We start from the raw sequence: 72,089 nt of genomic DNA, 5'->3' as shown, positions 1-72,089 counted from the left end.
AAAACAATATTGCGTAAACAACCCAATAAGAAAGGTACGAAAGTACGACGCAAACATAACAATAATCCGAAAGAAAGCATAAAGCGAGCGCTAAACAAGTGCGCGAAAAACCAAGGAAACTCAACTAGTCCGAGCCAAAATCGACTTGCTCTTCATCTCCTTCGGGGTCGGGGGCGCCAAACCCGCCAACGGCTTCTCCGTCAGGCTGGTGGGTCGTCGACTGAGCAGCCTCGGCGGGGATCTGTGGATGCGAGTCGTCCTCCGGTGGCTCGTCATCGTAAGGAGGGAACATGTTGTTGAAAAAGGAAAACGTGGTCCCGCGAGACGCGTTCTCCTTCTCGGTCGCTTCCCGAACTCGCCGGGCCGCCTCGTAACGAGCCGCCTCCAACGCCAAGTCCCAGTCGTCCTCCAAGTCGGTCTTGGATCGCACGGCGTCTTCCTTCTCCTCAACAAGGGTCCGCATCTCCGTCCGGAGGGTATCCCTCTCCCTCTCGACCTTAACCCGAGCGATCTCGCTCGCCGATAGTCGAGCGTGAACGATGCTCAGCTCTGCATCCCGGCTCGTGAGCGCCGCCTGAAGCTTCTTCGTTTCCCCCAGGAAGGTGTCGGCTGCCTGCTCCGCCTTCTCACGAAGCGCCTTCTCGGTGGCCAATTCCCCGCGAGCTCGCTCCAGCTCCCCCTCGAGCGCCTCAAATTCTCGGGCGGTGTGAGCCCCCGCTAGGGCGGTAGCGTGCGCAACCGCCATGCTCGTCTTCTCCTTCTCCATGATTTGCATGCGTCGTAGCATATCTCGGAGAATGCGATCGCTCCGCTCTTGGCGCGCGAGCATCTGCAAGCAAGCAAAACGCGGATAATTACAATAAGCACGACAGTCATACATAACACAAGCAAACGAGCCATACCTTTCGGGCGTCGCCGATCCCGTTCTGGAAGTGCTCGAGGTCGCTCGTCGTCAGCAGGCCTTTGAAATCCCGCAAGGAGGTCTCAAGGATCCCTCGGGAGCACTGGTCTCTCAACTCTGCCGCCTCCGCTAGGAGTATGGAGTCCAGGCTGTCTGGCACTGTCGATGTGTGAGCGCGTTTGTGCCCGGACGGTGACCCGAGAGAAGCCGACGATGATGGTAGTTTGTTGGAGGAGATCTTTTCATTCCTCGCCCGCGATGGCGACCCCCCGCGACGGGCCTCGGCTGGAGGGCGAGCCACGGTCGTAGCATCGTCGGTGGGCGTTGCTCCTGGCATTTGGGTGCGCGGTCGGTGACGTCGAGCCATGGCACCTTCAGAGAAGAAAAGCGCGTTTGTCAGTTAAAACGTAATGGTAAGCGTAAATAATGGAAAAACAACGATAACGCGACGACGCATGCTCTATCAGTACCCCCCGCGTCGGGTGGGGGGGCAGACGAACCCCCCGCCTCGGATTCCGGGCCAGTCTCCACTCCAGGTCCGGAACATGAGGAGTCTTCGTCAGCAGGCACGAACCATCCGGTGGTTGCCATAAGATCCGGGGACTCGAAAAGCGATCCTTGCCGCCTCGAGTCGGGAACCGCTCCGATCACGAGCGCAAGTTCGGAGCTCTCGATGCCATAGTCGGCCGGGAATTCAGCAACGGGGCCAAAGGTGAGAGGTGCCGTCCCGAAGGCAGATTCGGACGCCCACACCCAAGGATATCGGTGTTTCGAGGTCAGCTTGGTGAGGATGGTGAATCGCTTCCGGTGCTGAACCTTGTAGAAGCCGGGTTTCCCGGGAACATCGAAGACGGCCACGAGATTCCTGATGTCGTCGGCCGTGACGGCTCGACCCTTCGCTCGGTGCAGCATCATGTGGCAGGCCGCCACCATACGGTAGAAGGATGGGGACATCTGGGCCGCATGAGCACCGAGCCGAGCTAGAAGATCCTGGATCACGGGCTGAAAAGGCAGTCGTAGCCCTCCCCGAAGGCTCGCCTCGTGAACGGCGGCGTACCCCTTCCGAGGGCGAGTCGGCAGATCGTCGGGCAACGGTCGCAAAAGCGATACGGCCGACGGGATGTGGAACCGCTTCCTCAAACCACTAAAGCTGGCAATCGAGAGTGAACTCGGGAAATCGATGCCAGAACAGTCAAAGCTATCTCGAATCGCCGTTTCCCCGAGGGGAAACGACGAGGTTCGTTCTTCTTCCCGCGCAGTCGAGCTTGTCGGGGTGACCGATAGGACGCGACGACCCGACGTCTCGCCCGAACCCTCGTGGTGCCCGCTACGGTAGCTCGCTCGGGCTGTGGTATGCACACTCGGCCCACTGGGGCCCGTTTCCCGGTTGTTGACCACGAGAGGCGGCTCCGTCGGCGCGTCCGGTCCGTTCGTGAGCCCATGGTGCGTGTCGAGCGATGGGATGGCCGTGTGGCCCCCGTGGGCTGCGTCCGGCCCAAGCTCGTGGTTCGGCCCAAGGTCCTGTAAGGGGTCAAGCTCTCTCTCACCTAGGCCCGGCCCAATGGGTCCTAGGGTTTGAGCATGCTCCAAGCTCTCCCCACCTAGGCCCGGCCCAATGGGCCCTAGGGTTTGGGAAGGGTCCAAGCCGGCCGCCCCCTCTCCTCGAGCAATGGATGGCCGGCGCGCCCCACCTCCGGCGTCGGCTCCTCCGCCCGTGACGCCGGCCGTCGCCGGCGGCGTCTCCTCGTCGCGCGCGCGCCCCGGCCTGGTTGGGGCTGGTCCACCCGGGCCACCCACCCGTTCGTCAAAGAGGAACGAGACGAAGTCCTCGGGGGGCCCACTGGCCGACGTATGGTTGGGGGACCCCATGGGCGCGAATAACGACAAACACGTCAGCAAAAACATTAAAATAATACCTAAGGTGAGCGGGCTTACCGATTGTTGACGAGACGGTTCGGCGAGACGACTGAAGACGGAGCTGCTTGAGTTTACCACACGGGCTACGCCTGGTGCCAAACTCGGGGGGCTAATGTTATCGGCCCGACGAGGTCCGACGGCTCGATCGACATTTCGGGCGGCCGAGCAGGCTCACTCGGCCATTGGCCGAGTGAAACCCTACTTCCAGCCCACACTCGGCCGGCCCATCAACTCACTCGGCCAATGGCCGAGTGAGCCTTCTCTCGGTCCAAGCCCATCACTCGGCCAATGGCCGAGTGAACTTCTCCATATGTTCACTCGGCCAATGGCCGGACGAGGCCCACCATACTCACTCGGCCCATGGCCGAATGAAGCCTCAGACGTCCCAGCGTGATCGCCCGGCCAAGGGCCGAATGAAGCCTCAGACGTCCCAGCGTGATCGCCCGGCCAAGGGCCGAATGAAGTCTCCAGCCGGCCCACCATGCTCGCTCGGCCGATGGCCGGGTGAGGCCCCGGGCGGCCCAGCACGCTCGGTCGGCCGAAGGCCGAATGAAGACCCCTGCCGGCCCAACAGCTCACTCGGCCAACAGCCGAGTGAGTCTTCTCTCGGCCCAGACTCTTCGCTCGGCCATCACTCGGCCGGTGGCCGAGTCAAGCTCACCCGGCGCCCATTCCTTCACTCGGCCATTGGCCGAGTGAATCTCCCTCGGCGACCATCATCTCACTCGGCCATCGGCCGGCCCAACCTCACTCGGCCGATGGCCGACTCAGCCTCACTCGGCCAAGGGACCCTCAACACGTCTCTTGGTCGCCTATAAATAGAGGAGTCCATTCTCTAGTCCAGGTAATCCGAAATTTGAGTACTGAAACGCTGCCAAACTCATAACTCGCTCGTTTCTCTCAACTCTCGACCCCTAAACACTAAACCCTCTGTCAACCACCTCAATCCTACTAATGTTGAGCGTCGGAGAGGTAAACAGAGGCAACCCCTCTGTTTCCCCTTTGTAGTTCACACCTCTTCGCTTGTGTTTCAGGTGTCTGGACGAGATAGACATTACAGACAGCTAAGGGACGACTTGAGATATCAAGTCCGACACGCTCGAGCCGGAGTGAGACCACTTGGTCCGGCCTTGGGTCTAACCATTTCCTGTTCCTAAATCGTTGTCCGAAAAACTGCGACAACAGTGCCAACTCTTCACATGTCTCCTCGAGATGAATTCATTCCTCGAGTCGAGCTCCGAGTCCGCGAGTCGACCGATACTCCTCGCGCCGACTCTTCACGAAATTCCTCGTGCAGGCTCTACGTGAGTCCTCGAGTCGAGTTCGAGTCCACGAGTCGACTGATACTCCTCGTGCCGACTCTTCACATGTCTCCTCGAGATGAATTCATTCCTCGAGTCGAGCTCCGAGTCCGCGAGTCGACCGATACTCCTCGAGCCGACTCTTCACGAAATTCCTCGTGCAGGCTCTACGTGAGTCCTCGAGTCGAGTTCGAGTCCATGAGTCGACTGATACTCCTCGTGCCAACTCTTCACATGTCTCCTCGAGATGAATTCATTCCTCGAGTCGAGCTCCGAGTCCGCGAGTCGACCGATACTCCTCGCGCCGACTCTTCACAAAATTCCTCGTGCAGGCTCTACGTGAGTCCTCGAGTCGAGTTCGAGTCCATGAGTCGACTGATACTCCTCATGCCAACTCTTCACATGTCTCATCGAGATGAATTCATTCCTCGAGTCGAGCTCTGAGTCCGCGAGTCGACCGATACTCCTCGCGCCGACTCTTCACGAAATTCCTCGTGAAGCCTCTACGTGAGTCCTCGAGTCGAGTTCGAGTCCACGAGTCGACTGATACTCCTCGTGCCGACTCTTCACATGTCTCCTCGAGATGAATTCATTCCTCGAGTCGAGCTCCGAGTCCGCGAGTCGACCGATACTCCTCGCGCCGACTCTTCACGAAATTCCTCGTGCAGGCTCTACGTGAGTCCTCGAGTCGAGTTCGAGTCCACGAGTCGACTGATACTCCTCGTGCTGACTCTTCACATGTCTCCTCGAGATGAATTCATTCCTCGAGTCGAGCTCCGAGTCCGCGAGTCGAACGATACTCCTCGCGCCGACTCTTCACGAAATTCCTCGTGCAGGCTCTACGTGAGTCCTCGAGTCGAGTTCGAGTCCACGAGTCGACTGATACTCCTCGTGCCGACTCTTCACATGTATCCTCGAGATGAATTCATTCCTCGAGTCGAGCTCCGAGTCCGCGAGTTGACCGATACTCCTCGCGCCGACTCTTCACGAAATTCCTCGTGCAGGCTCTACGTGAGTCCTCGAGTCGAGTTCGAGTCAACGAGTCGACTGATACTCCTCGTGCCAACTCTTCACATGTCTCCCCGAGATGAATTCATTCCTCGAGTCGAGCTCCGAGTCCGCGAGTCGACCGATACTCCTCGCGCTGACTCTTCACGAAATTCCTCGTGCAGGCTCTACATGAGTCCTCGAGTCGAGTTCGAGTCCACGAGTCGACTGATACTCCTCGTAACGACTCTTCACATTTCTCCTCGAGATGAATTCATTCCTCGAGTCGAGCTCCGAGTCCGCGAGTCGACCGATACTCCTCGCGCCGACTCTTCACGAAATTCCTCGTGCAGGGTCTACGTGAGTCCTCGACTCGAGTTCGAGTCCACGAGTCGACTGATACTCCTCGTGCCAACCCTTCACATGTCTCCTCGAGATGAATTCATTCCTCGAGTCGAGCTCCGAGCCCGCGAGTCGACCGATACTCCTCGCGCCGACTCTTCACGAAATTCCTCATGCAGGCTCTACGTGAGTCCTCGAGTCGAGTTCGAGTCCACGAGTCGACTGATACTCCTCGTGCCGACTCTTCACATGTCTCATCGAGATGAATTCATTCCTCGAGCCGAGCTCCGAGTCCGCGAGTCGACCGATACTCCTCGCGCCGACTCTTCACGAAATTCCTCGTGCCGAGTCTTCACATGTGTCCTAGAGATGAATTCATTCCTCGAGTCGAGCTCCGAGTCCGCGAGTCGACCGATACTCCTCGCGCCGACTCTTCACGAAATTCCTCGTGCAGGCTCTACGTGAGTCCTCGAGTCGAGTTCGAGTTCATGAGTCGACTGATACTCCTCGTGCCAACTCTTCACATGTCTCCTCGAGATGAATTCATTCCTCGAGTCGAGCTCCGAGTCCGCGAGTCGACCGATACTCCTCGCGCCGACTCTTCACGAAATTCCTCGTGCCGAGTCTTCACATGTGTCCTCGAGATGAATTCATTCCTCGAGTCGAGCTCCGAGTCCGCGAGTCGACCGATACTCCTCGCGCCGACTCTTCACGAAATTCCTCGTGCACGCTCTACGTGAGTCCTCGAGTCGAGTTCGAGTTCACGAGTCGACTGATACTCCTCGTGCCAACTCTTCACATGTCTCCTCGAGATGAATTCATTCCTCGAGTCAAGCTCCGAGTCCGCGAGTCGACCGATACTCCTTGCGCCGACTCTTCACGAAATTCCTCGTGCAGGCTCTACGTGAGTCCTCGAGTCGAGTTCGAGTTCACGAGTCGACTGATACTCCTCGTGCCAACTCTTCACATGTCTCCTCGAGATGAATTCATTCCTCGAGTCGAGCTCCGAGTCCGCGAGTCGATCGATACTCCTCGCGCCGACTCTTCACGAAATTCCTCGTGCCGAGTCTTCACATGTGTCCTCGAGATGAATTCATTCCTCGAGTCGAGCTCCGAGTCCGCGAGTCGACCGATACTCCTCGCGCCGACTCTTCACGAAATTCCTCGTGCACGCTCTACGTGAGTCCTCGAGTCGAGTTCGAGTTCACGAGTCGACTGATACTCCTCGTGCCAACTCTTCACATGTCTCCTCGAGATGAATTCATTCCTCGAGTCAAGCTCCGAGTCCGCGAGTCGACCGATACTCCTTGCGCCGACTCTTCACGAAATTCCTCGTGCAGGCTCTACGTGAGTCCTCGAGTCGAGTTCGAGTCCACGAGTCGAGTGATACTCCTCGTGCCGACTCTTCACATGTCTCCTCGAGATGAATTCATTCCTCGAGTCGAGCTCCGAGTCCGCGAGTCGAACGATACTCCTCGCGCCGACTCTTCACGACATTCCTCGTGCAGGCTCTACGTGAGTCCTCGAGTCGAGTTCGAGTCCCCGAGTCGACTGATACTCCTCGTGCCAACTCTTCACATGTCTCCTCGAGATGAATTCATTCCTCGAGTCGAGCTCCGAGTCCGCGAGTGGACCAATACTCCTCGCGTCGACTCTTCACGAAATTCCTCGTGCAGGCTCTACGTGAGTCCTGGAGTCGAGTTCGAGTCCACGAGTCGATTGATACTCTACGTTCCGACTCTTCACATGTCTCCTCGAGATTAATTCATTCCTCGAGTCGAGCTCCGAGTCCGCGAGTCGACCGATACTCCTCGCGCCGACTCTTCACGAAATTCCTCGTGCAGGCTCTACGTGACTCCTCGAGTCGAGTTCGAGTCCATGAGTCGACTGATACTCCTCGTGCCGACTCTTCACATGTCTCATCGAGATGAATTCATTCCTCGAGTCGAGCTCCGAGTCCGCGAGTCGACCGATACTCCTCGCGCCGACTCTTCACGAAATTCCTCGTGCAGGCTCTACGTGAGTCCTCGAGTCGAGTTCGAGTCCACGAGTCGACTGATACTCCTCGTGCCGACTCTTCACATGTCTCCTCGAGATGAATTCATTCCTCGAGTCGAGCTCTGAGTCCGCGAGTCGACCGATACTCCTCGCGCCGACTCTTCACGAAATTCCTCGTGCAGGCTCTACGTGAGTCCTCGAGTCGAATTCGAGTCCACGATTCGACTGATACTCCTCGTGCCGACTCTTCACATGTCTCCTCGAGATGAATTCATTCCTCGAGTCGAGCTCCGAGTCCGCGACTCGACCGATACTCCTCGCGCCGACTCTTCACGAAATTCCTCATGCAAGCTCTACGTGAGTCCGCGAGTCGAGTTCGAGTCCACGAGTCGACTGATACTCCTCGCGCCGACTCTTCACATGTCTCATCGAGATGAATTCATTCCTCGAGCCGAGCTCCGAGTCCGCGAGTCGACCGATACTCCTCGCGCCGACTCTTCACGAAATTCCTCGTGCCGAGTCTTCACATGCGTCCTCGAGATGAATTCATTCCTCGAGTCGAGCTCCGAGTCCGCGAGTCGACCGATACTCCTCGCGCCGACTCTTCACGAAATTCCTCGTGCAGGCTCTACGTGAGTCCTCGAGTCGAGTTCGAGTCCACGAGTCGACTGATACTCCTCGTGCCGACTCTTCACATGTCTCCTCGAGATGAATTCATTCCTCGAGTCGAGCTCCGAGTCCGCGAGTCGACCGATACTCCTCGCGCCGACTCTTCACGAAATTCCTCGTGCAGGCTCTACGTGAGTCCTCGAGTCGAGTTCGAGTCCATGAGTCGACTGATACTCCTCGTGCCGACTCTTCACATGTCTCATCGAGATGAATTCATTCCTCGAGTCGAGCTCCGAGTCCGCGAGTCGACCGATACTCCTCGCGCCGACTCTTCACGAAATTCCTCGTGCAGGCTCTACGTGAGTCCTCGAGTCGAGTTCGAGTCCACGAGTCGACTGATACTCCTCGTGCCGACTCTTCACATGTCTCCTCGAGATGAATTCATTCCTCGAGTCGAGCTCTGAGTCCGCGAGTCGACCGATACTCCTCGCGCCGACTCTTCACGAAATTCCTCGTGCAGGCTCTACGTGAGTCCTCGAGTCGAGTTCGAGTCCACGAGTCGACTGATACTCCTCGTGCCAACTCTTCACATGTCTCCTCGAGATGAATTCATTCCTCGAGTCGAGCTCCGAGTCCGCGACTCGACCGATACTCCTCGCGCCGACTCTTCACGAAATTCCTCATGCAAGCTCTACGTGAGTCCTCGAGTCGAGTTCGAGTCCACGAGTCGACTGATACTCCTCGTGCCGACTCTTCACATGTCTCATCGAGATGAATTCATTCCTCGAGCCGAGCTCCGAGTCCGCGAGTCGACCGATACTCCTCGCGCCGACTCTTCACGAAATTCCTCGTGCCGAGTCTTCACATGCGTCCTCGAGATGAATTCATTCCTCGAGTCGAGCTCCGAGTCCGCGAGTCGACCGATACTCCTCGCGCCGACTCTTCACGAAATTCCTCGTGCAGGCTCTACGTGAGTCCTCGAGTCGAGTTCGAGTCCACGAGTCGACTGATACTCCTCGTGCCGACTCTTCACATGTCTCCTCGAGATGAATTCATTCCTCGAGTCGAGCTCCGAGTCCGCGAGTCGACCGATACTCCTCGCGCCGACTCTTCACGAAATTCCTCGTGCAGGCTCTACGTGAGTCCTCGAGTCGAGTTCGAGTCCACGAGTCGACTGATACTCCTCGTGCCGACTCTTCACATGTCTCCTCGAGATGAATTCATTCCTCGAGTCGAGCTCCGAGTCCGCGAGTCGACCGATACTCCTCGCGCCGACTCTTCACGAAATTCCTCGTGCAGGCTCTACGTGAGTCCTCGAGTCGAGTTCGAGTCCACGAGTCGACTGATACTCCTCGTGCCGACTCTTCACATGTCTCCTCGAGATGAATTCATTCCTCGAGTCGAGCTCCGAGTCCGCGACTCGACCGATACTCCTCGCGCCGACTCTTCACGAAATTCCTCATGCAAGCTCTACGTGAGTCCTCGAGTCGAGTTCGAGTCCACGAGTCGACTGATACTCCTCGTGCCGACTCTTCACATGTCTCATCGAGATGAATTCATTCCTCGAGCCGAGCTCCGAGTCCGCGAGTCGACCGATACTCCTCGCGCCGACTCTTCACGAAATTCCTCGTGCCGAGTCTTCACATGCGTCCTCGAGATGAATTCATTCCTCGAGTCGAGCTCCGAGTCCGCGAGTCGACCGATACTCCTCGCGCCGACTCTTCACGAAATTCCACGTGCAGGCTCTACGTGAGTCCTCGAGTCGAGTTCGAGTCCATGAGTCGACTGATACTCCTCGTGCCGACTCTTCACATGTCTCATCGAGATGAATTCATTCCTCGAGTCGAGCTCCGAGTCCGCGAGTCGACCGATACTCCTCGCGCCGACTCTTCACGAAATTCCTCGTGCAGGCTCTACGTGAGTCCTCGAGTCGAGTTCGAGTCCACGAGTCGACTGATACTCCTCGTGCCGACTCTTCACATGTCTCCTCGAGATGAATTCATTCCTCGAGTCGAGCTCCGAGTCCGCGAGTCGACCGATACTTCTCGCGCCGACTCTTCACGAAATTCCTCGTGCCGAGTCTTCACATGTGTCCTCGAGATGAATTCATTCCTCGAGTCGAGCTCCGAGTCCGCGAGTCGACCGATACTCCTCGCGCCGACTCTTAACGAAATTCCTCGTGCAGGCTCTACGTGAGTCCTCGAGTCGAGTTCGAGTTCACGAGTCGACTGATACTCCTCGTGCCAACTCTTCACATGTCTCCTCGAGATGAATTCATTCCTCGAGTCAAGCTCCGAGTCCGCGAGTCGACCGATACTCCTTGCGCCGACTCTTCACGAAATTCCTCGTGCAGGCTCTACGTGAGTCCTCGAGTCGAGTTCGAGTCCACGAGTCGACTGATACTCCTCGTGCCGACTCTTCACATGTCTCCTCGAGATGAATTCATTCCTCGAGTCGAGCTCCGAGTCCGCGAGTCGACCGATACTCCTCGCGCCGACTCTTCCCGACATTCCTCGTGCAGGCTCTACGCGAGTCCTCGAGTCGAGTTCGAGTCCCCGAGTCGACTGATATTCCTCGTGCCAAATCTTCACATGTCTCCTCGAGATGAATTCATTCCTCGAGTCGAGCTCCGAGTCCGCGAGTGGACCGATACTCCTCGCGTCGACTCTTCACGAAATTCCTCGTGCAGGCTCTACGTGAGTCCTGGAGTCGAGTTCGAGTCCACGAGTCGATTGATACTCTACGTTCCGACTCTTCACATGTCTCCTCGAGATGAATTCATTCCTCGAGTCGAGCTCCGAGTCCGCGAGTCGACCGATACTCCTCGCGCCGACTCTTCACGAAATTCCTCGTGCAGGCTCTACGTGAGTCCTCGAGTCGAGTTCGGGTCCATGAGTCGACTGATACTCCTCGTGCCAACTCTTCACATGTCTCATCGAGATGAATTCATTCCTCGAGTCGAGCTCCGAGTCCGCGAGTCGACCGATACTCCTCGCGCCGACTCTTCACGAAATTCCTCGTGCAGGCTCTACGTGAGTCCTCGAGTCGAGTTCGAGTCCACGAGTCGACTGATACTCCTCGTGCCGACTCTTCACATGTCTCCTCGAGATGAATTCATTCCTCGAGTCGAGCTCCGAGTCCGCGAGTCGACCGATACTCCTCGCGCCGACTCTTCACGAAATTCCTCATGCAGGCTCTACGTGAGTCCTCGAGTCGAGTTCGAGTCCACGAGTCGACTGATACTCCTCGTGCCGACTCTTCACATGTCTCCTCGAGATGAATTCATTCCTCGAGTCGAGCTCCGAGTCCGCGAGTCGACCGATATTCCTCGCGCCGACTCTTCACGAAATTCCTCGTGCAGGCTCTACGTGAGTCCTCGAGTCGAGTTCGAGTTCACGAGTGGACTGATACTCCTCGTGCCAACTCTTCACATGTCTCCTCGAGATGAATTCATTCCTCGAGTCAAGCTCCGAGTCCGCGAGTCGACCGATACTCCTTGCGCCGACTCTTCACGAAATTCCTCGTGCAGGCTCTACGTGAGTCCTCGAGTCGAGTTCGAGTCCACGAGTCGACTGATACTCCTCGTGCCGACTCTTCACATGTCTCCTCGAGATGAATTCATTCCTCGAGTCGAGCTCCGAGTCCGCGAGTCGACCGATACTCCTCGCGCCGACTCTTCACGACATTCCTCGTGCAGGCTCTACGTGAGTCCTCGAGTCGAGTTCGAGTCCCCGAGTCGACTGATACTCCTCGTGCCAACTCTTCACATGTCTCCTCGAGATGAATTCATTCCTCGAGTCGAGCTCCGAGTCCGCGAGTGGACCGATACTCCTCGCGTCGACTCTTCACGAAATTCCTCGTGCAGGCTCTACGTGAGTCCTCGAGTCGAGTTCGAGTCCACGAGTCGATTGATACTCTACGTTCCGACTCTTCACATGTCTCCTCGAGATTAATTCATTCCTCGAGTCGAGCTCCGAGTTCGCGAGTCGACCGATACTCCTCGCGCCGACTCTTCACGAAATTCCTCGTGCAGGCTCTACGTGAGTCCTCGAGTCGAGTTCGAGTCCATGAGTCGACTGATACTCCTCGTGCTGACTCTTCACATGTCTCATCGAGATGAATTCATTCCTCGAGTCGAGCTCCGAGTCCGCGAGTCGACCGATACTCCTCGCGCCGACTCTTCACGAAATTCCTCGTGCAGGCTCTACGTGAATCCTCGAGTCGAGTTCGAGTCCACGAGTCGACTGATACTCCTCGTGCCGACTCTTCACATGTCTCCTCGAGATGAATTCATTCCTCGAGTCGAGCTCCGAGTCCGTGAGTCGACCGATACTCCTCGCGCCGACTCTTCACGAAATTCCTCGTGCAGGCTCTACGTGAGTCCTCGAGTCGAGTTCGAGTCCACGAGTCGACTGATACTCCTCATGCCGACTCTTCACATGTCTTTTCGAGATGAATTCATTCCTCGAGTCGAGCTCCGAGTCCGCGAGTCGACCGATACTCCTCGCGCCGACTCTTCACGAAATTCCTCATGCAAGCTCTACGTGAGTCCTCGAGTCGAGTTCGAGTCCACGAGTCGACTGATACTCCTCCTGCCGACTCTTCACATGTCTCATCGAGATGAATTCATTCCTCGAGCCGAGCTCCGAGTCCGCGAGTCGACCGATACTCCTTGCGCCGACTCTTCACGAAATTCCTCGTGCAGGCTCTACGTGAGTCCTCGAGTCGAGTTCGAGTCCACGAGTCGACTGATACTCCTCGTGCCGACTCTTCACATGTCTCCTCGAGATGAATTCATTCCTCGAGTCGAGCTCCGAGTCCGCGAGTCGACCGATACTCCTCGCGCCGACTCTTCACGACATTCCTCGTGCAGGCTCTACGTGAGTCCTCGAGTCGAGTTCGAGTCCCCGAGTCAATTGATACTCCTCGTGCCAACTCTTCACATGTCTCCTCGAGATGAATTCATTCCTCGAGTCGAGCTCCGAGTCCGCGAGTGGACCGATACTCCTCGCGTCGACTCTTCACGAAATTCCTCGTGCAGGCTCTACGTGAGTCCTCGAGTCGAGTTCGAGTCCACGAGTCGATTGATACTCTACGTTCCGACTCTTCACATGTCTCCTCGAGATTAATTCATTCCTCGAGTCGAGCTCCGAGTCCGCGAGTCGACCGATACTCCTCGCGCCGACTCTTCACGAAATTCCTCGTGCAGGCTCTACGTGAGTCCTCGAGTCGAGTTCGAGTCCATGAGTCGACTGATACTCCTCGTGCCGACTATTCACATGTCTCATCGAGATGAATTCATTCCTCGAGTCGAGCTCCTAGTCCGCGAGTCGACCGATACTCCTCGCGCCGACTCTTCACGAAATTCCTCGTGCAGGCTCTACGTGAATCCTCGAGTCGAGTTCGAGTCCACGAGTCGACTGATACTCCTCGTGCCGACTCTTCACATGTCTCCTCGAGTTGAATTCATTCCTCGAGTCGAGCTCCGAGTCCGCGAGTCGACCGATACTCCTCGCGCCGACTCTTCACGAAATTCCTCGTGCAGGCTCTACGTGAGTCCTCGAGTCGAGTTCGAGTCCACGAGTCGACTGATACTCCTCGTGCCGACTCTTCACATGTCTTTTCGAGATGAATTCATTCCTCGAGTCGAGCTCCGAGTCCGCGAGTCGACCGATACTCCTCGCGCCGACTCTTCACGAAATTCCTCATGCAAGCTCTACGTGAGTCCTCGAGTCGAGTTCGAGTCCACGAGTCGACTGATACTCCTCGTGCCGACTCTTCACATGTCTCATCGAGATGAATTCATTCCTCGAGCCGAGCTCCGAGTCCGCGAGTCGACCGATACTCCTCGCGCCGACTCTTCACAAAATTCCTCGTGCCGAGTCTTCACATGCATCCTCGAGATGAATTCATTCCTCGAGTCGAGCTCCGAGTCCGCGAATCGACCGATACTCCTCGCGCCGACTCTTCACGAAATTCCTCGTGCAGGCTCTACGTGAGTCCTCGAGTCGAGTTTGAGTCCATGAGTCGACTGATACTCCTCGTGCCGACTCTTCACATGTCTCATCGAGATGAATTCATTGCTCGAGTCGAGCTCCGAGTCCGCGAGTCGACCGATACTCCTCGCGCCGACTCTTCACGAAATTCCTCGTGCAGGCTCTACGTGAGTCCTCGAGTCAAGTTCGAGTCCACGAGTCGACTGATACTCCTCGTGCCGACTCTTCACATGTCTCCTCGAGATGAATTCATTCCTCGAGTCGAGCTCCGAGTCCGCGAGTCGACCGATACTCCTCGCGCCGACTCTTCACGAAATTCCTCGTGCAGGCTCTACGTGAGTCCTCGAGTCGAGTTCGAGTCCACGAGTCGACTGATACTCCTCGTGCCAACTCTTCACATGTCTGCTCGAGATGAATTCATTCCTCGAGTCGAGCTCCGAGTCCGCGAGTCGACCGATACTCCTCGCGCTGACTCTTCACGAAATTCCTCGTGCAGGCTCTACGTGAGTCCTCGAGTCGAGTTCGAGTCCACGAGTCGACTGATACTCCTCGTGCCGACTCTTCACATGTCTCCTCGAGATGAATTCATTCCTCGAGTCGAGCTCCGAGTCCGCGAGTCGACCGATACTCCTCGCGCCGACTCTTCACGACATTCCTCGTGCAGGCTCTACGTGAGTCCTCGAGTCGAGTTCGAGTCTCGGAGTCGACTGATACTCCTCGTGCCAACTCTTCACATGTCTCCTCGAGATGAATTCATTCCTCGAGTCGAGCTCCGAGTCCGCGAGTGGACCGATACTCCTCGCGTCGACTCTTCACGAAATTCCTCGTGCAGGCTCTACGTGAGTCCTCGAGTCGAGTTCGAGTCCACGAGTCGATTGATACTCTACGTTCCGACTCTTCACATGTCTCCTCGAGATTAATTCATTCCTCGAGTCGAGCTCCGAGTCCGCGAGTCGACCGATACTCCTCGTGCCGACTCTTCACGAAATTCCTCGTGCAGGCTCTACGTGAGTCCTCGAGTCGAGTTCGAGTCCATGAGTCGACTGATACTCCTCGTGCCGACTCTTCACATGTCTCATCGAGATGAATTCATTCCTCTAGTCGAGCTCCGAGTCCGCGAATCGACCGATACTCCTCGCGCCGACTCTTCACGAAATTCCTCGTGTAGGCTCTACGTGAGTCCTCGAGTCGAGTTCGAGTCCATGAGTCGACTGATACTCCTCGTGCCGACTCTTCACATGTCTCATCGAGATGAATTCATTGCTCGAGTCGAGCTCCGACTCCGCGAGTCGACCGATACTCCTCGCGCCGCCTCTTCACGAAATTCCTCGTGCAGGCTCTACGTGAGTCCTCGAGTCGAGTTCGAGTCCACGAGTCGACTGATACTCCTCGTGCCGACTCTTCACATGTCTCCTCGAGATGAATTCATTCCTCGAGTCGAGCTCCGAGTCCGCGAGTCGACCGATACTCCTCGCGCCGACTCTTCACGAAATTCCTCGTGCAGGCTCTACGTGAGTCCTCGAGTCGAGTTCGAGTCCACGAGTCGACTGATACTCCTCGTGCCGACTCTTCACATGTCTGCTCGAGATGAATTCATTCCTCGAGTCGAGCTCCGAGTCCGCGAGTCGACCGATACTCCTCGCGCTGACTCTTCACGAAATTCCTCGTGCAGGCTCTACGTGAGTCCTCGAGTCGAGTTCGAGTCCACGAGTCGACTGATACTCCTCGTGCCGACTCTTCACATGTCTCCTCGAGATGAATTCATTCCTCGAGTCGAGCTCCGAGTCCGCGAGTCGACCGATACTCCTCCCGCCGACTCTTCACGACATTCCTCGTGCAGGCTCTACGTGAGTCCTCGAGTCGAGTTCGAGTCCCGGAGTCGACTGATACTCCTCGTGCCAACTCTTTACATGTCTCCTCGAGATGAATTCATTCCTCGAGTCGAGCTCCGAGTCCGCGAGTGGACCGATACTCCTCGCGTCGACTCTTCACGAAATTCCTCGTGCAGGCTGTACGTGAGTCCTCGAGTCGAGTTCGAGTCCACGAGTCGATTGATACTCTACGTTCCGACTCTTCACATGTCTCCTCGAGATGAATTCATTCCTCGAGTCGAGCTCCGAGTCCGCGAGTCGACCGATACTCCTCGCGCCGACTCTTCACGAAATTCCTCGTGCAGGCTCTACGTGAGTCCTCGAGTCGAGTTCGAGTCCACGAGTCGACTGATACTCCTCGTGCCGACTCTTCACATGTCTGCTCGAGATGAATTCATTCCTCGAGTCGAGCTCCGAGTCCGCGAGTCGACCGATACTCCTCGCGCTGACTCTTCACGAAATTCCTCGTGCAGGCTCTACGTGAGTCCTCGAGTCGAGTTCGAGTCCACGAGTCGACTGATACTCCTCGTGCCGACTCTTCACATGTCTCCTCGAGATGAATTCATTCCTCGAGTCGAGCTCCGAGTCCGCGAGTCGACCGATACTCCTCGCGCCGACTCTTCACGACATTCCTCGTGCAGGCTCTACGTGAGTCCTCGAGTCGAGTTCGAGTCTCGGAGTCGACTGATACTCCTCGTGCCAACTCTTCACATGTCTCCTCGAGATGAATTCATTCCTCGAGTCGAGCTCCGAGTCCGCGAGTGGACCGATACTCCTCGCGTCGACTCTTCACGAAATTCCTCGTGCAGGCTCTACGTGAGTCCTCGAGTCGAGTTCGAGTCCACGAGTCGATTGATACTCTACGTTCCGACTCTTCACATGTCTCCTCGAGATTAATTCATTCCTCGAGTCGAGCTCCGAGTCCGCGAGTCGACCGATACTCCTCGTGCCGACTCTTCACGAAATTCCTCGTGCAGGCTCTACGTGAGTCCTCGAGTCGAGTTCGAGTCCATGAGTCGACTGATACTCCTCGTGCCGACTCTTCACATGTCTCATCGAGATGAATTCATTCCTCTAGTCGAGCTCCGAGTCCGCGAATCGACCGATACTCCTCGCGCCGACTCTTCACGAAATTCCTCGTGCAGGCTCTACGTGAGTCCTCGAGTCGAGTTCGAGTCCATGAGTCGACTGATACTCCTCGTGCCGATTCTTCACATGTCTCATCGAGATGAATTCATTGCTCGAGTCGAGCTCCGAGTCCGCGAGTCGACCGATACTCCTCGCGCCGCCTCTTCACGAAATTCCTCGTGCAGGCTCTACGTGAGTCCTCGAGTCGAGTTCGAGTCCACGAGTCGACTGATACTCCTCGTGCCGACTCTTCACATGTCTCCTCGAGATGAATTCATTCCTCGAGTCGAGCTCCGAGTCCGCGAGTCGACCGATACTCCTCGCGCCGACTCTTCACGAAATTCCTCGTGCAGGCTCTACGTGAGTCCTCGAGTCGAGTTCGAGTCCACGAGTCGACTGATACTCCTCGTGCCGACTCTTCACATGTCTGCTCGAGATGAATTCATTCCTCGAGTCGAGCTCCGAGTCCGCGAGTCGACCGATACTCCTCGCGCTGACTCTTCACGAAATTCCTCGTGCAGGCTCTACGTGAGTCCTCGAGTCGAGTTCGAGTCCACGAGTCGACTGATACTCCTCGTGCCGACTCTTCACATGTCTCCTCGAGATGAATTCATTCCTCGAGTCGAGCTCCGAGTCCGCGAGTCGACCGATACTCCTCGCGCCGACTCTTCACGACATTCCTCGTGCAGGCTCTACGTGAGTCCTCGAGTCGAGTTCGAGTCCCGGAGTCGACTGATACTCCTCGTGCCAACTCTTCACATGTCTCCTCGAGATGAATTCATTCCTCGAGTCGAGCTCCGAGTCCGCGAGTGGACCGATACTCCTCGCGTCGACTCTTCACGAAATTCCTCGTGCAGGCTGTACGTGAGTCCTCGAGTCGAGTTCGAGTCCACGAGTCGATTGATACTCTACGTTCCGACTCTTCACATGTCTCCTCGAGATTAATTCATTCCTCGAGTCGAGCTCCGAGTCCGCGAGTCGACCGATACTCCTCGTGCCGACTCTTCACGAAATTCCTCGTGCAGGCTCTACGTGAGTCCTCGAGTCGAGTTCGAGTCCATGAGTCGACTGATACTCCTCGTGCCGACTCTTCACATGTCTCATCGAGATGAATTCATTCCTCGAGTCGAGCTCCGAGTCCGCGAGTTGACCGATACTCCTCGCGCCGACTCTTCACGAAATTCCTCGTGCAGGCTCTACGTGAGTCCTCGAGTCGAGTTCGAGTCCACGAGTCGACTGATACTCCTCGTGCCGACTCTTCACATGTCTCCTCGAGATGAATTCATTCCTCGAGTCGAGCTCCGAGTCCGCGAGTCGACCGATACTCCTCGCGCCGACTCTTCACGAAATTCCTCGTGCAGGCTCTACGTGAGGCCTCGAGTCGAGTTCGAGTCCACGAGTCGACTGATACTCCTCGTGCCGACTCTTCACTTTTCTCCTCGAGATGAATTCATTCCTCGAGTCGAGCTCCGAGTCCGCGAGTCGACCGATACTCCTCGCGCCGACTCTTCACGAAATTCCTCATGCAAGCTCTACGTGAGTCCTAGAGTCGAGTTCGAGTCCACGAGTCGACTGATACTCCTCGTGCCGACTGTTCACATGTCTCATCGAGATGAATTCATTCCTCGAGCCGAGCTCCGAGTCCGCGAGTCGACCGATACTCCTCGCGCCGACTCTTCACGAAATTCCTCGTGCAGGCTCTACGTGAGTCCTCGAGTCGAGTTCGAGTTCACGAGTCGACTGATACTCCTCGTGCCAACTCTTCACATGTCTCCTCGAGATGAATTCATTCCTCGAGTCGAGCTCCGAGTCCGCGAGTCGACCTATACTCCTCGCGCCGACTCTTCACGAAATTCCTCGTGCAGGCTCTACGTGAGTCCTCGAGTCGAGTTCGAGTCCACGAGTCGACTGATACTCTACGTTCCGACTCTTCACATGTCTCCTCGAGATTAATTCATTCCTCGAGTCGAGCTCCGAGTCCGCGAGTCGACCGATACTCCTCGTGCCGACTCTTCACGAAATTCCTCGTGCAGGCTCTACGTGAGTCCTCGAGTCGAGTTCGAGTCCATGAGTCGACTGATACTCCTCGTGCCGACTCTTCACATGTCTCATCGAGATGAATTCATTCCTCTAGTCGAGCTCCGAGTCCGCGAATCGACCGATACTCCTCGCGCCGACTCTTCACGAAATTCCTCGTGTAGGCTCTACGTGAGTCCTCGAGTCGAGTTCGAGTCCATGAGTCGACTGATACTCCTCGTGCCGACTCTTCACATGTCTCATCGAGATGAATTCATTGCTCGAGTCGAGCTCCGAGTCCGCGAGTCGACCGATACTCCTCGCGCCGCCTCTTCACGAAATTCCTCGTGCAGGCTCTACGTGAGTCCTCGAGTCGAGTTCGAGTCCACGAGTCGACTGATACTCCTCGTGCCGACTCTTCACATGTCTCCTCGAGATGAATTCATTCCTCGAGTCGAGCTCCGAGTCCGCGAGTCGACCGATACTCCTCGCGCCGACTCTTCACGAAATTCCTCGTGCAGGCTCTACGTGAGTCCTCGAGTCGAGTTCGAGTCCACGAGTCGACTGATACTCCTCGTGCCGACTCTTCACATGTCTGCTCGAGATGAATTCATTCCTCGAGTCGAGCTCCGAGTCCGCGAGTCGACCGATACTCCTCGCGCTGACTCTTCACGAAATTCCTCGTGCAGGCTCTACGTGAGTCCTCGAGTCGAGTTCGAGTCCACGAGTCGACTGATACTCCTCGTGCCGACTCTTCACATGTCTCCTCGAGATGAATTCATTCCTCGAGTCGAGCTCCGAGTCCGCGAGTCGACCGATACTCCTCCCGCCGACTCTTCACGACATTCCTCGTGCAGGCTCTACGTGAGTCCTCGAGTCGAGTTCGAGTCCCGGAGTCGACTGATACTCCTCGTGCCAACTCTTTACATGTCTCCTCGAGATGAATTCATTCCTCGAGTCGAGCTCCGAGTCCGCGAGTGGACCGATACTCCTCGCGTCGACTCTTCACGAAATTCCTCGTGCAGGCTGTACGTGAGTCCTCGAGTCGAGTTCGAGTCCACGAGTCGATTGATACTCTACGTTCCGACTCTTCACATGTCTCCTCGAGATGAATTCATTCCTCGAGTCGAGCTCCGAGTCCGCGAGTCGACCGATACTCCTCGCGCCGACTCTTCACGAAATTCCTCGTGCAGGCTCTACGTGAGTCCTCGAGTCGAGTTCGAGTCCACGAGTCGACTGATACTCCTCGTGCCGACTCTTCACATGTCTGCTCGAGATGAATTCATTCCTCGAGTCGAGCTCCGAGTCCGCGAGTCGACCGATACTCCTCGCGCTGACTCTTCACGAAATTCCTCGTGCAGGCTCTACGTGAGTCCTCGAGTCGAGTTCGAGTCCACGAGTCGACTGATACTCCTCGTGCCGACTCTTCACATGTCTCCTCGAGATGAATTCATTCCTCGAGTCGAGCTCCGAGTCCGCGAGTCGACCGATACTCCTCGCGCCGACTCTTCACGACATTCCTCGTGCAGGCTCTACGTGAGTCCTCGAGTCGAGTTCGAGTCTCGGAGTCGACTGATACTCCTCGTGCCAACTCTTCACATGTCTCCTCGAGATGAATTCATTCCTCGAGTCGAGCTCCGAGTCCGCGAGTGGACCGATACTCCTCGCGTCGACTCTTCACGAAATTCCTCGTGCAGGCTCTACGTGAGTCCTCGAGTCGAGTTCGAGTCCACGAGTCGATTGATACTCTACGTTCCGACTCTTCACATGTCTCCTCGAGATTAATTCATTCCTCGAGTCGAGCTCCGAGTCCGCGAGTCGACCGATACTCCTCGTGCCGACTCTTCACGAAATTCCTCGTGCAGGCTCTACGTGAGTCCTCGAGTCGAGTTCGAGTCCATGAGTCGACTGATACTCCTCGTGCCGACTCTTCACATGTCTCATCGAGATGAATTCATTCCTCTAGTCGAGCTCCGAGTCCGCGAATCGACCGATACTCCTCGCGCCGACTCTTCACGAAATTCCTCGTGCAGGCTCTACGTGAGTCCTCGAGTCGAGTTCGAGTCCATGAGTCGACTGATACTCCTCGTGCCGATTCTTCACATGTCTCATCGAGATGAATTCATTGCTCGAGTCGAGCTCCGAGTCCGCGAGTCGACCGATACTCCTCGCGCCGCCTCTTCACGAAATTCCTCGTGCAGGCTCTACGTGAGTCCTCGAGTCGAGTTCGAGTCCACGAGTCGACTGATACTCCTCGTGCCGACTCTTCACATGTCTCCTCGAGATGAATTCATTCCTCGAGTCGAGCTCCGAGTCCGCGAGTCGACCGATACTCCTCGCGCCGACTCTTCACGAAATTCCTCGTGCAGGCTCTACGTGAGTCCTCGAGTCGAGTTCGAGTCCACGAGTCGACTGATACTCCTCGTGCCGACTCTTCACATGTCTGCTCGAGATGAATTCATTCCTCGAGTCGAGCTCCGAGTCCGCGAGTCGACCGATACTCCTCGCGCTGACTCTTCACGAAATTCCTCGTGCAGGCTCTACGTGAGTCCTCGAGTCGAGTTCGAGTCCACGAGTCGACTGATACTCCTCGTGCCGACTCTTCACATGTCTCCTCGAGATGAATTCATTCCTCGAGTCGAGCTCCGAGTCCGCGAGTCGACCGATACTCCTCGCGCCGACTCTTCACGACATTCCTCGTGCAGGCTCTACGTGAGTCCTCGAGTCGAGTTCGAGTCCCGGAGTCGACTGATACTCCTCGTGCCAACTCTTCACATGTCTCCTCGAGATGAATTCATTCCTCGAGTCGAGCTCCGAGTCCGCGAGTGGACCGATACTCCTCGCGTCGACTCTTCACGAAATTCCTCGTGCAGGCTGTACGTGAGTCCTCGAGTCGAGTTCGAGTCCACGAGTCGATTGATACTCTACGTTCCGACTCTTCACATGTCTCCTCGAGATTAATTCATTCCTCGAGTCGAGCTCCGAGTCCGCGAGTCGACCGATACTCCTCGTGCCGACTCTTCACGAAATTCCTCGTGCAGGCTCTACGTGAGTCCTCGAGTCGAGTTCGAGTCCATGAGTCGACTGATACTCCTCGTGCCGACTCTTCACATGTCTCATCGAGATGAATTCATTCCTCGAGTCGAGCTCCGAGTCCGCGAGTTGACCGATACTCCTCGCGCCGACTCTTCACGAAATTCCTCGTGCAGGCTCTACGTGAGTCCTCGAGTCGAGTTCGAGTCCACGAGTCGACTGATACTCCTCGTGCCGACTCTTCACATGTCTCCTCGAGATGAATTCATTCCTCGAGTCGAGCTCCGAGTCCGCGAGTCGACCGATACTCCTCGCGCCGACTCTTCACGAAATTCCTCGTGCAGGCTCTACGTGAGGCCTCGAGTCGAGTTCGAGTCCACGAGTCGACTGATACTCCTCGTGCCGACTCTTCACTTTTCTCCTCGAGATGAATTCATTCCTCGAGTCGAGCTCCGAGTCCGCGAGTCGACCGATACTCCTCGCGCCGACTCTTCACGAAATTCCTCATGCAAGCTCTACGTGAGTCCTAGAGTCGAGTTCGAGTCCACGAGTCGACTGATACTCCTCGTGCCGACTGTTCACATGTCTCATCGAGATGAATTCATTCCTCGAGCCGAGCTCCGAGTCCGCGAGTGGACCGATACTCCTCGCGCCGACTCTTCACGAAATTCCTCGTGCAGGCTCTACGTGAGTCCTCGAGTCGAGTTCGAGTCCACGAGTCGACTGATACTCCTCGTTCCGACTCTTCACATGTCTCCTCGAGATGAATTCATTCCTCGAGTCGAGCTCCGAGTCCGCGAGTCGACCGATACTCCTCGCGCCGACTCTTCACGAAATTCCTCATGCAAGCTCTACGTGAGTCCTCGAGTCGAGTTCGAGTCCACGAGTCGACTGATACTCCTCGTGCCGACTCTTCACATGTCTCATCGAGATGAATTCATTTCTCGAGCCGAGCTCCGAGTCCGCGAGTCGACCGAGACTCCTCGCGCCGACTCTTCACGAAATTCCTCGTGCAGGCTCTACGTGAGTCCTCGAGTCGAGTTCGAGTCCACGAGTCGACTGATACTCCTCGTTCCGACTCTTCACATGTCTCCTCGAGATGAATTCATTCCTCAAGTCGAGCTCCGAGTCCGCGAGTCGACCGATACTCCTCGCGCCGACTCTTCACGAAATTCCTCATGCAAGCTCTACGTGAGTCCTCGAGTCGAGTTCGAGTCCACGAGTCGACTGATACTCCTCGTGCCGACTCTTCACATGTCTCATCGAGATGAATTCATTTCTCGAGCCGAGCTCCGAGTCCGCGAGTCGACCGATACTCCTCGCGCCGACTCTTCACGAAATTCCTCGTGCCGAGTCTTAACATGTGTCCTCGAGATGAATTCATTCCTCGAGTCGAGCTCCGAGTCCGCGAGTCGACCGATACTCCTCGCGCCGACTCTTCACGAAATTCCTCGTGCAGGCTCTACGTGAGTCCTCGAGTCGAGTTCGAGTTCACGAGTCGACTGATACTCCTCGTGCCAACTCTTCACATGTCTCCTCGAGATGAATTCATTCCTCGAGTCGAGCTCCGAGTCCGCGAGTCGACCTATACTCCTCGCGCCGACTCTTCACGAAATTCCTCGTGCAGGCTCTACGTGAGTCCTCGAGTCGAGTTCGAGTCCACGAGTCGACTGATACTCCTCGTGCCGACTCTTCACATGTCTGCTCGAGATGAATTCATTCCTCGAGTCGAGCTCCGAGTCCGCGAGTCGACCGATACTCCTCGCGCTGACTCTTCACGAAATTCCTCGTGCACGCTCTACGTGAGTCCTCGAGTCGAGCCCCGAGTCCGCGAGTCGACCGATACTCCTCGCGCTGACTCTTCACGAAATTCCTCGTGCACGCTCTACGTGAGTCCTCGAGTCGAGTTCGAGTCCACGAGTCGACTAATACTCCTCGTGCCGACTCTTCACATGTCTCCTCGAGATGAATTCATTCCTCGAGTCGAGCTCCGAGTCCGCGACTCGACCGATACTCCTCGCGCCGACTCTTCACGACATTCCTCGTGCAGGCTCTACGTGAGTCCTCGAGTCGAGTTCGAGTCCCGGAGTCGACTGATACTCCTCGTGCCAACTCTTCACATGTCTCCTCGAGATGAATTCATTCCTCGAGTCGAGCTCCGAGTCCGCGAGTCGACCGATACTCCTCGCGCCGACTCTTCACGAAATTCCTCATGCAAGCTCTACGTGAGTCCTCGAGTCGAGTTCGAGTCCACGAGTCGACTGATACTCCTCGTGCCGACTCTTCACATGTCTCATCGAGATGAATTCATTTCTCGAGCCGAGCTCCGAGTCCGCGAGTCGACCGATACTCCTCGCGCCGACTCTTCACGAAATTCCTCGTGCAGGCTCTACATGAGTCCTCGAGTCGAGTTCGAGTCCACGAGTCGACTGATACTCCTCGTGCCGACTCTTCACATGTCTCCTCGAGATGAATTCATTCCTCAAGTCGAGCTCCGAGTCCGCGAGTCGACCGATACTCCTCGCGCCGACTCTTCACGAAATTCCTCATGCAAGCTCTACGTGAGTCCTCGAGTCGAGTTCGAGTCCACGAGTCGACTGATACTCCTCGTGCCGACTCTTCACATGTCTCATCGAGATGAATTCATTTCTCGAGCCGAGCTCCGAGTCCGCGAGTCGACCGATACTCCTCGCGCCGACTCTTCACGAAATTCCTCGTGCCGAGTCTTCACATGTGTCCTCGAGATGAATTCATTCCTCGAGTCGAGCTCCGAGTCCGCGAGTCGACCGATACTCCTCGCGCCGACTCTTCACGAAATTACTCGTGCAGGCTCTACGTGAGTCCTCGAGTCGAGTTCGAGTTCACGAGTCGACTGATACTCCTCGTGCCAACTCTTCACATGTCTCCTCGAGATGAATTCATTCCTCGAGTCGAGCTCCGAATCCGCGAGTCGACCGATACTCCTCGCGCCGACTCTTCACGAAATTCCTCGTGCAGGCTCTACGTGAGTCCTCGAGTCGAGTTCGAGTCCACGAGTCGACTGATACTCCTCGTGCCGACTCTTCACATGTCTCCTCGAGATGAATTCATTCCTCGAGTCGAGCTCCGAGTCCGCGAGTCGACCGATACTCCTCGCGCCGACTCTTCACGAAATTCCTCGTGCAGGCTCTACGTGAGGCCTCGAGTCGAGTTCGAGTCCACGAGTCGACTGATACTCCTCGTGCCGACTCTTCACATGTCTCGTCGAGATGAATTCATTCCTCGAGTCGAGCTCCGAGTCCGCGAGTCGACCGATACTCCTCGCGCCGACTCTTCACGAAATTCCTCATGCAAGCTCTACGTGAGTCCTCGAGTCGAGTTCGAGTCCACGAGTCGACTGATACTCCTCGTGCCGACTCTTCACATGTCTCATCGAGATGAATTCATTCCTCGAGCCGAGCTCCGAGTCCGCGAGTCGACCGATACTCCTCGCGCCGACTCTTCACGAAATTCCTCGTGCCGAGTCTTCACATGTGTCCTCGAGATGAATTCATTCCTCGAGTCGAGCTCCGAGTCCGCGAGTCGACCGATACTCCTCGCGCCGACTCTTCACGAAATTCCTCGTGCAGGCTCTACGTGAGTCCTCGAGTCGAGTTCGAGTTCACGAGTCGACTGATACTCCTCGTGCCAACTCTTCACATGTCTCCTCGAGATGAATTCATTCCTCGAGTCGAGCTCCGAGTCCGCGAGTCGACCGATACTCCTCGCGCCGACTCTTCACGAAATTCCTCGTGCAGGCTCTACGTGAGTCCTCGAGTCGAGTTCGAGTCCACGAGTCGACTGATACTCCTCGTGCCGACTCTTCACATGTCTGCTCGAGATGAATTCATTCCTCGAGTCGAGCTCCGAGTCCGCGAGTCGACCGATACTCCTCGCGCTGACTCTTCACGAAATTCCTCGTGCACGCTCTACGTGAGTCCTCGAGTCGAGTTCGAGTCCACGAGTCGACTGATACTCCTCGTGCCGACTCTTCACATGTCTCCTCGAGATGAATTCATTCCTCGAGTCGAGCTCCGAGTCCGCGAGTCGACCGATACTCCTCTTGCCGACTCTTCACGACATTCCTCGTGCAGGCTCTACGTGAGTCCTCGAGTCGAGTTCGAGTCCCGGAGTCGACTGATACTCCTCGTGCCAACTCTTCACATGTCTCCTCGAGATGAATTCATTCCTCGAGTCGAGCTCCGAGTCCGCGAGTCGACCGATACTCCTCGCGCCGACTCTTCACGAAATTCCTCATGCAAGCTCTACGTGAGTCCTCGAGTCGAGTTCGAGTCCACGAGTCGACTGATACTCCTCGTGCCGACTCTTCACATGTCTCATCGAGATGAATTCATTTCTCGAGCCGAGCTCCGAGTCCGCGAGTCGACCGATACTCCTCGCGCCGACTCTTCACGAAATTCCTCGTGCAGGCTCTACGTGAGTCCTCTAGTCGAGTTCGAGTCCACGAGTCGACTGATACTCCTCGTGCCGACTCTTCACATGTCTCCTCGAGATTAATTCATTCCTCAAGTCGAGCTCCGAGTCCGCGAGTCGACCGATACTCCTCGCGCCGACTCTTCACGAAATTCCTCATGCAAGCTCTACGTGAGTCCTCGAGTCGAGTTCGAGTCCACGAGTCGACTGATACTCCTCGTGCCGACTCTTCACATGTCTCATCGAGATGAATTCATTTCTCGAGCCGAGCTCCGAGTCCGCGAGTCGACCGATACTCCTCGCGCCGACTCTTCACGAAATTCCTCGTGCCGAGTCTTCACATGTGTCCTCGAGATGAATTCATTCCTCGAGTCGAGCTCCGAGTCCGCGAGTCGACCGATACTCCTCGCGCCGACTCTTCACGAAATTCCTCGTGCAGGCTCTACGTGAGTCCTCGAGTCGAGTTCGAGTTCACGAGTCGACTGATACTCCTCGTGCCAACTCTTCACATGTCTCCTCGAGATGAATTCATTCCTCGAGTCGAGCTCCGAGTCCGCGAGTCGACCGATACTCCTCGCGCCGACTCTTCACGAAATTCCTCGTGCAGGCTCTACGTGAGTCCTCGAGTCGAGTTCGAGTCCACGAGTCGACTGATACTCCTCGTGCCGACTCTTCACATGTCTGCTCGAGATGAATTCATTCCTCGAGTCGAGCTCCGAGTCCGCGAGTCGACCGATACTCCTCGCGCTGACTCTTCACGAAATTCCTCGTGCAGGCTCTACGTGAGTCCTCGAGTCGAGTTCGAGTCCACGAGTCGACTGATACTCCTCGTGCCGACTCTTCACATGTCTCCTCGAGATGAATTCATTCCTCGAGTCGAGCTCCGAGTCCGCGAGTCGACCTATACTCCTCGCGCCAACTCTTCACGACATTCCTCGTGCAGGCTCTACGTGAGTCCTCGAGTCGAGTTCGAGTCCCGTAGTCGACTGATACTCCTCGTGCCAACTCTTCACATGTCTCCTCGAGATGAATTCATTCCTCGAGTCGAGCTCCGAGTCCGCGAGTCGACCGATACTCCTCGCGCCGACTCTTCACGAAATTCCTCGTGCAGGCTCTACGTGAGGCCTCGAGTCGAGTTCGAGTCCACGAGTCGACTGATACTCCTCGTGCCGACTCTTCACATGTCTCCTCGAGATGAATTCATTCCTCGAGTCGAGCTCCGAGTCCGCGAGTCGACCGATACTCCTCGCATCGACTCTTCACGAAATTCCTCATGCAAGCTCTACGTGAGTCCTCGAGTCGAGTTCGAGTCCACGAGTCGACTGATACTCCTCGTGCCGACTCTTCACATGTCTCATCGAGATGAATTCATTCCTCGAGCCGAGCTCCGAGTCCGCGAGTCGACCGATACTCCTCGCGCCGACTCTTCACGAAATTCCTCGTGCAGGCTCTACGTGAGGCCTCGAGTCGAGTTCGAGTCCACGAGTCGACTGATACTCCTCGTGCCGACTCTTCACATGTCTCCTCGAGATGAATTCATTCCTCGAGTCGAGCTCCGAGTCCGCGAGTCGACCGATACTCCTCGCGCCGACTCTTCACGAAATTCCTCGTGCAGGCTCTACGTGAGGCCTCGAGTCGAGTTCGAGTCCACGAGTCGACTGATACTCCTCGTGCCGACTCTTCACATGTCTCCTCGAGATGAATTCATTCCTCGAGTCGAGCTCCGAGTCCGCGAGTCGACCGATACTCCTCGCGCCGACTCTTCACGAAATTCCTCATGCAAGCTCTACGTGAGTCCTCGAGTCGAGTTCGAGTCCACGAGTCGACTGATACTCCTCGTGCCGACTCTTCACATGTCTCATCGAGATGAATTCATTCCTCGAGCCGAGCTCCGAGTCCGCGAGTCGACCGATACTCCTCGCGCCGACTCTTCACGAAATTCCTCGTGCCGAGTCTTCACATGTGTCCTCGAGATGAATTCATTCCTCGAGTCGAGCTCCGAGTCCGCGAGTCGACCGATACTCCTCGCGCCGACTCTTCACGAAATTCCTCGTGCAGGCTCTACGTGAGTCCTCGAGTCGAGTTCGAGTTCACGAGTCGACTGATACTCCTCGTGCCAACTCTTCACATGTCTCCTCGAGATGAATTCATTCCTCGAGTCGAGCTCCGAGTCCGCGAGTCGACCGATACTCCTCGCGCCGACTCTTCACGAAATTCCTCGTGCAGGCTCTACGTGAGTCCTCGAGTCGAGTTCGAGTCCACGAGTCGACTGATACTCCTCGTGCCGACTCTTCACATGTCTGCTCGAGATGAATTCATTCCTCGAGTCGAGCTCCGAGTCCGCGAGTCGACCGATACTCCTCGCGCTGACTCTTCACGAAATTCCTCGTGCACGCTCTACGTGAGTCCTCGAGTCGAGTTCGAGTCCACGAGTCGACTGATACTCCTCGTGCCGACTCTTCACATGTCTCCTCGAGATGAATTCATTCCTCGAGTCGAGCTCCGAGTCCGCGAGTCGACCGATACTCCTCTTGCCGACTCTTCACGACATTCCTCGTGCAGGCTCTACGTGAGTCCTCGAGTCGAGTTCGAGTCCCGGAGTCGACTGATACTCCTCGTGCCAACTCTTCACATGTCTCCTCGAGATGAATTCATTCCTCGAGTCGAGCTCCGAGTCCGCGAGTCGACCGATACTCCTCGCGCCGACTCTTCACGAAATTCCTCATGCAAGCTCTACGTGAGTCCTCGAGTCGAGTTCGAGTCCACGAGTCGACTGATACTCCTCGTGCCGACTCTTCACATGTCTCATCGAGATGAATTCATTTCTCGAGCCGAGCTCCGAGTCCGCGAGTCGACCGATACTCCTCGCGCCGACTCTTCACGAAATTCCTCGTGCAGGCTCTACGTGAGTCCTCTAGTCGAGTTCGAGTCCACGAGTCGACTGATACTCCTCGTGCCGACTCTTCACATGTCTCCTCGAGATTAATTCATTCCTCAAGTCGAGCTCCGAGTCCGCGAGTCGACCGATACTCCTCGCGCCGACTCTTCACGAAATTCCTCATGCAAGCTCTACGTGAGTCCTCGAGTCGAGTTCGAGTCCACGAGTCGACTGATACTCCTCGTGCCGACTCTTCACATGTCTCATCGAGATGAATTCATTTCTCGAGCCGAGCTCCGAGTCCGCGAGTCGACCGATACTCCTCGCGCCGACTCTTCACGAAATTCCTCGTGCCGAGTCTTCACATGTGTCCTCGAGATGAATTCATTCCTCGAGTCGAGCTCCGAGTCCGCGAGTCGACCGATACTCCTCGCGCCGACTCTTCACGAAATTCCTCGTGCAGGCTCTACGTGAGTCCTCGAGTCGAGTTCGAGTTCACGAGTCGACTGATACTCCTCGTGCCAACTCTTCACATGTCTCCTCGAGATGAATTCATTCCTCGAGTCGAGCTCCGAGTCCGCGAGTCGACCGATACTCCTCGCGCCGACTCTTCACGAAATTCCTCGTGCAGGCTCTACGTGAGTCCTCGAGTCGAGTTCGAGTCCACGAGTCGACTGATACTCCTCGTGCCGACTCTTCACATGTCTGCTCGAGATGAATTCATTCCTCGAGTCGAGCTCCGAGTCCGCGAGTCGACCGATACTCCTCGCGCTGACTCTTCACGAAATTCCTCGTGCAGGCTCTACGTGAGTCCTCGAGTCGAGTTCGAGTCCACGAGTCGACTGATACTCCTCGTGCCGACTCTTCACATGTCTCCTCGAGATGAATTCATTCCTCGAGTCGAGCTCCGAGTCCGCGAGTCGACCTATACTCCTCGCGCCAACTCTTCACGACATTCCTCGTGCAGGCTCTACGTGAGTCCTCGAGTCGAGTTCGAGTCCCGTAGTCGACTGATACTCCTCGTGCCAACTCTTCACATGTCTCCTCGAGATGAATTCATTCCTCGAGTCGAGCTCCGAGTCCGCGAGTCGACCGATACTCCTCGCGCCGACTCTTCACGAAATTCCTCGTGCAGGCTCTACGTGAGGCCTCGAGTCGAGTTCGAGTCCACGAGTCGACTGATACTCCTCGTGCCGACTCTTCACATGTCTCCTCGAGATGAATTCATTCCTCGAGTCGAGCTCCGAGTCCGCGAGTCGACCGATACTCCTCGCATCGACTCTTCACGAAATTCCTCATGCAAGCTCTACGTGAGTCCTCGAGTCGAGTTCGAGTCCACGAGTCGACTGATACTCCTCGTGCCGACTCTTCACATGTCTCATCGAGATGAATTCATTCCTCGAGCCGAGCTCCGAGTCCGCGAGTCGACCGATACTCCTCGCGCCGACTCTTCACGAAATTCCTCGTGCCGAGTCTTCACATGTGTCCTCGAGATGAATTCATTCCTCGAGTCGAGCTCCGAGTCCGCGAGTCGACCGATACTCCTCGCGCCGACTCTTCACGAAATTCCTCGTGCAGGCTCTACGTGAGTCCTCGAGTCGAGTTCGAGTTCACGAGTCGACTGATACTCCTCGTGCCAACTCTTCACATGTCTCCTCGAGATGAATTCATTCCTCGAGTCGAGCTCCGAGTCCGCGAGTCGACCGATACTCCTCGCGCCGACTCTTCACGAAATTCCTCGTGCAGGCTCTACGTGAGTCCTCGAGTCGAGTTCGAGTCCACGAGTCGACTGATACTCCTCGTGCCGACTCTTCACATGTCTGCTCGAGATGAATTCATTCCTCGAGTCGAGCTCCGAGTCCGCGAGTCGACCGATACTCCTCGCGCTGACTCTTCACGAAATTCCTCGTGCAGGCTCTACGTGAGTCCTCGAGTCGAGTTCGAGTCCACGAGTCGACTGATACTCCTCGTGCCGACTCTTCACATGTCTCCTCGAGATGAATTCATTCCTCGAGTCGAGCTCCGAGTCCGCGAGTCGACCTATACTCCTCGCGCCGACTCTTCACGACATTCCTCGTGCAGGCTCTACGTGAGTCCTCGAGTCGAGTTCGAGTCCCGTAGTCGACTGATACTCCTCGTGCCAACTCTTCACATGTCTCCTCGAGATGAATTCATTCCTCGAGTCGAGCTCCGAGTCCGCGAGTCGACCGATACTCCTCGCGCCGACTCTTCACGAAATTCCTCGTGCAGGCTCTACGTGAGGCCTCGAGTCGAGTTCGAGTCCACGAGTCGACTGATACTCCTCGTGCCGACTCTTCACATGTCTCCTCGAGATGAATTCATTCCTCGAGTCGAGCTCCGAGTCCGCGAGTCGACCGATACTCCTCGCATCGACTCTTCACGAAATTCCTCATGCAAGCTCTACGTGAGTCCTCGAGTCGAGTTCGAGTCCACGAGTCGACTGATACTCCTCGTGCCGACTCTTCACATGTCTCATCGAGATGAATTCATTCCTCGAGCCGAGCTCCGAGTCCGCGAGTCGACCGATACTCCTCGCGCCGACTCTTCACGAAATTCCTCGTGCCGAGTCTTCACATGTGTCCTCGAGATGAATTCATTCCTCGAGTCGAGCTCCGAGTCCGCGAGTCGACCGATACTCCTCGCGCCGACTCTTCACGAAATTCCTCGTGCAGGCTCTACGTGAGTCCTCGAGTCGAGTTCGAGTTCACGAGTCGACTGATACTCCTCGTGCCAACTCTTCACATGTCTCCTCGAGATGAATTCATTCCTCGAGTCGAGCTCCGAGTCCGCGAGTCGACCGATACTCCTCGCGCCGACTCTTCACGAAATTCCTCGTGCAGGCTCTACGTGAGTCCTCGAGTCGAGTTCGAGTCCACGAGTCGACTGATACTCCTCGTGCCGACTCTTCACATGTCTGCTCGAGATGAATTCATTCCTCGAGTCGAGCTCCGAGTCCGCCAGTCGACCGATACTCCTCGCGCTGACTCTTCACGAAATTCCTCGTGCACGCTCTACGTGAGTCCTCGAGTCGAGTTCGAGTCCACGAGTCGACTGATACTCCTCGTGCCGACTCTTCACATGTCTCCTCGAGATGAATTCATTCCTCGAGTCGAGCTCCGAGTCCGCGAGTCGACCGATACTCCTCTTGCCGACTCTTCACGACATTCCTCGTGCAGGCTCTACGTGAGTCCTCGAGTCGAGTTCGAGTCCCAGAGTCGACTGATACTCCTCGTGCCAACTCTTCACATGTCTCCTCGAGATGAATTCATTCCTCGAGTCGAGCTCCGAGTCCGCGAGTCGACCGATACTCCTCGCGCCGACTCTTCACGAAATTTCTCATGCAAGCTCTACGTGAGTCCTCGAGTCGAGTTCGAGTCCACGAGTCGACTGATACTCCTCGTGCCGACTCTTCACATGTCTCATCGAGATGAATTCATTTCTCGAGCCGAGCTCCGAGTCCGCGAGTCGACCGATACTCCTCGCGCCGACTCTTCACGAAATTCCTCGTGCAGGCTCTACGTGAGTCCTCGAGTCGAGTTCGAGTCCACGAGTCGACTGATACTCCTCGTGCCGACTCTTCACATGTCTCCTCGAGATTAATTCATTCCTCAAGTCGAGCTCCGAGTCCGCGAGTCGACCGATACTCCTCGCGCCGACTCTTCACGAAATTCCTCATGCAAGCTCTACGTGAGTCCTCGAGTCGAGTTCGAGTCCACGAGTCGACTGATACTCCTCGTGCTGACTCTTCACATGTCTCATCGAGATGAATTCATTTCTCGAGCCGAGCTCCGAGTCCGCGAGTCGACCGATACTCCTCGCGCCGACTCTTCACGAAATTCCTCGTGCCGAGTCTTCACATGTGTCCTCGAGATGAATTCATTCCTCGAGTCGAGCTCCGAGTCCGCGAGTCGACCGATACTCCTCGCGCCGACTCTTCACGAAATTCCTCGTGCAGGCTCTACGTGAGTCCTCGAGTCGAGTTCGAGTTCACGAGTCGACTGATACTCCTCGTGCCAACTCTTCACATGTCTCCTCGAGATGAATTCATTCCTCGAGTCGAGCTCCGAATCCGCGAGTCGACCGATACTCCTCGCGCCGACTCTTCACGAAATTCCTCGTGCAGGCTCTACGTGAGTCCTCGAGTCGAGTTCGAGTCCACGAATCGACTGATACTCCTCGTGCCGACTCTTCACATGTCTCCTCGAGATTAATTCATTCCTCAAGTCGAGCTCCGAGTCCGCGAGTCGACCGATACTCCTCGCGCCGACTCTTCACGAAATTCCTCATGCAAGCTCTACGTGAGTCCTCGAGTCGAGTTCGAGTCCACGAGTCGACTGATACTCCTCGTGCCGACTCTTCACATGTCTCATCGAGATGAATTCATTTCTCGAGCCGAGCTCCGAGTCCGCGAGTCGACCGATACTCCTCGCGCCGACTCTTCACGAAATTCCTCGTGCCGAGTCTTCACATGTGTCCTCGAGATGAATTCATTCCTCGAGTCGAGCTCCGAGTCCGCGAGTCGACCGATACTCCTCGCGCCGACTCTTCACGAAATTCCTCGTGCAGGCTCTACGTGAGTCCTCGAGTCGAGTTCGAGTCCACGAGTCGACTGATACTCCTCGTGCCGACTCTTCACATGTCTGCTCGAGATGAATTCATTCCTCGAGTCGAGCTCCGAGTCCGCGAGTCGACCGATACTCCTCGCGCTGACTCTTCACGAAATTCCTCGTGCACGCTCTACGTGAGTCCTCGAGTCGAGTTCGAGTCCACGAGTCGACTGATACTCCTCGTGCCGACTCTTCACATGTCTCCTCGAGATGAATTCATTCCTCGAGTCGAGCTCCGAATCCGCGAGTCGACCGATACTCCTCGCGCCGACTCTTCACGAAATTCCTCGTGCAGGCTCTACGTGAGTCCTCGAGTCGAGTTCGAGTCCACGAGTCGACTGATACTCCTCGTGCCGACTCTTCACATGTCTCCTCGAGATGAATTCATTCCTCGAGTCGAGCTCCGAGTCCGCGAGTCGACCGATACTCCTCGCGCCGACTCTTCACGAAATTCCTCGTGCAGGCTCTACGTGAGGCCTCGAGTCGAGTTCGAGTCCACGAGTCGACTGATACTCCTCGTGCCGACTCTTCACATGTCTCCTCGAGATGAATTCATTCCTCGAGTCGAGCTCCGAGTCCGCGAGTCGACCGATACTCCTCGCGCCGACTCTTCACGAAATTCCTCATGCAAGCTCTACGTGAGTCCTCGAGTCGAGTTCGAGTCCACGAGTCGACTGATACTCCTCGTGCCGACTCTTCACATGTCTCATCGAGATGAATTCATTCCTCGAGCCGAGCTCCGAGTCCGCGAGTCGACCGATACTCCTCGCGCCGACTCTTCACGAAATTCCTCGTGCCGAGTCTTCACATGTGTCCTCGAGATGAATTCATTCCTCGAGTCGAGCTCCGAGTCCGCGAGTCGACCGATACTCCTCGCGCCGACTCTTCACGAAATTCCTCGTGCAGGCTCTACGTGAGTCCTCGAGTCGAGTTCGAGTTCACGAGTCGAATGATACTCCTCGTGCCAACTCTTCACATGTCTCCTCGAGATGAATTCATTCCTCGAGTCGAGCTCCGAGTCCGCGAGTCGACCGATACTCCTCGCGCCGACTCTTTACGAAATTCCTCGTGCAGGCTCTACGTGAGTCCTCGAGTCGAGTTCGAGTCCACGAGTCGACTGATACTCCTCGTGCCGACTCTTCACATGTCTGCTCGAGATGAATTCATTCCTCGAGTCGAGCTCCGAGTCCGCGAGTCGACCGATACTCCTCGCGCTGACTCTTCACGAAATTCCTCGTGCAGGCTCTACGCGAGTCCTCGAGTCGAGTTCGAGTCCACGAGTCGACTGATACTCCTCGTGCCGACTCTTCACATGTCTCCTCGAGATGAATTCATTCCTCGAGTCGAGCTCCGAGTCCGCGAGTCGACCGATACTCCTCGCGCCGACTCTTCACGACATTCCTCGTGCAGGCTCTACGTGAGTCCTCGAGTCGAGTTCGAGTCCCGTAGTCGACTGATACTCCTCGTGCCAACTCTTCACATGTCTCCTCGAGATGAATTCATTCCTCGAGTCGAGCTCCGAGTCCGCGAGTCGACCGATACTCCTCGCGCCGACTCTTCACGAAATTCCTCGTGCAGGCTCTACGTGAGGCCTCGAGTCGAGTTCGAGTCCACGAGTCGACTGATACTCCTCGTGCCGACTCTTCACATGTCTCCTCGAGATGAATTCATTCCTCGAGTCGAGCTCCGAGTCCGCGAGTCGACCGATACTCCTCGCGCCGACTCTTCACGAAATTCCTCATGCAAGATCTACGTGAGTCCTCGAGTCGAGTTCGAGTCCACGAGTCGACTGATACTCCTCGTGCCGACTCTTCACATGTCTCATCGAGATGAATTCATTCCTCGAGCCGAGCTCCGAGTCCGCGAGTCGACCGATACTCCTCGCGCCGACTCTTCACGAAATTCCTCGTGCCGAGTCTTCACATGTGTCCTCGAGATGAATTCATTCCTCGAGTCGAGCTCCGAGTCCGCGAGTCGACCGCTACTCCTCGCGCCGACTCTTCACGAAATTCCTCGTGCAGGCTCTACGTGAGTCCTCGAGTCGAGTTCGAGTCCACGAGTCGACTGATACTCCTCGTGCCGACTCTTCACATGTCTGCTCGAGATGAATTCATTCCTCGAGTCGAGCTCCGAGTCCGCGAGTCGACCGATACTCCTCGCGCTGACTCTTCACGAAATTCCTCGTGCACGCTCTACGTGAGTCCTCGAGTCGAGTTCGAGTCCACGAGTCGACTAATACTCCTCGTGCCGACTCTTCACATGTCTCCTCGAGATGAATTCATTCCTCGAGTCGAGCTCCGAGTCCGCGAGTCGACCGATACTCCTCTTGCCGACTCTTCACGACATTCCTCGTGCAGGCTCTACGTGAGTCCTCGAGTCGAGTTCGAGTCCCGGAGTCGACTGATACTCCTCGTGCCAACTCTTCACATGTCTCCTCGAGATGAATTCATTCCTCGAGTCGAGCTCCGAGTCCGCGAGTCGACCGATACTCCTCGCGCCGACTCTTCACGAAATTCCTCATGCAAGCTCTACGTGAGTCCTCGAGTCGAGTTCGAGTCCACGAGTCGACTGATACTCCTCGTGCCGACTCTTCACATGTCTCATCGAGATGAATTCATTTCTCGAGCCGAGCTCCGAGTCCGCGAGTCGACCGCTACTCCTCGCGCCGACTCTTCACGAAATTCCTCGTGCAGGCTCTACGTGAGTCCTCGAGTCGAGTTCGAGTTCACGAGTCGACTGATACTCCTCGTGCCAACTCTTCACATGTCTCCTCGAGATGAATTCATTCCTCGAGTCGAGCTCCGAGTCCGCGAGTCGACCGATACTCCTCGCGCCGACTCTTCACGAAATTCCTCGTGCAGGCTCTACGTGAGTCCTCGAGTCGAGTTCGAGTCCACGAGTCGACTGATACTCCTCGTGCCGACTCTTCACATGTCTGCTCGAGATGAATTCATTCCTCGAGTCGAGCTCCGAGTCCGCGAGTCGACCGATACTCCTCGCGCTGACTCTTCACGAAATTCCTCGTGCACGCTCTACGTGAGTCCTCGAGTCGAGTTCGAGTCCACGAGTCGACTGATACTCCTCGTGCCGACTCTTCACATGTCTCCTCGAGATGAATTCATTCCTCGAGTCGAGCTCCGAGTCCGCGAGTCGACCGATACTCCTCTTGCCGACTCTTCACGACATTCCTCGTGCAGGCTCTACGTGAGTCCTCGAGTCGAGTTCGAGTCCCGGAGTCGACTGATACTCCTCGTGCCAACTCTTCACATGTCTCCTCGAGATGAATTCATTCCTCGAGTCGAGCTCCGAGTCCGCGAGTCGACCGATACTCCTCGCGCCGACTCTTCACGAAATTCCTCATGCAAGCTCTACGTGAGTCCTCGAGTCGAGTTCGAGTCCACGAGTCGACTGATACTCCTCGTGCCGACTCTTCACATGTCTCATCGAGATGAATTCATTTCTCGAGCCGAGCTCCGAGTCCGCGAGTCGACTGATACTCCTCGTGCCGACTCTTCACATGTCTCCTCGAGATGAATTCATTCCTCGAGTCGAGCTCCGAGTCCGCGAGTCGACCGATACTCCTCGCGCCGACTCTTCACGACATTCCTCGTGCAGGCTCTACGTGAGTCCTCGAGTCGAGTTCGAGTCCCGTAGTCGACTGATACTCCTCGTGCCAACTCTTCACATGTCTCCTCGAGATGAATTCATTCCTCGAGTCGAGCTCCGAGTCCGCGAGTCGACCGATACTCCTCGCGCCGACTCTTCACGAAATTCCTCGTGCAGGCTCTACGTGAGGCCTCGAGTCGAGTTCGAGTCCACGAGTCGACTGATACTCCTCGTGCCGACTCTTCACATGTCTCCTCGAGATGAATTCATTCCTCGAGTCGAGCTCCGAGTCCGCGAGTCGACCGATACTCCTCGCGCCGACTCTTCACGAAATTCCTCATGCAAGCTCTACGTGAGTCCTCGAGTCGAGTTCGAGTCCACGAGTCGACTGATACTCCTCGTGCCGACTCTTCACATGTCTCATCGAGATGAATTCATTCCTCGAGCCGAGCTCCGAGTCCGCGAGTCGACCGATACTCCTCGCGCCGACTCTTCACGAAATTCCTCGTGCCGAGTCTTCACATGTGTCCTCGAGATGAATTCATTCCTCGAGTCGAGCTCCGAGTCCGCGAGTCGACCGATACTCCTCGCGCCGACTCTTCACGAAATTCCTCGTGCAGGCTCTACGTGAGTCCTCGAGTCGAGTTCGAGTTCACGAGTCGACTGATACTCCTCGTGCCAACTCTTCACATGTCTCCTCGAGATGAATTCATTCCTCGAGTCGAGCTCCGAGTCCGCGAGTCGACCGATACTCCTCGCGCCGACTCTTCACGAAATTCCTCGTGCAGGCTCTACGTGAGTCCTCGAGTCGAGTTCGAGTCCACGAGTCGACTGATACTCCTCGTGCCGACTCTTCACATGTCTGCTCGAGATGAATTCATTCCTCGAGTCGAGCTCCGAGTCCGCGAGTCGACCGATACTCCTCGCGCCGACTCTTCACGAAATTCCTCGTGCAGGCTCTACGTGAGGCCTCGAGTCGAGTTCGAGTCCACGAGTCGACTGATACTCCTCGTGCCGACTCTTCACATGTCTCCTCGAGATGAATTCATTCCTCGAGTCGAGCTCCGAGTCCGCGAGTCGACCGATACTCCTCGCGCCGACTCTTCACGAAATTCCTCATGCAAGCTCTACGTGAGTCCTCGAGTCGAGTTCGAGTCCACGAGTCGACTGATACTCCTCGTGCCGACTCTTCACATGTCTCATCGAGATGAATTCATTCCTCGAGCCGAGCTCCGAGTCCGCGAGTCGACCGATACTCCTCGCGCCGACTCTTCACGAAATTCCTCGTGCCGAGTCTTCACATGTGTCCTCGAGATGAATTCATTCCTCGAGTCGAGCTCCGAGTCCGCGAGTCGACCGATACTCCTCGCGCCGACTCTTCACGAAATTCCTCGTGCAGGCTCTACGTGAGTCCTCGAGTCGAGTTCGAGTTCACGAGTCGACTGATACTCCTCGTGCCAACTCTTCACATGTCTCCTCGAGATGAATTCATTCCTCGAGTCGAGCTCCGAGTCCGCGAGTCGACCGATACTCCTCGCGCCGACTCTTCACGAAATTCCTCGTGCAGGCTCTACGTGAGTCCTCGAGTCGAGTTCGAGTCCACGAGTCGACTGATACTCCTCGTGCCGACTCTTCACATGTCTGCTCGAGATGAATTCATTCCTCGAGTCGAGCTCCGAGTCCGCGAGTCGACCGATACTCCTCGCGCTGACTCTTCACGAAATTCCTCGTGCACGCTCTACGTGAGTCCTCGAGTCGAGTTCGAGTCCACGAGTCGATTGATACTCCTCGTGCCGACTCTTCACATGTCTCCTCGAGATGAATTCATTCCTCGAGTCGAGCTCCGAGTCCGCGAGTCGACCGATACTCCTCTTGCCGACTCTTCACGACATTCCTCGTGCAGGCTCTACGTGAGTCCTCGAGTCGAGTTCGAGTCCCGGAGTCGACTGATACTCCTCGTGCCAACTCTTCACATGTCTCCTCGAGATGAATTCATTCCTCGAGTCGAGCTCCGAGTCCGCGAGTCGACCGATACTCCTCGCGCCGACTCTTCACGAAATTCCTCGTGCAGGCTCTACGTGAGTCCTCGAGTCGAGTTCGAGTCCACGAGTCGACTGATACTCCTCGTGCCGACTCTTCACATGTCTCCTCGAGATGAATTCATTCCTCGAGTCGAGCTCCGAGTCCACGAGTCGACCGATACTCCTCGCGCCGACTCTTCACGAAATTCCTCGTGCAGGCTCTACGTGAGTCCTCGAGTCGAGTTCGAGTCCCGTAGTCGACTGATACTCCTCGTGCCAACTCTTCACATGTCTCCTCGAGATGAATTCATTCCTCGAGTCGAGCTCCGAGTCCGCGAGTCGACCGATACTCCTCGCGCCGACTCTTCACGATATTCCTCGTGCAGGCTCTACGTGAGTCCTCGAGTCGAGTTCGAGTCCACGAGTCGACTGATACTCCTCGTGCCGACTCTTCACATGTCTCATCGAGATGAATTCATTTCTCGAGCCGAGCTCCGAGTCCACGAGTCGACCGATACTCCTCGCGCCGACTCTTCACGAAATTCCTCGTGCCGAGTCTTCACATGTGTCCTCGAGATGAATTCATTCCTCGAGTCGAGCTCCGAGTCCGCGAGTCGACCGATACTCCTCGCGCCGACTCTTCACGAAATTCCTCGTGCAGGCTCTACGTGAGTCCTCGATTCGAGTTCGAGTTCACGAGTCGACTGATACTCCTCGTGCCAACTCTTCACATGTCTCCTCGAGATGAATTCATTCCTCGAGTCGAGCTCCGAATCCGCGAGTCGACCGATACTCCTCGCGCCGACTCTTCACGAAATTCCTCGTGCAGGCTCTACGTGAGTCCTCGAGTCGAGTTCGAGTCCACGAGTCGACTGATACTCCTCGTGCCGACTCTTCACATGTCTCCTCGAGATGAATTCATTCCTCGAGTCGAGCTCCGAGTCCGCGAGTCGACCGATACTCCTCGCGCCGACTCTTCACGAAATTCCTCGTGCAGGCTCTACGTGAGGCCTCGAGTCGAGTTCGAGTCCACGAGTCGACTGATATTCCTCGTGCCGACTCTTCACATGTCTCCTCGAGATGAATTCATTCCTCGAGTCGAGCTCCGAGTCCGCGAGTCGACCGATACTCCTCGCGCCGACTCTTCACGAAATTCCTCATGCAAGCTCTACGTGAGTCCTCGAGTCGAGTTCGAGTCCACGAGTCGACTGATACTCCTCGTGCCGACTCTTCACATGTCTCATCGAGATGAATTCATTCCTCGAGCCGAGCTCCGAGTCCGCGAGTCGACCGATACTCCTCGCGCCGACTCTTCACGAAATTCCTCGTGCCGAGTCTTGACATGTGTCCTCGAGATGAATTCATTCCTCGAGTCGAGCTCCGAGTCCGCGAGTCGACCGATACTCCTCGCGCCGACTCTTCACGAAATTCCTCGTGCAGGCTCTACGTGAGTCCTCGAGTCGAGTTCGAGTTCACGAGTCGACTGATACTCCTCGTGCCAACTCTTTACATGTCTCCTCGAGATGAATTCATTCCTCGAGTAGAGCTCCGAGTCCGCGAGTCGACCGATACTCCTCGCGCCGACTCTTCACGAAATTCCTCGTGCAGGCTCTACGTGAGTCCTCGAGTCGAGTTCGAGTCCACGAGTCGACTGATACTCCTCGTGCCGACTCTTCACATGTCTGCTCGAGATGAATTCATTCCTCGAGTCAAGCTCCGAGTCCGCGAGTCGACCGATACTCCTCGCGCTGACTCTTCACGAAATTCCTCGTGCAGGCTCTACGTGAGTCCTCGAGTCGAGTTCGAGTCCACGAGTCGACTGATACTCCTCGTGCCGACTCTTCACATGTCTCCTCGAGATGAATTCATTCCTCGAGTCGAGCTCCGAGTCCGCGAGTCGACCGATACTCCTCGCGCCGACTCTTCACGACATTCCTCGTGCAGGCTCTACGTGAGTCCTCGAGTCGAGTTCGAGTCCCGTAGTCGACTGATACTCCTCGTGCCAACTCTTCACATGTCTCCTCGAGATGAATTCATTCCTCGAGTCAAGCTCCGAGTCCGCGAGTCGACCGATACTCCTCGCGCCGACTCTTCACGAAATTCCTCGTGCAGGCTCTACGTGAGTCCTCGAGTCAAGTTCGAGTCCACGAGTCGACTGATACTCCTCGTGCCGACTCTTCACATGTCTCCTCGAGATGAATTCATTCCTCAAGTCGAGCTCCGAGTCCGCGAGTCGACCGATACTCCTCGCGCCGACTCTTCACGAAATTCCTCATGCAAGCTCTACGTGAGTCCTCGAGTCGAGTTCGAGTCCACGAGTCGACTGGTACTCCTCGTGCCGACTCTTCACATGTCTCATCGAGATGAATTCATTTCTCGAGCCGAGCTCCGAGTCCGCGAGTCGACCGATACTCCTCGCGCCGACTCTTCACGAAATTCCTCGTGCCGAGTCTTCACATGTGTCCTCGAGATGAATTCATTCCTCGAGTCGAGCTCCGAGTCCGCGAGTCGACCGATACTCCTCGCGCCGACTCTTCACGAAATTCCTCGTGCAGGCTCTACGTGAGTCCTCGAGTCGAGTTCGAGTTCACGAGTCGACTGATACTCCTCGTGCCAACTCTTCACATGTCTCCTCGAGATGAATTCATTCCTCGAGTCGAGCTCCGAGTCCGCGAGTCGACCGATACTCCTCGCGCCGACTCTTCACGAAATTCCTCGTGCAGGCTCTACGTGAGTCCTCGAGTCGAGTTCGAGTCCACGAGTCGACTGATACTCCTCGTGCCGACTCTTCACATGTCTGCTCGAGATGAATTCATTCCTCGAGTCGAGCTCCGAGTCCGCGAGTCGACCGATACTCCTCGCGCCGACTCTTCACGAAATTCCTCGTGCAGGCTCTACGTGAGTCCTCGAGTCGAGTTCAAGTCCATGAGTTGACTGATACTCCTCGTGCCAACTCTTCACATGTCTCCTCGAGATGAATTCATTCCTCGAGTCGAGCTCCGAGTCCGCGAGTCGACCGATACTCCTCACGCCGACTCTTCACGAAATTCCTCGTGCAGGCTCTACGTGAGTCCTCGATTCGAGTTCGAGTCCCGTAGTCGACTGATACTCCTCGTGCCAACTCTTCACATGTCTCCTCGAGATGAATTCATTCCTCGAGTCGAGCTCCGAGTCCGCGAGTCGAACGATACTCCTCGCGCCGACTCTTCACGAAATTCCTCGTGCAGGCTCTACGTGAGTCCTCGAGTCGAGTTCGAGTCCACGAGTCGACTGATACTCCTCGTGCCGACTCTTCACATGTCTCCTCGAGATGAATTCATTCCTCGAGTCGAGCTCCGAGTCCGCGAGTCGACCGATACTCCTCGCGCCGACTCTTCACGAAATTCCTCGTGCAGGCTCTACGTGAGTCCTCGAGTCGAGTTCAAGTCCATGAGTCGACTGATACTCCTCGTGCCAACTCTTCACATGTCTCCTCGAGATGAATTCATTCCTCGAGTCGAGCTCCGAGTCCGCGAGTCGACCGATACTCCTCGCGCCGACTCTTCACGAAATTCCTCGTGCCGAGTCTTCACATGTGTCCTCGAGATGAATTCATTCCTCGAGTCGAGCTCCGAGTCCGCGAGTCGACCGATACTCCTCGCGCCAACTCTTCACGAAATTCCTCGTGCAGGCTCTACGTGAGTCCTCGAGTCGAGTTCGAGTTCACGAGTCGACTGATACTCCTCGTGCCAACTCTTCACATGTCTCCTCGAGATGAATTCATTCCTCGAGTCGAGCTCCGAGTCCGCGAGTCGACCGATACTCCTTGCGCCGACTCTTCACGAAATTCCTCGTGCAGGCTCTACGTGAGTCCTCGAGTCGAGTTCGAGTCCACGAGTCGACTGATACTCCTCGTGCCGACTCTTCACATGTCTGCTCGAGATGAATTCATTCCTCGAGTCGAGCTCCGAGTCCGCGAGTCGACCGATACTCCTCGCGCCGACTCTTCACGAAATTCCTCGTGCAGGCTCTACGTGAGTCCTCGAGTCGAGTTCAAGTCCATGAGTTGACTGATACTCCTCGTGCCAACTCTTCACATGTCTCCTCGAGATGAATTCATTCCTCGAGTCGAGCTCCGAGTCCGCGAGTCGACCGATACTCCTCGCGCCGACTCTTCACGAAATTCCTCGTGCAGGCTCTACGTGAGTCCTCGAGTCGAGTTCGAGTCCCGTAGTCGACTGATACTCCTCGTGCCAACTCTTCACATGTCTCCTCGAGATGAATTCATTCCTCGAGTCGAGCTCCGAGTCCGCGAGTCGACCGATACTCCTCGCGCCGACTCTTCACGAAATTCCTCGTGCAGGCTCTACGTGAGTCCTCGAGTCGAGTTCGAGTCCACGAGTCGACTGATACTCCTCGTGCCGACTCTTCACATGTCTCCTCGAGATGAATTCATTCCTCGAGTCGAGCTCCGAGTCCGCGAGTCGACCGATACTCCTCGCGCCGACTCTTCACGAAATTCCTCGTGCAGGCTCTACGTGAGTCCTCGAGTCGAGTTCAAGTCCATGAGTCGACTGATACTCCTCGTGCCAACTCTTCACATGTCTCCTCGAGATGAATTCATTCCTCGAGTCGAGCTCCGAGTCCGCGAGTCGACCGATACTCCTCGCGCCGACTCTTCACGAAATTCCTCGTGCAGGCTCTACGTGAGTCCTCGAGTCGAGTTCGAGTCCACGAGTCGACTGATACTCCTCGTGCCGACTCTTCACATGTCTCCTCGAGATGAATTCATTCCTCGAGTCGAGCTCCGAGTCCGCGAGTCGACCGATACTCCTCGAGCCGACTCTTCACGAAATTCCTCGTGCAGGCTCTACGTGAGTCCTCGAGTCGAGTTCGAGTCCATGAGTCGACTGATACTCCTCGTGCCAACTCTTCACATGTCTCCTCGAGATGAATTCATTCCTCGAGTCGAGCTCCGAGTCCGCGAGTCGACCGATACTCCTCGCGCCGACTCTTCACGAAATTCCTCGTGCAGGCTCTACGTGAGTCCTCGAGTCGAGTTCGAGTCCACGAGTCGACTGATACTCCTCGTGCCGACTCTTCACATGTCTCCTCGAGATGAATTCATTCCTTAAGTCGAGCTCCGAGTCCGCGAGTCGACCGATACTCCTCGAGCCGACTCTTCACGAAATTCCTCGTGCAGGCTCTACGTGAGTCCTCGAGTCGAGTTCGAGTCCATGAGTCGACTGATACTCCTCGTGCCAACTCTTCACATGTCTCCTCGAGATGAATTCATTCCTCGAGTCGAGCTCCGAGTCCGCGAGTCGACCGATACTCCTCGCGCCGACTCTTCACGAAATTCCTCGTGCAGGCTCTACGTGAGTCCTCGAGTCGAGTTCGAGTCCACGAGTCGACTGATACTCCTCGTGCCGACTCTTCACATGTCTCCTCGAGATGAATTCATTCCTCGAGTCGAGCTCCGAGTCCGCGAGTCGACCGATACTCCTCGCGCCGACTCTTCACGAAATTCCTCGTGCAGGCTCTACGTGAGTCCTCGAGTCGAGTTCGAGTCCCGTAGTCGACTGATACTCCTCGTGCCAACTCTTCACATGTCTCCTCGAGATGAATTCATTCCTCGAGTCGAGCTCCGAGTCCGCGAGTCGACCGATACTCCTCGCGCCGACTCTTCACGAAATTCCTCGTGCAGGCTCTACGTGAGTCCTCGAGTCGAGTTCGAGTCCACGAGTCGACTGATACTCCTCGTGCCGACTCTTCACATGTCTCCTCGAGATGAATTCATTCCTCGAGTCGAGCTCCGAGTCCGCGAGTCGACCGATACTCATCGCGCCGACTCTTCACGACATTCCTCGTGCAGGCTCTACGTGAGTCCTCGAGTCGAGTTCGAGTCCATGAGTCAACTGATACTCCTCGTGCCAACTCTTCACATGTCTCATCGAGATGAATTCATTCCTCGAGTCGAGCTCCGAGTCCGCGAGTCGACCGATACTCCTCGAGCCGACTCTTCACGAAATTCCTCGTGCAGGCTCTACGTGAGTCCTCGAGTCGAGTTCGAGTCCACGAGTCGACTGATACTCCTCGTGCCGACTCTTCACATGTCTCCTCGAGATGAATTCATTCCTCGAGTCGAGCTCCGAGTCCGCGAGTCGACCGATACTCCTCGCGCCGACTCTTCACGACATTCCTCGTGCAGGCTCTACGTCAGTCCTCGAGTCGAGTTCGAGTCCCGTAGTCGACTGATACTCCTCGTGCCAACTCTTCACATGTCTCCTCGAGATGAATTCATTCCTCGAGTCGAGCTCCGAGTCCGCGAGTCGACCGATACTCCTCGCGCCGACTCTTCACGAAATTCCTCGTGCAGGCTCTACGTGAGTCCTCGAGTCGAGTTCGAGTCCACGAGTCGACTGATACTCCTCGTGCCGACTCTTCACATGTCTCCTCGAGATGAATTCATTCCTCCAGTCGAGCTCCGAGTCCGCGAGTCGACCGATACTCCTCGCGCCGACTCTTCACGAAATTCCTCATGCAAGCTCTACGTGAGTCCTCGAGTCGAGTTCGAGTCCACGAGTCGACTGGTACTCCTCGTGCCGACTCTTCACATGTCTCATCGAGATGAATTCATTTCTCGAGCCGAGCTCCGAGTCCGCGAGTCGACCGATACTCCTCGCGCCGACTCTTCACGAAATTCCTCGTGCCGAGTCTTCACATGTGTCCTCGAGATGAATTCATTCCTCGAGTCGAGCTCCGAGTCCGCGAGTCGACCGATACTCCTCGCGCCGACTCTTCACGAAATTCCTCGTGCAGGCTCTACGTGAGTCCTCGAGTCGAGTTCGAGTTCACGAGTCGACTGATACTCCTCGTGCCAACTCTTCACATGTCTCCTCGAGATGAATTCATTCCTCGAGTCGAGCTCCGAGTCCGCGAGTCGACCTATACTCCTCGCGCCGACTCTTCACGAAATTCCTCGTGCAGGCTCTACGTGAGTCCTCGAGTCGAGTTCGAGTCCACGAGTCGACTGATACTCCTCGTGCCGACTCTTCACATGTCTGCTCGAGATGAATTCATTCCTCGAGTCGAGCTCCGAGTCCGCGAGTCGACCGATACTCCTCGCGCCGACTCTTCACGAAATTCCTCGTGCAGGCTCTACGTGAGTCCTCGAGTCGAGTTCAAGTCCATGAGTTGACTGATACTCCTCGTGCCAACTCTTCACATGTCTCCTCGAGATGAATTCATTCCTCGAGTCGAGCTCCGAGTCCGCGAGTCGACCGATACTCCTCGCGCCGACTCTTCACGAAATTCCTCGTGCAGGCTCTACGTGAGTCCTCGAGTCGAGTTCAAGTCCATGAGTCGACTGATACTCCTCGTGCCAACTCTTCACATGTCTCCTCGAGATGAATTCATTCCTCGAGTCGAGCTCCGAGTCCGCGAGTCGACCGATACTCCTCGCGCCGACTCTTCACGAAATTCCTCGTGCCGAGTCTTCACATGTGTCCTCGAGATGAATTCATTCCTCGAGTCGAGCTCCGAGTCCGCGAGTCGACCGATACTCCTCGCGCCAACTCTTCACGAAATTCCTCGTGCAGGCTCTACGTGAGTCCTCGAGTCGAGTTCGAGTTCACGAGTCGACTGATACTCCTCGTGCCAACTCTTCACATGTCTCCTCGAGATGAATTCATTCCTCGAGTCGAGCTCCGAGTCCGCGAGTCGACCGATACTCCTCGCGCCGACTCTTCACGAAATTCCTCGTGCAGGCTCTACGTGAGTCCTCGAGTCGAGTTCGAGTCCACGAGTCGACTGATACTCCTCGTGCCGACTCTTCACATGTCTCCTCGAGATGAATTCATTCCTCGAGTCGAGCTCCGAGTCCGCGAGTCGACCGATACTCATCGCGCCGACTCTTCACGACATTCCTCGTGCAGGCTCTACGTGAGTCCTCGAGTCGAGTTCGAGTCCATGAGTCAACTGATACTCCTCGTGCCAACTCTTCACATGTCTCATCGAGATGAATTCATTCCTCGAGTCGAGCTCCGAGTCCGCGAGTCGACCGATACTCCTCGAGCCGACTCTTCACGAAATTCCTCGTGCAGGCTCTACGTGAGTCCTCGAGTCGAGTTCGAGTCCACGAGTCGACTGATACTCCTCGTGCCGACTCTTCACATGTCTCCTCGAGATGAATTCATTCCTCGAGTCGAGCTCCGAGTCCGCGAGTCGACCGATACTCCTCGCGCCGACTCTTCACGACATTCCTCGTGCAGGCTCTACGTCAGTCCTCGAGTCGAGTTCGAGTCCCGTAGTCGACTGATACTCCTCGTGCCAACTCTTCACATGTCTCCTCGAGATGAATTCATTCCTCGAGTCGAGCTCCGAGTCCGCGAGTCGACCGATACTCCTCGCGCCGACTCTTCACGAAATTCCTCGTGCAGGCTCTACGTGAGTCCTCGAGTCGAGTTCGAGTCCACGAGTCGACTGATACTCCTCGTGCCGACTCTTCACATGTCTCCTCGAGATGAATTCATTCCTCCAGTCGAGCTCCGAGTCCGCGAGTCGACCGATACTCCTCGCGCCGACTCTTCACGAAATTCCTCATGCAAGCTCTACGTGAGTCCTCGAGTCGAGTTCGAGTCCACGAGTCGACTGGTACTCCTCGTGCCGACTCTTCACATGTCTCATCGAGATGAATTCATTTCTCGAGCCGAGCTCCGAGTCCGCGAGTCGACCGATACTCCTCGCGCCGACTCTTCACGAAATTCCTCGTGCCGAGTCTTCACATGTGTCCTCGAGATGAATTCATTCCTCGAGTCGAGCTCCGAGTCCGCGAGTCGACCGATACTCCTCGCGCCGACTCTTCACGAAATTCCTCGTGCAGGCTCTACGTGAGTCCTCGAGTCGAGTTCGAGTTCACGAGTCGACTGATACTCCTCGTGCCAACTCTTCACATGTCTCCTCGAGATGAATTCATTCCTCGAGTCGAGCTCCGAGTCCGCGAGTCGACCTATACTCCTCGCGCCGACTCTTCACGAAATTCCTCGTGCAGGCTCTACGTGAGTCCTCGAGTCGAGTTCGAGTCCACGAGTCGACTGATACTCCTCGTGCCGACTCTTCACATGTCTGCTCGAGATGAATTCATTCCTCGAGTCGAGCTCCGAGTCCGCGAGTCGACCGATACTCCTCGCGCCGACTCTTCACGAAATTCCTCGTGCAGGCTCTACGTGAGTCCTCGAGTCGAGTTCAAGTCCATGAGTTGACTGATACTCCTCGTGCCAACTCTTCACATGTCTCCTCGAGATGAATTCATTCCTCGAGTCGAGCTCCGAGTCCGCGAGTCGACCGATACTCCTCGCGCCGACTCTTCACGAAATTCCTCGTGCAGGCTCTACGTGAGTCCTCGAGTCGAGTTCAAGTCCATGAGTCGACTGATACTCCTCGTGCCAACTCTTCACATGTCTCCTCGAGATGAATTCATTCCTCGAGTCGAGCTCCGAGTCCGCGAGTCGACCGATACTCCTCGCGCCGACTCTTCACGAAATTCCTCGTGCCGAGTCTTCACATGTGTCCTCGAGATGAATTCATTCCTCGAGTCGAGCTCCGAGTCCGCGAGTCGACCGATACTCCTCGCGCCAACTCTTCACGAAATTCCTCGTGCAGGCTCTACGTGAGTCCTCGAGTCGAGTTCGAGTTCACGAGTCGACTGATACTCCTCGTGCCAACTCTTCACATGTCTCCTCGAGATGAATTCATTCCTCGAGTCGAGCTCCGAGTCCGCGAGTCGACCGATACTCCTCGCGCCGACTCTTCACGAAATTCCTCGTGCAGGCTCTACGTGAGTCCTCGAGTCGAGTTCGAGTCCACGAGTCGACTGATACTCCTCGTGCCGACTCTTCACATGTCTGCTCGAGATGAATTCATTCCTCGAGTCGAGCTCCGAGTCCGCGAGTCGACCGATACTCCTCGCGCCGACTCTTCACGAAATTCCTCGTGCAGGCTCTACGTGAGTCCTCGAGTCGAGTTCAAGTCCATGAGTTGACTGATACTCCTCGTGCCAACTCTTCACATGTCTCCTCGAGATGAATTCATTCCTCGAGTCGAGCTCCGAGTCCGCGAGTCGACCGATACTCCTCGCGCCGACTCTTCACGAAATTCCTCGTGCAGGCTCTACGTGAGTCCTCGAGTCGAGTTCGAGTCCCGTAGTCGACTGATACTCCTCGTGCCAACTCTTCACATGTCTCCTCGAGATGAATTCATTCCTCGAGTCGAGCTCCGAGTCCGCGAGTCGACCGATACTCCTCGCGCCAACTCTTCACGAAATTCCTCGTGCAGGCTCTACGTGAGTCCTCGAGTCGAGTTCGAGTCCACGAGTCGACTGATACTCCTCGTGCCGACTCTTCACATGTCTCGTCGAGATGAATTCATTCCTCGAGTCGAGCTCAGAGTCCGCGAGTCGACCGATACTCCTCGCGCCGACTCTTCACGAAATTCCTCGTGCAGGCTCTACGTGAGTCCTCGAGTCGAGTTCGAGTCCACGAGTCGACTGATACTCCTCGTGCCGACTCATCACATGTCTCCTCGAGATGAATTCATTCCTCGAGTCGAGCTCCGAGTCCGCGAGTCGACCGATACTCCTCGAGCCGACTCTTCACGAAATTCCTCGTGCAGGCTCTACGTGAGTCCTCGAGTCGAGTTCGAGTCCATGAGTCGACTGATACTCCTCGTGCCAACTCTTCACATGTCTCCTCGAGATGAATTCATTCCTCGAGTCGAGCTCCGAGTCCGCGAGTCGACCGATACTCCTCGCGCCGACTCTTCACGAAATTCCTCGTGCAGGCTCTACGTGAGTCCTCGAGTCGAGTTCGAGTCCACGAGTCGACTGATACTCCTCGTGCCGACTCTTCACATGTCTCCTCGAGATGAATTCATTCCTCGAGTCGAGCTTGGAGTCCGCGAGTCGACCGATACTCCTCGCGCCGACTCTTCACGAAATTCCTCGTGCAGGCTCTACGTGAGTCCTCGAGTCGAGTTCAAGTCCATGAGTCGACTGATACTCCTCGTGCCAACTCTTCACATGTCTCCTCGAGATGAATTCATTCCTCGAGTCGAGCTCCGAGTCCGCGAGTCGACCGATACTCCTCGCGCCGACTCTTCACGAAATTCCTCGTGCAGGCTCTATGTGAGTCCTCGAGTCGAGTTCGAGTCCACGAGTCGACTGATACTCCTCGTGCCGACTCTTCACATGTCTCCTCGAGATGAATTCATTCCTCGAGCCGAGCTCCGAGTCCGCGAGTCGACCGATACTCCTCGTGCCGACTCTTCACGAAATTCCTCGTGCCGAGTCTTCACTTGTGTCCTCGAGATGAATTCATTCCTCGAGTCGAGCTCCGAGTCCGCGAGTCGACCGATACTCCTCGCGCCGACTCATCACGAAATTCCTCGTGCAGGCTCTACGTGAGTCCTCGAGTCGAGTTCGAGTCCACGAGTCGACTGATACTCCTCGTGCCAACTGTTCACATGTCTCCTCGAGATGAATTCATTCCTCGAGTCGAGCTCCGAGTCCGCGAGTCGACCGATACTCCTCGCGCCGACTCTTCACGAAATTCCTCGCGCCGACTCTTCACGAAATTCCTCGTGTAGCCTCTACGTGAGTCCTCGAATCGAGTTTGAGTCCAAGAGTCGACTGATACTCCTCGTGCCAACTCTTCACATGTCTCCTCGAGATGAATTCATTCCTCGAGTCGAGCTCCGAGTCCGCGAGTCGACCGATACTCCTCGCGCCGACTCTTCACGAAATTCCTCGTGCAGGCTCTACGTGAGTCCTCGAGTCGAGTTCGAGTCTACGAGTCGACTGATACTCCTCGTGTCGACACTTCACATGTCTCCTCGAGATGAATTCATTCCTCAAGTCGAGCTCCGAGTCCGCGAGTCGACCGATACTCCTCGCGCCGACTCTTCACGAAATTCCTCGTGCAGGCTCTACGTGAGTCCTCGAGTCGAGTTTGAGTCCACGAGTCGACTGATACTCCTCGTACCAACTCTTCACATGTCTACTCGAGATGAATTCATTCCTCGAGTCGAGCTCCAAGTCCGCGAGTCGACCGATACTCCTCGCGTCGACTCTTCACGAAATTCCTCGTGCAGGCTCTACGTGAGTCCTCGAGTCGAGTTCGAGTCCACGAGTCGACTGATACTCTTTGTTCCGACTCTTCACATGTCTCCTCGAGATGAATTCATTCCTCCAGTCGAGCTCCGAGTCCGCGAGTCGACCGATACTCCTCGCGCCGACTCTTCACGAAATTCCTCGTGCAGGCTCTACGTGAGTCCTCGAGTCGAGTTCGAGTCCACGAGTCGACTGATACTCCTCGTGCCAACTGTTCACATGTCTCCTCGAGATGAATTCATTCCTCGAGTCGAGCTCCGAGTCCGCGAGTCGACCGATACTCCTCGCGCCGACTCTTCACGAAATTCCTCGCGCCGACTCTTCACGAAATTCCTCGTGCAGGCTCTACGTGAGTCCTCAAATCGAGTTCGAGTCCACGAGTCGACTGATACTCCTCGTGTAAACTCTTCACATGTCTCCTCGAGAAGAATTCATTCCTCGAGTCGAGCTCCGAGTCTGCGAGTCGACCGATACTCCTCGCGCCGACTCTTCACGAAATTCCTCGTGCAAGCTCTACGTGAGTCCTCGAGTCGAGTTCGAGTCCACGAGTCGACTGATACTCCTCGTGCCGACTCTTCACATGTCTCCTCGAGATGAATTCATTCCTCCAGTCGAGCTCCGAGTCCGCGAGTCGACCGATACTCCTCGCGCCGACTCTTCACGAAATTCCTCGTGCAGGCTCTACGTGAGTCCTCGAGTCGAGTTCGAGTCCACGAGTCGACTGATACTCCTCCTGCCAACTTTTCACATGTCTACTCGAGATGAATTCATTCCTCGAGTCGAGCTCCAAGTCCGCGAGTGGACCGATACTCCTCGCGCCGACTCTTCACGAAATTCCTCGTGCAGGCTCTACGTGAGTCCTCGAGTCGAGTTCGAGTCCACGAGTCGACTGATACTCTACGTTCCGACTCTTCACATGTCTCCTCGAGATGAATTCATTCCTCGAGTCGAGCTCCGAGTCCGCGAGTCGACCGATACTCCTCGCGCCGACTCTTCACGAAATTCCTCGTGCAGCCTCTACGTTAGTCCTCGAGTCGAGTTCCATTTCATGAGTCGACTGATACTCCTCGTGCCAACTCTTCACATGTCTCCTCGAGATGAATTCATTCCTCGAGTCGAGCTCCAAGTCCGCGAGTCGACCGATACTCCTCGCGCCGACTCTTCACGAAATTCCTCGTGCAGGCTCTACGTGAGTCCTCGAGTCGAGTTCGAGTCCACGAGTCGACTGATACTCCTCGTGCCGACTCTTCACATGTCTCCTCAAGATGAATTCATTGCTCCAGTCGAGCTCCGAGTCCGCGAGTCGACCGATACTCCTCGCGCCGACTCTTCACGAAATTCCTCGTGGAGGCTCTACGTGAGTCCTCGAGTCGAGTTCGAGTCCACGAGTCGACTGATACTCCTCCTACCAACTCTTCACATGTCTACTCGAGATGAATTCATTCTTCGAGTCGAGCTCCAAGTCCGCGAGTGGACCGATACTCCTCGCGCCGACTCTTCACGAAATTCCTCGTGCAGGCTCTACGTGAGTCCTCGAGTCGAGTTCGAGTCCACGAGTCGACTGATACTCTACGTTCCGACTCTTCACATGTCTCCTCGAGATCAATTCATTCCTCGAGTCGAGCTCCGAGTCCGCGAGTCGACCGATACTCCTCGCGCCGACTCTTCACGAAATTCCTCGTGCAGGCTCTACGTGAGTCCTCGAGTCGAGTTTGAGTCCACGAGTCGACTGATACTCCTCGTACCAACTCTTCACATGTCTACTCGAGATGAATTCATTCCTCGAGTCGAGCTCCAAGTCCGCGAGTCGACCGATACTCCTCGCGCCGACTCTTCACGAAATTCCTCGTGCAGGCTCTACGTGAGTCCTCGAGTCGAGTTCGAGTCCACGAGTCGACTGATACTCTTTGTTCCGACTCTTCACATGTCTCCTCGAGATGAATTCATTCCTCCAGTCGAGCTCCGAGTCCGCGAGTCGACCGATACTCCTCGCGCCGACTCTTCACGAAATTCCTCGTGCAGGCTCTACGTGAGTCCTCGAGTCGAGTTCGAGTCCACGAGTCGACTGATACTCCTCGTGCCAACTGTTCACATGTCTCCTCGAGATGAATTCATTCCTCGAGTCGAGCTCCGAGTCCGCGAGTCGACCGATACTCCTCGCGCCGACTCTTCACGAAATTCCTCGTGCAGGCTCTACGTGAGTCCTCGAGTCGAGTTCGAGTCCACGAGTCGACTGATACTCCTCGTGCCAACTCTTCACATGTCTCCTCGAGATAAATTCATTCCTCGAGTCGAGCTCCGAGTCCGCGAGTCGACCGATACTCCTCGCGCCGACTCTTCACGAAATTCCTCGTGCAGGCTCTACGTGAGTCCTCGAGTCGAGTTCGAGTCCATGAGTCGACTGATACTCCTCGTGCCAACTCTTCACATGTCTCCTCGAGATGAATTCATTCCTCGAGTCGAGCTCCGAGTCCGCGAGTCGACCAATACTCCTCGCGCCGACTCTTCACGAAATTCCTCGTGCAGGCTCTACGTGAGTCCTCGAGTCGAGTTCGAGTCCATGAGTCGACTGATACTCCTCGTGCCAACTCTTCACATGTCTCCTCGAGATGAATTCATTCCTCGAGTCGAGCTCCGAGTCCGCGAGTCGACCGATACTCCTCGCGCCGACTCTTCACGAAATTCCTCGTGCAGGCTCTACGTGAGTCCTCGAGTCGAGTTCGAGTCCACGAGTCGACTGATACTCCTCGTGCCAACTGTTCACATGTCTCCTCGAGATGAATTCATTCCTCGAGTCGAGCTCCGAGTCCGCGAGTCGACCGATACTCCTCGCGCCGACTCTTCACGAAATTCCTCGCGCCGACTCTTCACGAAATTCCTCGTGTAGGCTCTACGTGAGTCCTCGAATCGAGTTCGAGTCCACGAGTCGACTGATACTCCTCGCGCCAACTCTTCACATGTCTCCTCGAGATGAATTCATTCCTCGAGTCGAGCTCCGAGTCCGCGAGTCGACCGATACTCCTCGCGCCGACTCTTCACGAAATTCCTCGCGCCGACTCTTCACGAAATTCCTCGTGTAGGCTCTACGTGAGTCCTCGAGTCGAGTTCGAGTCCACGAGTCGACTGATACTCCTCGTGCCAACTCTTCACATGTCTCCTCGAGATAAATTCATTCCTCGAGTCGAGCTCCGAGTCCGCGAGTCGACCGATACTCCTCGCGCCGACTCTTCACGAAATTCCTCTTGCAGGCTCTACGTGAGTCCTCGAGTCGAGTTCGAGTCCACGAGTCGACTGATACTCTTTGTTCCGACTCTTCACATGTCTCCTCGAGATGAATTCATTCCTCCAGTCGAGCTCCGAGTCCGCGAGTCGACCGATACTCCTCGCGCCGACTCTTCACGAAATTCCTCGTGCAGGCTCTACGTGAGTCCTCGAGTCGAGTTCGAGTCCACGAGTCGACTGATACTCCTCGTGCCAACTGTTCACATGTCTCCTCGAGATGAATTCATTCCTCGAGTCGAGCTCCGAGTCCGCGAGTCGACCGATACTCCTCGCGCCGACTCTTCACGAAATTCCTCGCGCCGACTCTTCACGAAATTCCTCGTGCAGGCTCTACGTGAGTCCTCAAATCGAGTTCGATTCCACGAGTCGACTGATACTCCTCGTGTAAACTCTTCACATGTCTCCTCGAGATGAATTCATTCCTCGAGTCGAGCTCCGAGTCTGCGAGTGGACCGATACTCCTCGCGCCGACTCTTCACGAAATTCCTCGTGCAGCCTCTACGTGAGTCCTCGAGTCGAGTTCGAGTCCATGAGTCGACTGATACTCCTCGTGCCAACTGTTCACATGTCTCCTCGAGATGAATTCATTCCTCGAGTCGAGCTCCAAGTCCGCGAGTCGACCGATACTCCTCGCGCCGACTCTTCACGAAATTCCTCGCGCCGACTCTTCACGAAATTCCTCGTGCAGGCTCTACGTGAGTCCTCAAATCGAGTTCGATTCCACGAGTCGACTGATACTCCTCGTGTAAACTCTTCACATGTCTCCTCGAGATGAATTCATTCCTCGAGTCGAGCTCCGAGTCTGCGAGTCGACCGATACTCCTCGCGCCGACTCTTCACGAAATTCCTCGTGCAAGCTCTATGTGAGTCCTCGAGTCGAGTTCGAGTCCACGAGTCGACTGATACTCCTCGTGCCGACTCTTCACATGTCTCCTCGAGATGAATTCATTCCTCCAGTCGAGCTCCGAGTCCGCGAGTCGACCGATACTCCTCGCGCCGACTCTTCACGAAATTCCTCGTGCAGGCTCTACGTGAGTCCTCGAGTCGAGTTCGAGTCCACGAGTCGACTGATACTCCTCCTGCCAACTTTTCACATGTCTACTCGAGATGAATTCATTCCTCGAGTCGAGCTCCAAGTCCGCGAGTGGACCGATACTCCTCGCGCCGACTCTTCACGAAATTCCTCGTGCAGGCTCTACGTGAGTCCTCGAGTCGAGTTCGAGTCCACGAGTCGACTGATACTCTACGTTCCGACTCTTCACATGTCTCCTCGAGATGAATTCATTCCTCGAGTCGAGCTCCGAGTCCGCGAGTCGACCGATACTCCTCGCGCCGACTCTTCACGAAATTCCTCGCGCCGACTCTTCACGAAATTCCTCGTGTAGGCTCTACGTGAGTCCTCGAATCGAGTTCGAGTCCACGAGTCGACTGATACTCCTCGTGCCAACTCTTCACATGTCTCCTCGAGATGAATTCATTCCTCGAGTCGAGCTCCGAGTCCGCGAGTCGTCCGATACTCCTCGCGCCGACTCTTCACAAAATTCCTCGTGCAGGCTCTACGTGAGTCCTCGAGTCGAGTTCGAGTCTACGAGTCGACTGATACTCCTCATGTCGACACTTCACATGTCTCCTCGAGATGAATTCATTCCTCGAGTCGAGCTCCGAGTCCGCGAGTCGACCGATACTCCTCGCGCCGACTCTTCACGAAATTCCTCGTGCAGGCTCTACGTGAGTCCTCGAGTCGAGTTCGAGTCCACGAGTCGACTGATACTCCTCGTGCCAACTCTTCACATGTCTACTCGAGATGAATTCATTCCTCGAGTCGAGCTCCAAGTCCGCGAGTCGACCGATACTCCTCGCGCCGACTCTTCACGAAATTCCTCGTGCAGGCTCTACGTGAGTCCTCGAGTCGAGTTCGAGTCCACGAGTCGACTGATACTCTTTGTTCCGACTCTTCACATGTCTCCTCGAGATGAATTCATTCCTCCAGTCGAGCTCCGAGTCCGCGAGTCGACCGATACTCCTCGCGCCGACTCTTCACGAAATTCCTCGTGCAGGCTCTACGTGAGTCCTCGAGTCGAGTTCGAGTCCACGAGTCGACTGATACTCCTCGTGCCAACTGTTCACATGTCTCCTCGAGATGAATTCATTCCTCGAGTCGAGCTCCGAGTCCGCGAGTCGACCGATACTCCTCGCGCCGACTCTTCACGAAATTCCTCGCGCCGACTCTTCACGAAATTCCTCGTGTAGGCTCTACGTGAGTCCTCGAATCGAGTTCGATTCCACGAGTCGACTGATACTCCTCGTGTAAACTCTTCACATGTCTCCTCGAGATGAATTCATTCCTCGAGTCGAGCTCCGAGTCTGCGAGTCGACCGATACTCCTCGCGCCGACTCTTCACGAAATTCCTCGTGCAAGCTCTACGTGAGTCCTCGAGTCGAGTTCGAGTCCACGAGTCGACTGATACTCCTCGTGCCGACTCTTCACATGTCTCCTCGAGATGAATTCATTCCTCCAGTCGAGCTCCGAGTCCGCGAGTCGACCGATACTCCTCGCGCCGACTCTTCACGAAATTCCTCGTGCAGGCTCTACGTGAGTCCTCGAGTCGAGTTCGAGTCCACGAGTCGACTGATACTCCTCCTGCCAACTTTTCACATGTCTACTCGAGATGAATTCATTCCTCGAGTCGAGCTCCAAGTCCGCGAGTGGACCGATACTCCTCGCGCCGACTCTTCACGAAATTCCTCGTGCAGGCTCTACGTGAGTCCTCGAGTCGAGTTCGAGTCCATGAGTCGACTGATACTCCTCGTGCCAACTCTTCACATGTCTCCTCGAGATGAATTCATTCCTCGAGTCGAGCTCCGAGTCCGCGAGTCGACCAATACTCCTCGCGCCGACTCTTCACGAAATTCCTCATGCAGGCTCTACGTGAGTCCTCGAGTCGAGTTCGAGTCCATGAGTCGACTGATACTCCTCGTGCCAACTCTTCACATGTCTCCTCGAGATGAATTCATTCCTCGAGTCGAGCTCCGAGTCCGCGAGTCGACCGATACTCCTCGCGCCGACTCTTCACGAAATTCCTCGTGCAGGCTCTACGTGAGTCCTCGAGTCGAGTTCGAGTCCACGAGTCGACTGATACTCCTCGTGCCAACTGTTCACATGTCTCCTCGAGATGAATTCATTCCTCGAGTCGAGCTCCGAGTCCGCGAGTCGACCGATACTCCTCGCGCCGACTCTTCACGAAATTCCTCGCGCCGACTCTTCACGAAATTCCTCGTGTAGGCTCTACGTGAGTCCTCGAATCGAGTTCGAGTCCACGAGTCGACTGATACTCCTCGTGCCAACTCTTCACATGTCTCCTCGAGATGAATTCATTCCTCGAGTCGAGCTCCGAGTCCGCGAGTCGACCGATACTCCTCACGCCGACTCTTCACGAAATTCCTCGTGCAGGCTCTACGTGAGTCCTCGAGTCGAGTTCGAGTCTACGAGTCGACTGATACTCCTCGTGTCGACACTTCACATGTCTCCTCGAGATGAATTCATTCCTCGAGTCGAGCTCCGAGTCCGCGAGTCGACCGATACTCCTCGCGCCGACTCTTCACGAAATTCCTCGTGCAGGCTCTACGTGAGTCCTCGAGTCGAGTTCGAGTCCACGAGTCGACTGATACTCCTCGTGCCAACTCTTCACATGTCTACTCGAGATGAATTCATTCCTCGAGTCGAGCTCCAAGTCCGCGAGTCGACCGATACTCCTCGCGCCGACTCTTCACGAAATTCCTCGTGCAGGCTCTACGTGAGTCCTCGAGTCGAGTTCGAGTCCACGAGTCGACTGATACTCTTTGTTCCGACTCTTCACATGTCTCCTCGAGATGAATTCATTCCTCCAGTCGAGCTCCGAGTCCGCGAGTCGACCGATACTCCTCGCGCCGACTCTTCACGAAATTCCTCGTGCAGGCTCTACGTGAGTCCTCGAGTCGAGTTCGAGTCCACGAGTCGACTGATACTCCTCGTGCCAACTGTTCACATGTCTCCTCGAGATGAATTCATTCCTCGAGTCGAGCTCCGAGTCCGCGAGTCGACCGATACTCCTCGCGCCGACTCTTCACGAAATTCCTCGCGCCGACTCTTCACGAAATTCCTCGTGCAGGCTCTACGTGAGTCCTCAAATCGAGTTCGATTCCACGAGTCGACTGATACTCCTCGTGTAAACTCTTCACATGTCTCCTCGAGATGAATTCATTCCTCGAGTCGAGCTCCGAGTCTGCGAGTCGACCGATACTCCTCGCGCCGACTCTTCACGAAATTCCTCGTGCAAGCTCTACGTGAGTCCTCGAGTCGAGTTCGAGTCCACGAGTCGACTGATACTCCTCGTGCCGACTCTTCACATGTCTCCTCGAGATGAATTCATTCCTCCAGTCGAGCTCCGAGTCCGCGAGTCGACCGATACTCCTCGTGCCGACTCTTCACGAAATTCCTCGTGCACGCTCTACGTGAGTCCTCGAGTCGAGTTCGAGTCCACGAGTCGACTGATACTCCTCCTGCCAACTTTTCAAATGTCTACTCGAGATGAATTCATTCCTCGAGTCGAGCTCCAAGTCCGCGAGTGGACCGATACTCCTCGCGCCGACTCTTCACGAAATTCCTCGTGCAGGCTCTACGTGAGTCCTCGAGTCGAGTTCGAGTCCATGAGTCGACTGATACTCCTCGTGCCAACTCTTCACATGTCTCCTAGAGATGAATTCATTCCTCGAGTCGAGCTCCGAGTCCGCGAGTCGACCAATACTCCTCGCGCCGACTCTTCACGAAATTCCTCGTGCAGGCTCTACGTGAGTCCTCGAGTCGAGTTCGAGTCCATGAGTCGACTGATACTCCTCGTGCCAACTCTTCACATGTCTCCTCGAGATGAATTCATTCCTCGAGTCGAGCTCCGAGTCCGCGAGTCGACCGATACTCCTCGCGCCGACTCTTCACGAAATTCCTCGTGCAGGCTCTACGTGAGTCCTCGAGTCGAGTTCGAGTCCACGAGTCGACTGATACTCCTCGTGCCAACTGTTCACATGTCTCCTCGAGATGAATTCATTCCTCGAGTCGAGCTCCGAGTCCGCGAGTCGACCGATACTCCTCGCGCCGACTCTTCACGAAATTCCTCGCGCCGACTCTTCACGAAATTCCTCGTGTAGGCTCTACGTGAGTCCTCGAATCGAGTTCGAGTCCACGAGTCGACTGATACTCCTCGTGCAAACTCTTCACATGTCTCCTCGAGATGAATTCATTCCTCGAGTCGAGCTCCGAGTCCGCGAGTCGACCGATACTCCTCGCGCCGACTCTTCACGAAATTCCTCGTGCAGGCTCTACGTGAGTCCTCGAGTCGAGTTCGAGTCCACGAGTCGACTGATACTCCTCGTGCCAACTGTTCACATGTCTCCTCGAGATGAATTCATTCCTCGAGTCGAGCTCCGAGTCCGCGAGTCGACCGATACTCCTCGCGCCGACTCTTCACGAAATTCCTCGTGCAGGCTCTACGTGAGTCCTCGAGTCGAGTTCGAGTCCACGAGTCGACTGATACTCTTTGTTCCGACTCGTCACATGTCTCCTCGAGATGAATTCATTCCTCCAGTCGAGCTCCGAGTCCGCGAGTCGACCGATACTCCTCGCGCCGACTCTTCACGAAATTCCTCGTGCAGGCTCTACGTGAGTCCTCGAGTCGAGTTCGAGTCCACGAGTCGACTGATACTCCTCGTGCCAACTGTTCACATGTCTCCTCGAGATGAATTCATTCCTCGAGTCGAGCTCCGAGTCCGCGAGTCGACCGATACTCCTCGCGCCGACTCTTCACGAAATTCCTCGCGCCGACTCTTCACGAAATTCCTCGTGTAGGCTCTACGTGAGTCCTCGAATCGAGTTCGATTCCACGAGTCGACTGATACTCCTCGTGTAAACTCTTCACATGTCTCCTCGAGATGAATTCATTCCTCGAGTCGAGCTCCGAGTCTGCGAGTCGACCGATACTCCTCGCGCCGACTCTTCACGAAATTCCTCGTGCAAGCTCTACGTGAGTCCTCGAGTCGAGTTCGAGTCCACGAGTCGACTGATACTCCTCGTGCCGACTCTTCACATGTCTCCTCGAGATGAATTCATTCCTCCAGTCGAGCTCCGAGTCCGCGAGTCGACCGATACTCCTCGCGCCGACTCTTCACGAAATTCCTCGTGCAGGCTCTACGTGAGTCCTCGAGTCGAGTTCGAGTCCACGAGTCGACTGATACTCCTCCTGCCAACTTTTCACATGTCTACTCGAGATGAATTCATTCCTCGAGTCGAGCTCCAAGTCCGCGAGTGGACCGATACTCCTCGCGCCGACTCTTCACGAAATTCCTCGTGCAGGCTCTACGTGAGTCCTCGAGTCGAGTTCGAGTCCATGAGTCGACTGATACTCCTCGTGCCAACTCTTCACATGTCTCCTCGAGATGAATTCATTCCTCGAGTCGAGCTCCGAGTCCGCGAGTCGACCAATACTCCTCGCGCCGACTCTTCACGAAATTCCTCGTGCAGGCTCTACGTGAGTCCTCGAGTCGAGTTCGAGTCCATGAGTCGACTGATACTCCTCGTGCCAACTCTTCACATGTCTCCTCGAGATGAATTCATTCCTCGAGTCGAGCTCCGAGTCCGCGAGTCGACCGATACTCCTCGCGCCGACTCTTCACGAAATTCCTCGTGCAGGCTCTACGTGAGTCCTCGAGTCGAGTTCGAGTCCACGAGTCGACTGATACTCCTCGTGCCAACTGTTCACATGTCTCCTCGAGATGAATTCATTCCTCGAGTCGAGCTCCGAGTCCGCGAGTCGACCGATACTCCTCGCGCCGACTCTTCACGAAATTCCTCGCGCCGACTCTTCACGAAATTCCTCGTGTAGGCTCTACGTGAGTCCTCGAATCGAGTTCGAGTCCACGAGTCGACTGATACTCCTCGTGCCAACTCTTCACATGTCTCCTCGAGATGAATTCATTCCTCGAGTCGAGCTCCGAGTCCGCGAGTCGACCGATACTCCTCACGCCGACTCTTCACGAAATTCCTCGTGCAGGCTCTACGTGAGTCCTCGAGTCGAGTTCGAGTCTACGAGTCGACTGATACTCCTCGTGTCGACACTTCACATGTCTCCTCGAGATGAATTCATTCCTCGAGTCGAGCTCCGAGTCCGCGAGTCGACCGATACTCCTCGCGCCGACTCTTCACGAAATTCCTCGTGCAGGCTCTACGTGAGTCCTCGAGTCGAGTTCGAGTCCACGAGTCGACTGATACTCCTCGTGCCAACTCTTCACATGTCTACTCGAGATGAATTCATTCCTCGAGTCGAGCTCCAAGTCCGCGAGTCGACCGATACTCCTCGCGCCGACTCTTCACGAAATTCCTCGTGCAGGCTCTACGTGAGTCCTCGAGTCGAGTTCGAGTCCACGAGTCGACTGATACTCTTTGTTCCGACTCTTCACATGTCTCCTCGAGATGAATTCATTCCTCCAGTCGAGCTCCGAGTCCGCGAGTCGACCGATACTCCTCGCGCCGACTCTTCACGAAATTCCTCGTGCAGGCTCTACGTGAGTCCTCGAGTCGAGTTCGAGTCCACGAGTCGACTGATACTCCTCGTGCCAACTGTTCACATGTCTCCTCGAGATGAATTCATTCCTCGAGTCGAGCTCCGAGTCCGCGAGTCGACCGATACTCCTCGCGCCGACTCTTCACGAAATTCCTCGCGCCGACTCTTCACGAAATTCCTCGTGCAGGCTCTACGTGAGTCCTCAAATCGAGTTCGATTCCACGAGTCGACTGATACTCCTCGTGTAAACTCTTCACATGTCTCCTCGAGATGAATTCATTCCTCGAGTCGAGCTCCGAGTCTGCGAGTCGACCGATACTCCTCGCGCCGACTCTTCACGAAATTCCTCGTGCAAGCTCTACGTGAGTCCTCGAGTCGAGTTCGAGTCCACGAGTCGACTGATACTCCTCGTGCCGACTCTTCACATGTCTCCTCGAGATGAATTCATTCCTCCAGTCGAGCTCCGAGTCCGCGAGTCGACCGATACTCCTCGTGCCGACTCTTCACGAAATTCCTCGTGCACGCTCTACGTGAGTCCTCGAGTCGAGTTCGAGTCCACGAGTCGACTGATACTCCTCCTGCCAACTTTTCAAATGTCTACTCGAGATGAATTCATTCCTCGAGTCGAGCTCCAAGTCCGCGAGTGGACCGATACTCCTCGCGCCGACTCTTCACGAAATTCCTCGTGCAGGGCTCTACGTGAGTCCTCGAGTCGAGTTCGAGTCCATGAGTCGACTGATACTCCTCGTGCCAACTCTTCACATGTCTCCTCGAGATGAATTCATTCCTCGAGTCGAGCTCCGAGTCCGCGAGTCGACCAATACTCCTCGCGCCGACTCTTCACGAAATTCCTCGTGCAGGCTCTACGTGAGTCCTCGAGTCGAGTTCGAGTCCATGAGTCGACTGATACTCCTCGTGCCAACTCTTCACATGTCTCCTCGAGATGAATTCATTCCTCGAGTCGAGCTCCGAGTCCGCGAGTCGACCGATACTCCTCGCGCCGACTCTTCACGAAATTCCTCGTGCAGGCTCTACGTGAGTCCTCGAGTCGAGTTCGAGTCCACGAGTCGGCTGATACTCCTCGTGCCAACTGTTCACATGTCTCCTCGAGATGAATTCATTCCTCGAGTCGAGCTCCGAGTCCGCGAGTCGACCGATACTCCTCGCGCCGACTCTTCACGAAATTCCTCGCGCCGACTCTTCACGAAATTCCTCGTGTAGGCTCTACGTGAGTCCTCGAATCGAGTTCGAGTCCACGAGTCGACTGATACTCCTCGTGCAAACTCTTCACATGTCTCCTCGAGATGAATTCATTCCTCGAGTCGAGCTCCGAGTCCGCGAGTCGACCGATACTCCTCGCGCCGACTCTTCACGAAATTCCTCGTGCAGGCTCTACGTGAGTCCTCGAGTCGAGTTCGAGTCCACGAGTCGACTGATACTCCTCGTGCCAACTGTTCACATGTCTCCTCGAGATGAATTCATTCCTCGAGTCGAGCTCCGAGTCCGCGAGTCGACCGATACTCCTCGCGCCGACTCTTCACGAAATTCCTCGCGCCGACTCTTCACGAAATTCCTCGTGTAGGCTCTACGTGAGTCCTCGAATCGAGTTCGAGTCCACGAGTCGACTGATACTCCTCGTGCCAACTCTTCACATGTCTCCTCGAGATGAATTCATTCCTCGAGTCGAGCTCCGAGTCCGCGAGTCGACCGATACTCCTCGCGCCGACTCTTCACGAAATTCCTCGTGCAGGCTCTACGTGAGTCCTCGAGTCGAGTTCGAGTCTACGAGTCGACTGATACTCCTCGTGTCGACACTTCACATGTCTACTCGAGATGAATTCATTCCTCGAGTCGAGCTCCAAGTCCGCGAGTCGACCGATACTCCTCGCGCCGACTCTTCACGAAATTCCTCGTGCAGGCTCTACGTGAGTCCTCGAGTCGAGTTCGAGTCCACGAGTCGACTGATACTCTTTGTTCCGACTCTTCACATGTCTCCTCGAGATGAATTCATTCCTCCAGTCGAGCTCCGAGTCCGCGAGTCGACCGATACTCCTCGCGCCGACTCTTCACGAAATTCCTCGTGCAGGCTCTACGTGAGTCCTCGAGTCGAGTTCGAGTCCACGAGTCGACTGATACTCCTCGTGCCAACTGTTCACATGTCTCCTCGAGATGAATTCATTCCTCGAGTCGAGCTCCGAGTCCGCGAGTCGACCGATACTCCTCGCGCCGACTCTTCACGAAATTCCTCGCGCCGACTCTTCACGAAATTCCTCGTGCAGGCTCTACGTGAGTCCTCAAATCGAGTTCGATTCCACGAGTCGACTGATACTCCTCGTGTAAACTCTTCACATGTCTCCTCGAGATGAATTCATTCCTCGAGTCGAGCTCCGAGTCTGCGAGTCGACCGATACTCCTCGCGCCGACTCTTCACGAAATTCCTCGTGCAAGCTCTACGTGAGTCCTCGAGTCGAGTTCGAGTCCACGAGTCGACTGATACTCCTCGTGCCGACTCTTCACATGTCTCCTCGAGATGAATTCATTCCTCCAGTCGAGCTCCGAGTCCGCGAGTCGACCGATACTCCTCGCGCCGACTCTTCACGAAATTCCTCGTGCAGGCTCTACGTGAGTCCTCGAGTCGAGTTCGAGTCCACGAGTCGACTGATACTCCTCCTGCCAACTTTTCAAATGTCTACTCGAGATGAATTCATTCCTCGAGTCGAGCTCCAAGTCCGCGAGTGGACCGATACTCCTCGCGCCGACTCTTCACGAAATTCCTCGTGCAGGCTCTACGTGAGTCCTCGAGTCGAGTTCGAGTCCATGAGTCGACTGATACTCCTCGTGCCAACTCTTCACATGTCTCCTCGAGATGAATTCATTCCTCGAGTCGAGCTCCGAGTCCGCGAGTCGACCAATACTCCTCGCGCCGACTCTTCACGAAATTCCTCGTGCAGGCTCTACGTGAGTCCTCGAGTCGAGTTCGAGTCCATGAGTCGACTGATACTCCTCGTGCCAACTCTTCACATGTCTCCTCGAGATGAATTCATTCCTCGAGTCGAGCTCCGAGTCCGCGAGTCGACCGATACTACTCGCGCCGACTCTTCACGAAATTCCTCGTGCAGGCTCTACGTGAGTCCTCGAGTCGAGTTCGAGTCCACGAGTCGACTGATACTCCTCGTGCCAACTGTTCACATGTCTCCTCGAGATGAATTCATTCCTCGAGTCGAGCTCCGAGTCCGCGAGTCGACCGATACTCCTCGCGCCGACTCTTCACGATATTCCTCGCGCCGACTCTTCACGAAATTCCTCGTGTAGGCTCTACGTGAGTCCTCGAATCGAGTTCGAGTCCATGAGTCGACTGATACTCCTCGTGCCAACTCTTCACATGTCTCCTCGAGATGAATTCATTCCTCGAGTCGAGCTCCGAGTCCGCGAGTCGACCGATACTCCTCGCGCCGACTCTTCACGAAATTCCTCGTGCAGGCTCTACGTGAGTCCTCGAGTCGAGTTCGAGTCTACGAGTCGACTGATACTCCTCGTGTCGACACTTCACATGTCTCCTCGAGATGAATTCATTCCTCGAGTCGAGCTCCGAGTCCGCGAGTCGACCGATACTCCTCGCGCCGACTCTTCACGAAATTCCTCGCGCCGACTCTTCACGAAATTCCTCGTGCAGGCTCTACGTGAGTCCTCAAATCGAGTTCGATTCCACGAGTCGACTGATACTCCTCGTGTAAACTCTTCACATGTCTCCTCGAGATGAATTCATTCCTCGAGTCGAGCTCCGAGTCTGCGAGTCGACCGATACTCCTCGCGCCGACTCTTCACGAAATTCCTCGTGCAAGCTCTACGTGAGTCCTCGAGTCGAGTTCGAGTCCACGAGTCGACTGATACTCCTCGTGCCGACTCTTCACATGTCTCCTCGAGATAAATTCATTCCTCCAGTCGAGCTCCGAGTCCGCGAGTCGACCGATACTCCTCGCGCCGACTCTTCACGAAATTCCTCGTGCAGGCTCTACGTGAGTCCTCGAGTCGAGTTCGAGTCCACGAGTCGACTGATACTCCTCCTGCCAACTTTTCAAATGTCTACTCGAGATGAATTCATTCCTCGAGTCGAGCTCCAAGTCCGCGAGTGGACCGATACTCCTCGCGCCGACTCTTCACGAAATTCCTCGTGCAGGCTCTACGTGAGTCCTCGAGTCGAGTTCGAGTCCATGAGTCGACTGATACTCCTCGTGCCAACTCTTCACATGTCTCCTCGAGATGAATTCATTCCTCGAGTCGAGCTCCGAGTCCGCGAGTCGACCAATACTCCTCGCGCCGACTCTTCACGAAATTCCTCGTGCAGGCTCTACGTGAGTCCTCGAGTCGAGTTCGAGTCCATGAGTCGACTGATACTCCTCGTGCCAACTCTTCACATGTCTCCTCGAGATGAATTCATTCCTCGAGTCGAGCTCCGAGTCCGCGAGTCGACCGATACTACTCGCGCCGACTCTTCACGAAATTCCTCGTGCAGGCTCTACGTGAGTCCTCGAGTCGAGTTCGAGTCCACGAGTCGACTGATACTCCTCGTGCCAACTGTTCACATGTCTCCTCGAGATGAATTCATTCCTCGAGTCGAGCTCCGAGTCCGCGAGTCGACCGATACTCCTCGCGCCGACTCTTCACGATATTCCTCGCGCCGACTCTTCACGAAATTCCTCGTGTAGGCTCTACGTGAGTCCTCGAATCGAGTTCGAGTCCATGAGTCGACTGATACTCCTCGTGCCAACTCTTCACATGTCTCCTCGAGATGAATTCATTCCTCGAGTCGAGCTCCGAGTCCGCGAGTCGACCGATACTCCTCGCGCCGACTCTTCACGAAATTCCTCGTGCAGGCTCTACGTGAGTCCTCGAGTCGAGTTCGAGTCTACGAGTCGACTGATACTCCTCGTGTCGACACTTCACATGTCTCCTCGAGATGAATTCATTCCTCGAGTCGAGCTCCGAGTCCGCGAGTCGACCGATACTCCTCGCGCCGACTCTTCACGAAATTCCTCGTACAGGCTCTACGTGAGTCCTCGAGTCGAGTTCGAGTCCACGAGTCGACTGATACTCCTCGTGCCAACTCTTCACATGTCTACTCGAGATGAATTCATTCCTCGAGTCGAGCTCCAAGTCCGCGAGTCGACCGATACTCCTCGCGCCGACTCTTCACGAAATTCCTCGTGCAGGCTCTACGTGAGTCCTCGAGTCGAGTTCGAGTCCACGAGTCGACTGATACTCTACGTTCCGACTCTTCACATGTCTCCTCGAGATGAATTCATTCCTCGAGTCGAGCTCCGAGTCCGCGAGTCGACCGATACTCCTCGCGCCGACTCTTCACGAAATTCCTCGTGCAGGCTCTACGTGAGTCCTCGAGTCGAGTTCGAGTCCACGAGTCGACTGATACTCCTCCTGCCAACTTTTCACATGTCTACTCGAGATGAATTCATTCCTCGAGTCGAGCTCCAAGTCCGCGAGTGGACCGATACTCCTCGCGCCGACTCTTCACGAAATTCCTCGTGCAGGCTCTACGTGAGTCCTCGAGTCGAGTTCGAGTCCACGAGTCGACTGATACTCTACGTTCCGACTCTTCACATGTCTCCTCGAGATGAATTCATTCCTCGAGTCGAGCTCCGAGTCCGCGAGTCGACCGATACTCCTCGCGCCGACTCTTCACGAAATTCCTCGTGCAGGCTCTACGTGAGTCCTCGAGTCGAGTTCGAGTCCACGAGTCGACTGATACTCCTCGTGCCGACTCTTCACATGTCTCCTCGAGATGAATTCATTCCTCGAGTCGAGCTCCGAGTCCGCGAGTCGACCGATACTCCTCGCGCCGACTCTTCACGAAATTCCTTGTGCAGGCTCTACGTGAGTCCTCGAGTCTAGTTCGAGTCCACGAGTCGACTGATACTCCTCGTGCCGACTCTTCACATGTCTCCTCGAGATGAATTCATTCCTCGAGTCGAGCTCCGAGTCCGCGAGTCGACCGATACTCCTCGCGCCGACTCTTCACGAAATTCCTCGTGCAGGCTCTACGTGAGTCCTCGAGTCGAGTTCGAGTCCACGAGTCGACTGATACTCCTTGTGCCAACTCTTCACATGTCTCCTCGAGATGAATTAATTCCTCCAGTCGAGCTCCGAGTCCGCGAGTCGACCGATACTCCTCGCGCCGACTCTTCACGAAATTCCACGTGCAGGCTCTACGTGATTCCTCGAGTCGAGTTTGAGTCCACGAGTCGACTGATACTCCTCGTGCCAACTGTTCACATGTCTCCTCGAGATGAATTCATTCCTCGAGTCGAGCTCCGAGTCCGCGAGTCGACCGATACTCCTCGCGCCGACTCTTCACGATATTCCTCGCGCCGACTCTTCACGAAATTCCTCGTGTAGGCTCTACGTGAGTCCTCGAATCGAGTTCGAGTCCACGAGTCGACTGATACTCCTCGTGCCAACTCTTCACATGTCTCCTCGAGATGAATTCATTCCTCGAGTCGAGCTCCGAGTCCGCGAGTCGACCGATACTCCTCGCGCCGACTCTTCACGAAATTCCTCGTGCAGGCTCTACGTGAGTCCTCGAGTCGAGTTCGAGTCCACGAGTCGACTGATACTCCTCGTGTCGACTCTTCACATGTCTCCTCGAGATGAATTCATTCCTCGAGTCGAGCTCCGAGTCCGCGAGTCGACCGATACTCCTCGCGCCGACTCTTCACGAAATTCCTCGTGCAGGCTCTACGTGAGTCCTCGAGTCGAGTTCGAGTCCACGAGTCGACTGATACTCCTCGTGCCAACTCTTCACATGTCTACTCGAGATGAATTCATTCCTCGAGTCGAGCTCCAAGTCCGCGAGTCGACCGATACTCCTCGCGCCGAATCTTCACGAAATTCCTCGTGCAGGCTCTACGTGAGTCCTCGAGTCGAGTTCGAGTCCACGAGTCGACTGATACTCTTTGTTCCGACTCTTCACATGTCTCCTCGAGATGAATTCATTCCTCGAGTCGAGCTCCGAGTCCGCGAGTCGACCGATACTCCTCGCGCCGACTCTTCACGAAATTCCTCGTGCAGGCTCTACGTGAGTCCTCGAGTCGAGTTCGAGGCCACGAGTCGACTGATACTCCTCGTGCCAACTGTTCACATGTCTCCTCGAGATGAATTCATTCCTTGAGTCGAGCTACGAGTCCGCGAGTCGACCGATACTCCTCGCGCCGACTCTTCACGAAATTCCTCGCGCCGACTCTTCACGAAATTCCTCGTGCAGGCTCTACGTGAGTCCTCGAATCGAGTTCGAGTCCACGAGTCGACTGATACTCCTCGTGCAAGCTCTACGTGAGTCCTCGAGTCGAGTTCGAGTCCACGAGTCGACTGATACTCCTCGTGCCGACTCTTCACATGTCTCCTCGAGATGAATTCATTCCTCCAGTCGAGCTCCGAGTCCGCGAGTCGACCGATACTCCTCGCGCCGACTCTTCACGAAATTCCTCGTGCAGGCTCTACGTGAGTCCTCGAGTCGAGTTCGAGTCCACGAGTCGACTGATACTCCTCCTGCCAACTCTTCACATGTCTACTCGAAATGAATTCATTCCTCGAGTCGAGCTCCAAGTCCGCGAGTGGACCGATACTCCTCGCGCCGACTCTTCACGAAATTCCTCGTGCAGGCTCTACGTGAGTCCTCGAGTCGAGTTCGAGTCCACGAGTCGACTGATACTCTACGTTCCGACTCTTCACATGTCTCCTCGAGATCAATTCATTCCTCGAGTCGAGCTCCGAGTCTGCGAGTCGACCGATACTCCTCGCGCCGACTCTTCACGAAATTCCTCGTGCAGGCTCTACGTTAGTCCTCGAGTCGAGTTCGAGTTCATGAGTCGACTGATACTCCTCGTGCCAACTCTTCACATGTCTCCTCGAGATGAATTCATGTTGGAATCGATCTAGAGTTTAAGAAAAAGTTTAACGCTTCGTTAAGCGGCGGAATTTTAAAAATTTTCTTTTTAAGTAAAACTAGTTTTTAGTAACCTAGACAAGAGCATGTACATGTAAATAAAAACTAATATGAGCTATTAAAGTTACTAACCTTTCTTGAAACTTGAACCTTGTAGAAGCTTTTGGAAAGTTGCAACGCTCGTCTCCCCTCGCAGCACGTCTCTCTTTCTTTCCTCGGCACCTCGAGCAACCACGAAAGTTTCTATCACTAAATCACTCGAAAAGAAGGAATCAGTGAGTGGGCACTTTTAAACACTACGACTTAAGAACTAGTCTCGAAGTCGTAGAGCTAAACACTAGGTCGAGTCAGGACCTAGGTGCCATGACAAGAAAAATCGAAAATATAAACTAGAGAGAGAGAGAGAGGAAGGGGCGGCCAAGTCTAGAGAGAGAAGCTCTCAATCTCTAAAACTTTGGATGAATGAAATGTGTGGAATGAGGCTCCTATTTATAGGAGAGGTCTCACCTTCAATAAGGTAGTTTCCTCTTCTATAGAATATCACATATTCATGAGCAAATATTGCCCATTTCCCTCTTATTCCACACGGCCAAGGCAGCCTTCTAGAAGGCTTTGATTTGTTTCCTTTTATGTGCCTTGCCTTGCCTTTTTCTTACTTGGCCGAAATTCTTAAGCATCCTTATGCAAATTTGTTTCCTCTTTTTCTTTTGGCAAGTATCTATATACATTTATGCACAAAATAAACTCTCTTTCTTTGGGTATTATGGGCGCCCAACATGTCTCTAGAAGGAGCTTCTAGAAGCTTCTTCATTTGTTCATAACAACATGAGAAAAGCCCATTAAGAATTTTCAATAAAATTCTTATGAAACGAAATTAATTCACAAGGCCCAATTAATCATATTATGGCCGAGTGACATTAAGTCATCAAATGAACTTGTCAAAATTTATTGACATCCATTTCATCCTTATGTCTCAAAAGACAAAAATACCCTTTCGACAATTTTCGTTCTTGTTTTGACTTAGCTTCCAGTTTAACTATTCCTATCGATGTGATTCGTGACAGTGACCTCATGGACCCAAATGAACAAAGCTTGAGCTAAACACTTGGACTCAAAAGTTCATAAACCTTTTCCAAGTTTAGCTTAATGCCAACTGACTCCACTAAAGAGCTGACACTGAAAATCTCTCGGTTCAAATGAATTTATTTTCTACTCAAGAATTCGACCTAATTATGATGAGCGGATCCACTGAATATTATCTATGCTACCCTTCATGAATGTCATCAGCTAGTCGGGATTTACTAAATTACCATTTTACCCTTCTAGCTGTTATTTCCTCAACTCCTTTGTCGCTTGTGAATAAGTTAGAAACAATGTATTGACGAGGAGCTAACAAGTCACATTGTTTCATCCAAAAGAGTCAGGACTCAAT

The sequence above is a fragment of the Urtica dioica genome, chromosome 1 (assembly GCF_054948205.1).
Source record: "Urtica dioica subsp. dioica isolate 48M chromosome 1, U.dioica_male_clone48M_v1_H2, whole genome shotgun sequence".
NCBI classification, from domain to species: domain Eukaryota; kingdom Viridiplantae; phylum Streptophyta; class Magnoliopsida; order Rosales; family Urticaceae; genus Urtica; species Urtica dioica.
The sequence above is the reverse complement of the archived record's forward strand: the minus strand, read 5'-3'. Positions refer to the sequence as shown.